At 40.0% G+C, this 72,089-nt stretch overlaps 3 protein-coding genes across 8 annotated transcripts; 2 read left to right on the forward strand and 1 right to left on the reverse strand.

Annotated features, from left to right (window-relative positions):
- The first annotated feature begins 1,822 nt into the window (after window positions 1-1,822).
- On the forward strand, window positions 1,823-12,527 carry LOC131236484 (probable apyrase 7). Of its 3 annotated transcripts, none has more exons than XM_058233696.1 (4): window positions 1,823-2,080; window positions 6,835-9,023; window positions 10,157-10,479; window positions 11,983-12,527. In XM_058233696.1, exons 2-3 carry the CDS (start codon window positions 7,043-7,045, stop codon window positions 10,447-10,449), a joined length of 2,274 nt encoding a protein of 757 aa, XP_058089679.1. In that variant the 5' UTR covers window positions 1,823-2,080; window positions 6,835-7,042; the 3' UTR covers window positions 10,450-10,479; window positions 11,983-12,527. The 3 variants fall into 3 exon arrangements, with proteins under 3 accessions (XP_058089679.1, XP_058089678.1, XP_058089677.1); XM_058233695.1 differs by lacking the exon at window positions 11,983-12,527 and adding an exon at window positions 11,508-11,659; XM_058233694.1 differs by lacking the exon at window positions 11,983-12,527 and adding an exon at window positions 11,666-11,907 and having other exon boundaries at window positions 1,824-2,080.
- Window positions 12,528-14,914: 2,387 nt separating this feature from the next.
- Window positions 14,915-29,728, reverse strand: LOC131236485 (probable plastid-lipid-associated protein 4, chloroplastic). 2 transcript variants are annotated; one of them, XM_058233697.1, is made up of 6 exons: window positions 29,315-29,724; window positions 26,034-26,147; window positions 23,280-23,378; window positions 16,872-16,946; window positions 15,555-15,622; window positions 14,915-15,208 (listed from the first exon to the last, which is right to left on the reverse strand). In XM_058233697.1, exons 1-6 carry the CDS (start codon window positions 29,654-29,656, stop codon window positions 15,136-15,138), a joined length of 771 nt encoding a protein of 256 aa, XP_058089680.1. In that variant the 5' UTR covers window positions 29,657-29,724; the 3' UTR covers window positions 14,915-15,135. The 2 variants fall into 2 exon arrangements, with proteins under 2 accessions (XP_058089680.1, XP_058089681.1); XM_058233698.1 differs by lacking the exon at window positions 26,034-26,147 and having other exon boundaries at window positions 29,315-29,728.
- Window positions 29,729-34,350: 4,622 nt separating this feature from the next.
- LOC131236486 (serine/threonine-protein kinase MPS1) lies at window positions 34,351-45,803 on the forward strand. Of its 3 annotated transcripts, none has more exons than XM_058233699.1 (6): window positions 34,351-34,777; window positions 34,871-35,353; window positions 36,294-37,369; window positions 43,331-43,531; window positions 44,863-45,024; window positions 45,138-45,803. In XM_058233699.1, exons 1-6 carry the CDS (start codon window positions 34,651-34,653, stop codon window positions 45,609-45,611), a joined length of 2,523 nt encoding a protein of 840 aa, XP_058089682.1. In that variant the 5' UTR covers window positions 34,351-34,650; the 3' UTR covers window positions 45,612-45,803. The 3 variants fall into 3 exon arrangements, with proteins under 3 accessions (XP_058089682.1, XP_058089683.1, XP_058089684.1); XM_058233700.1 differs by having other exon boundaries at window positions 34,352-34,777; window positions 36,369-37,369; XM_058233701.1 differs by having other exon boundaries at window positions 34,643-34,777; window positions 34,861-35,353.
- The last annotated feature ends 26,286 nt before the right edge of the window (window positions 45,804-72,089 follow it).

A 72,089-nucleotide genomic window follows, 5' to 3' on the forward strand; every position in this document is an offset into this window, starting at 1 on the left:
CAGAAAATAGATCCACAGCATGGATAAAACACATATATCATGGTGGACCCACAGAGAACTGTCGAATAGCCACCTATGGTCAGTGGCCAATCCGCGTCCATGACCTAATGGCTAGGTGGAAGAAAATCTTCTCACGCGCATATTTGAATATGGATTCATTGGCATTCACATCCAGGTAAGTGTGCCACCATTAGGTCAGGTTCACTTTTCTTCCACTGTCGGACAAAAATCAATTGAGCGGTCTTAATCATCTTGACTGATTCTACTTTCTTTGGAAACAATCTTGTCCATCCAATTTTAGATGTCGGTGATTGAATGATCTCTCTCTCTCTCTCTCTGTGTTCTTCTTCTTTTCAAGGCAACTTATGAAGAGTGGACCGGATGAATGGTTCTAATAAGTAGGGTGGATGCGAACGGTCCATATACAACCTTGTGCAACGGAAGGTTCCCGCGCACTTAGTCCACTAGATCATTTCTCTTTTAGAAATAGTACGGTGGGCCATATCTAGAAAACTGTAATTACAAGAGAAATGCAAGCTTATATTAAAAAAATTTCCTGTGAATCCGTCAATTAGCAATTAAGTTCTTGTGTGAGTTTTGCACCATGTATAATTACTGGTGACTCTTCAAAGACACGCTTGGCAATCGAGAACGTCCAAATTACTAATCCAACTGTAGATGGAGCATAACCGAAAATGTACGGGAAATACAATCTCAACCATCTGAATTTGGTCCATTTTCCATTAATTTGATAGCTATTAATTAAATGGTTAGGATTGATTGATTTATGTTATTTTATACATATGCTCACTCCACAATGGGACCCACAATTTGAATGGTCTGGATAGCTGTGCACAAGTGACACATGTGAGGAGCACGAGTCACCCACAATTTGGATGTTCTGGATAGCTGTGCAAAGTGTTGATTGGACGCCCACCATTAAAAACTTCTTAAGGGCCACAAAAGTTTTGGATCAAGCTGATATATATTTTTTCCCTTCATCCAAGTCTGTATTACCTAATCAACAGGTTAGATTTCAAATAACCATTACAGTGGGCCCTATGAGGTTTTTAATGGTGGAAATTCAATCACTACTGTTTTCCATGGTGTGGTCCACTTTAGATTTATATCTACCTAAATTTTTGGATAAACCCTAAAATTATCTTTCAAAATGGATGGACGGCGTGGGTAAAACAAATACATGATGGTGGTGGGGTCCACATAGCACCGACCACTAGCCAAACCGTGTCCACATTCCACCTGCACACTCATAAAAATTAGGTGATGAGGTCTATCCGGAACTATTATCATCGCGCATCCAAGCGGCGGCCCACAAGATCAACTGTCCCGATCATCCCCACTTTCGCCACGTGTATGGTAAAGAGAGCTGAATATTGAGATCGTTTTGCCTCCGTCGCGATCAGATCTCCAGTATATGCAGCATCACTGGGGGCCAGACAATTTGAACCGTACATGTCCTCAGTAATACCATAAGTAAGCTACATTTCAGTAATGAAACTCTAATGATAATCCCAATCTTTGATTTTTGGAGTCAAACTGCAGCCATTGGAAACTCTCTATTTAATGTTAGAAATTCATCTAAATACGGTGGCGGTGGTTTAAATCATACTTCATCTTAATTTTATTATGCTGGCTCATATATCTCATAGTATTAAGAATTTTGACGGTTCCGATCAATCACCATCTCATCATGTGGGCCCAAATAAAGCGACTTATGATGAAATTATAAGTCATAAGTCGCGACGGAGGCAAATAAACTGCGACAAACGCACACTGGATTCTCTTAGAAAGAAAAGAAAAGAGAAGTAGAGAAGGGTTTCATAACTCATGTTCGAGAGTGAGAGATCGCCCGCTGTGACTTTGGAGTCTCCAACACGGAAGAAAATCACTCCATCTATTTCCTCGAAACTACAATACCGATCTGAGTGATTTCGAGGCTTTCCGATCCCCAAAAGAAGAAAATCGAGAGACCCATTTGGGATTTCGGGCCGTGGAGTCGTTGGATGCTTCATGATCTGCCCGACTGTCTCTCCTTCCAACGAAATCAATCAAAGTCTCTGTAAGTCATGTTGATTTGGTTGTTTTTTCTCGTTTTTCTTTCGATTTTTTCATCTTCGTATCGATTATTTCGAGCCCATTTGTCTTGTTAGTTTATAAAAGCAAAAACCCAGAAAGAAATTCTCATTTTCTCATACCAATTTAGTTGAAATTCATGGAAATTTTTTCAATTTGATGAAATTTCTGCTCTTCAATTTTTTATTTTATTTTTTTAATTTATCATTTGGGTGTCTTTTATCTTATTCTTTATTTGTTGAAGTGAATTCATGTGAGAAATTTATGAATACGAAGACCCAGAAAGGAATTCTTGTTTATCTATTGTTTTATTAGAAATTCATGGAAATTTGTATTTAGCTTGATGGAGTTTCGTCCTTTTGTAATTTCGCTACGTCGGTATTGACTTTTTCAAGTCAATTCATCTCAGAATTCCTTAATGTGAAGACCCAGATAAGCAATTCTTGCTCCTCTACCAATAGAGTCGTAGAAAATTTTGATGAAGTTTGCTTATTTTCTTCATTTTTTTGTGTGGGTATTGAATTTTTTTTTTTTCCAAGCTAATCATCATAGCAATTTATCTATGTGAAGACCCTGAAAGGAATTCTCATTTCTTCACCAATTTTGTAGAATATAATGGCAATATCATTCCCTTAAATGAAGTTTCCTGGCATTTTTCTTTTTAAATTTTTCTGCAGCTATCCTTCTTTTTCTTTTTTTAATGTCAATTCATCTCAGTGCTTTATAAATACAAAGGCCCATAAGTGAACTCCTATTACTCCACAAGTTAAGTGAAATTCATGACAATCTTTATTCTCGTATTGGTGTGATGTAATCATTTCCTATTTTGTTCGTGGATTTGGGCTTATGCAAAAGTTCAACCACTGGTTGCCTACCTGACCATAACCCATCTCCTTTACCCAGGCTTTTGGACCGGCCTATTGCATCGCTACCCAGTGAAGATTTATAAGATTACGCAATGATATTGTAAAACGTATTACTATATGAATTTAGTACATTCCCAAAAAAATGTAATTTTGGTACATATATGCATAAGATATGGTAAAAGGAAACTACACAACAAGAGATGCATAAGAACCACACATCAACATCTAAGCTTTATCCCAACTAATTAGGATTGGCTACATGAATCCTGTTCGACCATTCCTATCTATCAAGGACTTTATCCTTAGGTCTTCAAGTCTTTTATTACTACCTCCACCAACATCCTTTTGGGCCTTCCCTTGCCCTTTTAGAACCTTCAACTTGAAGCCAACCTACTCATAACTGAAGCAATTCTTGGGCTCTGTTACATGGAGAAACCATCTAAGTCCACTTACCCTCATTTTATTATCTATTGGTGCTACCCCTAAGTTCTCTAGAATGCAGCCGTTTCTAATTCTATCCTTCATTGTCTTGCCACTAATCCATCTCAACATCCTTATTTTAGCTTCACTCATTCAGCCATGCGTTATGGGATAGAATGTTAGGCAGTTAAGGAATAACATATTCATAGGATGAGTTTAGCTGAACAAGGATGTTGAGATGGATGATTGGCAAGACAAGGATAGAATTAGAGATGAATGCACTTGAGGGAACTTAGGAGCAGCACCGATAGGAAATAAGATGAGTGAATGTAGACTTAGATGGTTTGGTCATGTTCAACTGAGACCATAAACTGTGTCGATTGGAAGGAGTGAGTGGTTACAAGTTGAAGGCTCTAAAAGGGCAAGGGGAAGGCCCAAAAGGATGTGGGTGGAGGTGGTAAGAAAAGACTTGATGACCTATGGTCTAGTGAAAGTTATGGCCTTGATAGAGTGGAATGGCGGGACATGATTCATGTAGCCGACCCCAATTAATTACGATAAGGCTTAGATGATGATGATGAGAATGACCATGAAGAATAACACATAGCAAAAGCACACACTTATTGATTCACTACCATAAATAGATAATGATGTCAGACATCATATGTCAAAATGATTGATATAAACAAACCAAGATCGGGCTCTCACTTTTGTTGAGTGGAACTTCTATTTTTTGAACCTTGACAATTCACGCATGGAACCAACTGTTTTCTTTTGAGAGATTAACAATCTGATATTTACCTAAGATGAACACCTTTGATACCATTCATGTCTACCTTTTTACAGAAACTCTAATCTGACAAGCTATTGTTATGGTAATGTCTTGGCCGGGCCATTTAATACCTTTGTGCTGGTTGGTTCTTTTGCTAGATTTTAGATTTCCATGTGATTTGGAAGTTGAACGTTTGATGTCAGTGTGACTTGCCCAAAACTATTGGCAGTCTGTATGAGCCTTAGTCCAGGAATGGAGTGCTGGTATGCTCCACAAATCAGCCATGCACCGAATCTTATTTCAGAGTGCTGGCTCCTAATGAATGGTTTTCTAGTAAGAACATCACAATGACAAGGAGTAACACTTGGCTTGGTCGTTTTAGAAGCAAAATATATTCGGGAAAGAAGAAAATCTTACGAAGGAGTTAACTCTCTGCTCATCGTATTTGAGTACGATGGTCATCTGTGAGCTCATCATCATACTTCTGAGCTAACCCTCATATTCCCAGTTTGAGCGAGTAAGTGGCAGTTATCACTGCCTATAGAGAGGCTAAGGTGTTTTAGTTCATAGAATCTATCACTCAACCTTAATGTTATGATGCCTGCATAGTTTCATGAGGCCAAAGTATTCTTGCGGGTTCTGTATGATATGGAAATGGGTACGGTATTCTGGATGTACACTTGTTTAGCTGGGCCTCCAATATCCTGATGGCTGTAGCCAACTATTCTCCAAGTGCCATTAATGGTTTCTTTTAAATTTCCACATGGTACATGTCTCCTTCCCCCCACCCACACACACACACACAAAAGAAGCATTAGATTAGATTCAATCCCCAATTGTTTGCCTTGTTGGATGATGCGTGTATTACATTAACTCCAGAACAAATACCATTAGTTTCCCTAATAAAATTACAAGCAACTTTTGATTTCCGCAGAATACCTGTCCGGTTCAATGTTTGTACGACCTAGATCCTGATCCAAATTTTTGGTGGTTATGTTTTCTGGTTCTTACAGCATTGTCTTACCATTTACTTGTAAAGAGGTTTGCTCGAATACATCCCAACGTATTGTTACGCCGGGACTCTAGCCGTCGAATCTGGGAGTTTTTTCAATGATCGGAACTGTCTATTTGATAGGCTTCCCTTGGATGGAGAGCACCCAGAAAACTCTGGGATTGAATACTTCAAACCTTTGATTATGCAGAGGCTATGGTGACCGTTCATGTTGTAAGCAAAAGACCCAAAATAACAAAGGGTTGAAATAATCTAATTAGGAGGTTTTATTTATTGTCAATCCACCAAACAAAGTGAGTTACATCTTATGAATGTGGAATGTGCTGGTTAAAAGTAAATATGAGTCCTCAGCAGGAGGATGGTGGACAAAGGAGTCTTCGGCCTATAGGGCCTCTGCTCTATGGAAAGACATCATAGCGTCCAAATCTGATGTCCTCAAAGGTACCATTTTCTTGGTTGCAAAACAGGGACAAGATTTGATTATGGGAAGACGTGTGGATGGGGAATTCTGCTCTCAAAGACGGATTCCCGTGCATCTATATATTGGCCCCCAATAAATCCATCTCGATTGCCAACTCTCTTCACTCCTCTGGCGCTGAGATCACCTGGTCCGTTGTCTGCAGAAGAAATCTCAAAGAGAGAATCTGATGAGTACATCGAGCTCCTCCATCGTCTCAGCACGGTAAAGCCTGATCTCTCTGCGGCTGATAGCCTCCTTTGGAAGTTCAACAAATCGGGTAGGCTCTCAGTTAAGCCCCTCTACCATTCTATCAGAAGTGCGCATGCTTCCATTACTCCTTCCATGACAGACAAGATTTGGAAATACAAGCTTCCCTCGAAAATAGCCGCGTTCGGATGGTTGGTGGGAAAGGCTAAGTTGTTAACAGTTGACAGCTTGAGCAAAAGAGGAATGATGCTAACCAACATTTGCCTCTGCTGCATGGGCGACGCTGAATCGGTTAACCACCTCTTTATTCACTGCCCCATCCTCTCTCAGATCTGTGCCTCAGTCTTCTCCTGGTTCGACGTTTCTTGGTGCCTCCCAAACTCTACGGGTATGCTCTTAAAGGCGTGGCATGGGGTCTCCATTGGTAAGCAAAAATCTGATTTTTGGAGATTGGCCCTGCTTGCGGTTTGGTGGGCAATTTGGAAAGAGCGCAACGAGAGATGTTTCAAAGGAACCTCCAATTTGGTGGGATCTATAGCGGCCAAAGTCCACTTCTACATCACCGAATGGGTTGTTTTTTCTCTCTCCTTGTTGTTGGTAGTTTGTTTCGCAGCGAGAGTTTGCTTTGCCGCTTTCTCAGCGGCTCTTCTCTCCCTGTTTTGTTTTGTTTTCTTCCTTTTAATGAAATTGCAAGTTTCCTCTCAAAAAAAAAAGATCATCTGGAGATGAACCAAATTCAGCAACTAGAGTCCTGACGTACCCAATTGCAATACGTCAAGAAGTATTCAAGCAAACCTCTACTTATAAATTATTATGGCTAATGACATTTTGGTGGCATTTTGGTCCATATCTTTGTGCTTTACCTGTAGTTCCCTTTCACGGACTGATCCAGCTGTGGTGGATTGAAGCTGGTTTATCCGTTGAATATGCCTTCTTTTCTTTTCTTTTTCTTTCTTTTCTTTTTTTCTTCTACTTACTGCTTATTGTAATTGAATGCTTTCAGGAGGTAGCATGTGCAGCTCATCAATTGCCATCACCTGCAGTTCGCCATGTGGTTAAAAATGAAAAAATTTGTTGACTTTGTTCACATACCGTTTCCCTGATATTTTATGTGAACAATGGGTAACTGATGTTTTGATATTTACACTACCGTCAAAACTATTGGATCAGATATTAAAGTTTTTTCTCACGGAGGTCGGAGCTGCAGCCAAATGGGAGCTAGCCGAATAGCAGCAATCGTTTCTGCTGCAGTGAGTCGTATTACGCATCCACATTCTTCAACTGGACCATCAGTTTCACCTAGTTTTTTGCCCCCTGCGGGTTCGAATCACAGGTTTGGTTTAGCTAGTCCTGGACAAAAAGGCGGTTTGCGATTATCTGCATCACTCCAAGATTTCTCAACCTTCTGCATGCTTGATCCAGAAGAAGGTGATCTTGACCTTGGAATAGATAGTTTGACGCATGCAAAACCACCTCGTGCTCTACAAAGAGAAACTTTTGGATCAAGTTTCTCAAAGGAAAAGACCTTGCCTGCAACCTCATTTGCACGGAAGAAATGGGTGCGAGCAGCTACATGCCTTCTGTGCCTTCTCTTGTTCTTTTTTCTGATATATGCATTTTCTAGACATTTTAGTACTAGACCGTCACAATTCTATGTTATACTTGATTGTGGAAGTACCAGCACACGGATTTATGTTTACGAGTGGTCCATTGGTCATAAAACGGACCATGAGAATCTCCCCATTTTCTTGAAATCATTACCCGAAAGTATTCAAAGAAAATCCAGTTCACGAAGTGGTCGTGCCTACCAACGCATGGAAACTGAGCCTGGGCTTGATAAACTTGTGTGGGACATGTCTGGCTTAACTACGGCAATGAACCCACTTCTTGAGTGGGCTGAGAAACAAATACCTAAGCATGCTCATAAGACCACTCCACTCTTCCTTTACGCTACAGCTGGAGTTCGTAGGCTGCCACCTGATGATTCGAAAGAGCTTCTTGACAAGGCATGGTCCATTCTGAGGAACTCATCGTTCTTGTGTCAGAAGGATTGGATTAAGATCATCACTGGCATGGAAGAAGCTTATTATGGATGGATAGCTCTTAATTATCACATGGGTACGTTGGGTTCATCACCGACAAAAGAAACATTTGGTGCACTCGATTTGGGTGGTTCATCGCTGCAAGTTACTTTTGAGACTGAGGAAGTCGTGCATGATGAGAGTAGCTTAAACCTAAGTATTGGAGCGGTTAAGCATCATCTCAGTGCTTATTCTCTTCCAGGCTATGGGTTGAATGATGCATTTGATAAGACCGTGGTTCATCTTCTCAAGAAACTATCCGAAACTACGAAAGTCGATCTAAACAAAGGCAAAATAGAGCTTAAGCATCCATGTTTGCAAACTGGTTACAAAGAGCAGTACATCTGTTCTCAGTGTGTAGAACTAAACCAAGAAGGAAGCCCTCTGATGGAAGGTAGAAGTACAGGAAACGGGAAAACTGGGACAGCTATTGAGTTGGTCGGTGCCCCTCAATGGGATGAATGCAGCGCACTTGCAAAAATAACAGTCAATTTGTCTGAATGGTCACATTTGAGTTCTGCACTTGATTGCGAACTCCAACCTTGTGCGCTTAAAGAGAATTTGCCTCAGCCAAGTGGACAGTTTTATGCCATGTCAGGTTTCTTTGTGGTGTTTAAGTTCTTTAACTTGACGTCCGATGCTATGCTAGAGGATGTATTGCAAAAGGGTCAGGAATTTTGTGAAAGTACATGGGAAGTAGCGAAGAATAGTGTTGTTCCGCAGCCTTTTATAGAACAGTATTGCTTCAGGGCACCATATATTGTATCGTTATTGAGACAAGGCTTGCACATTACAGATAAACAAGTGGTTATTGGATCTGGTAGTATTACTTGGACACTTGGGGTTGCTTTATTAGAAGCCGGTCGAGCATTGCCAAGCAGGATGGAGCTTAACAGCTATAGATTACTGTATATGAAGCTGAACCCTGCAATTCTCATTGCTTTGCTACTATTGTCGCTGATGCTTCTGATTTGTGCTTTTTTGTGGATTGGCAATTGTGTGCCAAGATTCTTCCGTGGTCCGCACCTCCCACTTTTCAGACAGAGAAATGGAGGCAATACGTCTGTTCCATCTCCTTTCCGCTTCCAGCGCTGGAGTCCTATCAGTTCAGGTATGCTCCTTTATGAAGTTGGGCACTTAGGTCATCTGGCATGCACAGCATTTAATCTATCATTCATACATTGCTGATGTGACTACCATTTAATTACCAACTGCAAATTTGTTTATTTTTTTAAACGATACCAACTGCAAATTTGTTTATTTTTTTAAACGATACCAACTGCAATTTCATCACCCTAATTTTATGTTTTAAAATCTTCCATGCATATTAAAGTCATCCATTTTGCCACTCTTAATTGGAAACCTTTTCGTCTCACATTGCTAGTGGCTATCAAGTAAACCATAGACCGGTTGACAGTTGAGGCCACTCGTGATTGTGGATATTCAGATGCTTTAGTTTCCCTTGGGCCATGTTTGCAATCCATGGGTTCCATGACAGACAATGGAAAAGGGTTTTACATTGATGTGACAATTCGTGTTGTTTAGATAGCAAAGAAATGGGTGGATTCCACCCAGCAATCATTACACTTTTCCATAATTTCGATTCTTGGCACAAGAAGTTATGTGAGTGTTGTGAGAGGAATACGAGACTTCCACTTGCTATCCAGACAAAAACTCAAAATTGGAATCCATGTTGTAATATTTCTGATGGAAATCATCATTGGATGATATAGTTTTTTCCCCTTTTCCCTTGGATTCCACGTATCCAAACGTGCTTTTAAAGAAACCCTTAAATGTTAGGGTACATTTGGATGGATGGTTCCCAGCACCGTCAGGTTGCACTAGCATGAAATTAGGATTGGGAGTAAAAGAGACCTTCTGGTTCCTCTCAACAAAAACTTGGGGGCAGGAAGAGAGCGAGAAAGCACAAACCCGCTTAATGGATTTTGTTTTATCACAGCCCCAAACACATTAAGGGTGCTTGAGAAGCCCTGCCAGCCACATTTTGGCTGCTCACCGAAACACTTCCTCATTAATCCGCTACAACATAAAACAGACTGGGAGACATAAAAGTCCTCTATCCTTAAAGTGCAACAGATTGTGGTGCGGGCGATATCACTCTCTTGATTCCATGCTTCTCTTGAGAGTAACCATGATGCCCCTCGATTCAAAATCTTAACTATCACGCAGCAGTTAAATCTGGTGTCAGAAATCATGATGCATTCAACCTTTTCATCATCTCAGGCGATGGAAGAGTAAAGTTGCCGCTGAGTCCAAAAATTGCAGGCTCTGAGCAGCGACCATTTGGTATGGGACATGGGTTGGGCGCCGGCAGCATTCAGCTTATGGAATCTAACTTGTACCCAAGCGTTTCACACAGTTATTCTTCTGGTAGCTTGGGGCAGATGCAGTTTGAGAATGGGGTGGGATCTTTCTGGACTCAGCATAGAGGTCAGATGCGGCTACAAAGCAGGAGATCACAATCGAGGGAAGACCTCAGTTCGTCATTGGCTGAGACTCACATGGGGAAGGCATAGCATACGTGCATCCTGAAAATTACTTTTCTGGTATGATCTCTTTTCTTTTCTAATTGTTACAAAACTATCTGCTGTGATCTCTTCCATTGTCTATAGCAACATTTTGCAATATTCATTTGAATGACATCATTCTTTCTGCCTTATGCATCTATAGACGAATTTGTTTTGTTTGCCACTGTAATGCACTATTAGATTGAAGGATCTGTGCTCTGAAATCTGAATGTTTTGTGTAGGGGAATGCTAATTATCACATGCACCATCATGATATCATGTGGCACATTTGTATAAAATCTGGATGGCTCTTCTGTGGTTCCCGCCATGGATGGGCCATAGCCGAAAAATCACATCAACCGGAGGAACCTAACTGAAGTTTGTCCATTGAACTGAACCAGTGGTTTGACTTTATGCCTGTCCGTCCAATTTTTTTCATCAAAAAAACATCAGATGGAATGGTTAGGATCATTAAACTGGAGCGAATATTGGGTTATGGGGCATGCCAGGCATCTATACTGGGGCTTGCCAGATGAGTGGGCCAGATGTCATATTTGTCTGCAGTGCATCCCCAAGGAGATTCATGTCACAATTGCATGTGATGTTTCTGTGTAGACTGTGTTGAAATTATAAGGTCCTCATGCACCGTAATGGTAAGTGTCCTGATGCTCTCAAGTTGGTGTAAATGGAGCCATGATTAGTTTATCCAAATGATTCAGCTAGATGCAATGCACAATTGATGGGAAATGTCCCAAAAGTGTTCCAGATTGGATGATCCTAGCTGTTCACTCTTCTGCCTTTTCCTGGCCTGTTACTGTATTTTTCCACAACCGTCGATTTGTAGTCTGCTGATGGAGGTTCAGGTCCTCCAATCTGGGAATTTTGTTATTATTGCCCACCTATAATGAGACCCATCATATCAACAGCATGGATCATTGCACACAGAACCGTGGGCCCCATTTGTATTCATATCCTGAATCCTGATGCATCAGTGTCCTATAATTTCTCTTATTTGTGATGTTACCACTCTCTTTTACCTAATAACCAACCTTAACATGTGGAATCAGCTGATATCTTTATCTCTGCACGTTTCCCAATTCGCAACCTTCTCAAATGAGAATGATTTGGCTGCCAGCATTCGATTACTTTTTCTCTACTACATCAGTTTCACTTTTCTCATGCTACTAAAGTCCGATGAAATGCTCATCGATCGTATATATTATAGGCGAATCTCTTGCTCCGGGGTGTGAGATTGCAGCGACCGCGGCCACCTGCAGACTGAAAAATTGCACAGAGTAGAGGCATTCTTCTTTTCTTTCTCATTGACATCAGGAGCTTTTATGGGGCTTTCAGTTTTGTAATCAAATATGGTGTGCTTGCAAGAGCTTATGCTGAGTCCCGAATGCCTCTCTTATTCATCATTTATTATTGGCAGTGATATTCATTCTGTTGGGTTTGCTCGCTTTATCATTTTTATTTGTATCTTGAAGTTTTTCCTGCATGGTCATGTGATATCTCATTTTTTTCATTTTTCCATGGCAGTACTTAGCCTCCTGAAATTGTCTAGTGCCTAAACACTATCATAGAGGACTCGATTATCCAGGAGAAACGAGCATGAAGGGAAACACGATTTTGTTCGGATTGCGTACTCTAATGATGCAACAACCCCAGGTTCATTGATTTTGTCTGATGTTCGATTCCCTTTGTAAAAGGTAGTGCAGTGGCAATGACAGGCCTAAGCGAGAATTTTAGCACAGCAATGTTGCAGAATTTTCTATTCTTTGGTAACAGATCTTTCATGCTCTTATACCAAGGTTGGATTTTAAAAGGAGTAAAGCTATGGAGATTCACTCTCTCACCGCAACATGTGTAGCCGGCAATGCTTTCCATTAAAGTAACCGATAATTATCTGCGGGATTGTTTATTATGAGAAATATTTTGATACTCTGTGAAAGTGTGATGGTTGATATATAGGCACAATGGCATTGTACACATATCATGTAATAAACTGAAACTAAACTGCCCAAATGGTGGGCCCCACTTTAAATGGATCATAAATCAAAGAGAAAACTAAGTTGATTACTTAATTAGTTTGTATTTGGAAATTTAGGGGACAGTTCAAAAGAAATTTAGCCAACGATTCAAATTTAGCAAACAAGTGTCCAGGAATCGGAGGCTACATTCGTTCAATCAATCTGATTTTGCAATAATGGCCCACTATAGTGATTCCCACTATTTTAACGTTTTATTTTGAATTAATATTTGCTACAGGTATGAAACAGAGTGCATGCATATCAACCATCACATTCATCCGTAGTATCAAATAACTTGCCCCTTTTTAATGGGCTAGATTCCTTTGTTAGTTTTGCACCATTTTGTGCGACTCTTCAACCAAACACTTGGTATAATTGTATGGCAATCCAGACCGTCCAAATCATTGAACCAACTGTCAATTTAGCATAACAGAAATTGCACTGAGCAGGTAATATTAACCATCTGATTGTTTTTTCCCCTTCAAATTTAGACAACTTGCTATTTTACTTGTTGCTATCTATAGAATAGCCATTAATTGGATGGTTTGGATTCTTTATCATTATGACTTAAAATATATGCTCCTGAGACCAAGAACTCCACTGGTTAGGAGTGAGTTGATTCAAGTTGAAGGCTCCAAAAGGGCAAAGGGGCAGCCTTGATGGCCTATGGTTTAACTAATGACATGGTCCTTGATAGAATGAAATGGTGGAATAGGATTTGTGTAGCTGACTCCAATTAGTTGGGATGATGAGGATGAATTTTAGATGTATGCTCCATCCACAATGGGAGCCATGATTGGGATGGTCTGGGTGGTTGTACAAGAAGGTAGCATATGTGAGGAGGGTGAGTAGCTGCCATCTTTTAATGCTGCAAAACTACCAAGTGTTTTTTAGAAAATCAAAATAGCATAGGAATTTTCTCTTGAAAGCTGTCTTAGCCACACCTGATGCACCAAGAGAGTGAATTGCTCAACTGAATCCTGGTAGCATTGCTCTTTAGAAAAAAGAAAAAGAAAAAACGAATCAAGGCTAATGGCTGTCTTTATATTAGTAGTTGTTGGTGGTGTACGTGTGTGTGTGTGTGTGTGCCGTTGGTCTCTTTTTCTTTTCTTTTTTTTTTCTTTGTTTTTGTTTGGGGGGGGGGGGCGGCGCGGGCGGGGAGAATGAACCATCCAAGATGGCAATGGTCTGGATTGTCAGACAGAACAAACTGAGGGCTCTATATCACATCTTCTGATCACAGATGATATAGTTTCCACGTGGAAATTGGACCCAGGGGGATGGGAGGATGGGTTATGCATGCTGCTGCGAGGATAATAGGAAAGGATATGATTTACATGTTTCCTGATATTGGAAAGCCACATTACGCATGTGCACCCATCGTGCCTCAGACAACTCAATTCTGTGGGCATGCTGTTTGAGATCATACAAGAAAGTAAATGAAATACTGAGTCAGGTTGCAACTTTTGGCTGTCAGGCATATTTTCAAATGCTGATTTATGGTGCTAAACTGGATTGGATTCAACCGAGTTGCATCTTTACTTTGATGAATGGTCAATCCATCATCCTTATTTGGACAGGAAAATTGTATAATTACCCAGTTAATTGCTGCAACATTGCTAGGTAGACCTTTGAAAATGTAAAGAGTCTTCCAATGGATTATTGTTGCACCTTGAATACAGGAATTGTATATTTACCATTGATCCCAAAAAACATGCTGATTCTAACTTGGGTGAGCCATAGCAAAGGGAACACTGTAAAATCATGCCTCACCTATGCTAGTTTTAAGGCAAGTGTAAGGAAGCGACACCACACCCCCCCTCTTCTTCACCCGCAAACGGAGGCTTCAAAGCCTGTCAATGGTGATCTGATGCGAACATCATGCATGGATGCATGTGCTATTGCTTTATTTGTCAGTTGCAACTTCTACTGAGCCATTGGTACTGTGAGCAAGGGTGTCTTAGTAGATCCCTAATAAGAGATAGCAGAGGTGAGACGTTGGCACACGTGCCAACATGCACTCAAGTGAAAGATCCTGGTAGTTCATCAGGTGGGCACCATTGTGAACGTGCCTTGGCCCAAAAAGCAGGCTGATCCACTCATTATGCTAAACTTGTATGAAAAAAAAAAAATTGAATGGTTAGAGAGTGACCAAAACAGTCCACATTCAAGGTACACCTGTGGTCCATTTGGCTGGTGAACCAGCTAGATCTCTACAGACTTGGACCCTGTGATGAATGGCTTGGATCTTTTACACCTCTGCCATATTGCAGCATAAAGCAAGGCCCCTTCTCCATCACCATTCGGTGAGTAGTCATGATCTGCATTCCCCTATTTCATGGTCTACACCTGTAACGAGAGAGTTCAGTAGTTTTGGCCTTAGATGATGCATGCATTTTACTAATCCGAAGGTTGCTAAATTTTTTAAAAGAGACTCCACATAAATAACTCGTATATTTGTTCTAAATGGATATTACAAATTGTAAAAATTGCATTGGAGAAGTTTGTTGTGGCCCACAACATCCCTCTTCGAATTACATATTCCAGAGAAGATGGAAACTGCTCTCCATGCAAAACTAACAGAAATTTTTCTGAATTTGTACAAAGAAATCTGAGTAACCACACTCAATTACAATGCTTTCATATCCATGTATCTTTCAACTTACAGCGGGACTCTATATGATGGGTCCACCATTTTCAAAATGAACAAGTTCCCTTTGTCGCCCCTGGAGATTCTGCACACCAAAATCGAATTCCAAGAAAATTACACTTTGGTATGTTCAGTTTCCCACAAAACACATCACAAAATGTTAGTTAAAAGAAGTTATAGGGTCCTGCTGCATTAGACATGAATAGTGTCTTGATGGCCCAGAATGGGCAAGTGGGTCTCATAGTTGGGTGATCCAATTAGGGCCAATCTGTCAGTTCACTTTAGTTGGGCCAATTCCTTTGAGCTTTCTCCCCATCAGAAAAGTTTGGAGGCCTCAGATTGTGGAGACCCATTTTTTATCTTGACATCAAGCCACATTGTCTCACTCAACACTACATCGAATCTTTAGAAACTTTTGCATTTTAACTCACCGCAACTCTTCGTCCAGATATGTGATTTCTAGTTCGCCACGAGCTCTTCCGGGCGCTTTAATGGGTATCTGTACACAATTCAGTTGGACAATGAAACAAAAGTCAGGTCTGATGAGTGAGCCACTTGTAAAGGTACAAGGCGAAATAATAAAAAGAGACTAACTTCGAATAAAATCAAATGGTCCTTAGACGAGCATATGTGCTAAATAGTTGAATTAAAACTTCCCATTGTTACCCTATACACTTTGTATGTTCACGTAGGCACTGAAAATAGGCATGCACCCCCCATTTTCATAGCTTATGGATATTATAGATCACCTGCCTGTGTTCCCATGTTTTACGAGACGAGGTAATCGCAGATTAATGGTAAAATTGATGAACGGAAAGTAACTCTAGTTGAATCTTTTCAGTCAGTTCAGAAGTAGCGTGCAGCAGTAGCTTAGGGTTGTGGCTTAATAGATATGCAAGAAGTTAAGGCCACCCTCGCATCTCTAGTTAAGGAAGCTGTTATTCTTATTCCTGCAGCTCTCGGAACTAGTTCACCTCTTAGACAGCTGCTTCTAGATCCAGCAAGCTCTAGTTTGGCAATGAAAAGTTCAGATAGTCAACCTCTGCAGCAGTCAAGGGAGACTGCTAACCTGGGCATAAAATAAAAGTCAGATAAGACAGGCCACACCAGAGTGGATGCACCCTCAAGTCAGGTTAATAGTTATGGGAGTAGTGAAGATCTTCCACTCAAAGTCATGTTATCAGCCCTCAATTTTTGACTCGCATCATTTTCAGTTCTTTTTGCGGGAACATCCCTTTACTTGAATTCTATCTTGAATGAAGGTTGTATCCTCTCATGAGAGGGGGAAACAGTCCATGTTTTCTGCACTTCTAATCAATTTCTGCCAGGAGCTTTATCATGTGAACTCATGCAATTGACAGAAATTTCTTTCACTGGTAACTTACAATCAAACAATGACATTTAGCAACAACCAGTAGAAAGTTATGCTTCAGAGTCCATTTTAGATAGATATGAAAGGCAATGTGGCCGTGTTGTAGTTTCCTTTTTGAGCTCTGGAGCAGGAAGCATCTTGTTGCATATGTATATACACATAGCATGGAACCTTTTTCTGAGAGATTTAATTTCCAATTTTGGGGTCTATATTCCACTAGAAACGGATTCATACCTAGAGCCAACCCAAGAAATGCATTAACCAACAATCCCATCGTCACAATGCTAGCCTTTAGATTATCATACCATCAAATTAAATTAATAATTGGTTCAGAATTCAACATTGATAAAATCTTTAAGGGCCAAATATCACTTACCAAACCAGCAATTTTGAAAGTATCAAATTTAACAGCCACCTTTGTTGAAGAGAGAGGTACTAAGTTTGCTGTTACCTGCAGAAACATTGACTATGCATCATATATCAAGGGGAAGATAGGCTGGAACATTCAAGACAAAAAAGAAAGAAGAGCTCGATCATTACATAACTGATGTTGACCAACAAAATTTCCTATTGACATGTTTCTGTGTCAGCTCTTGTTCGCTATTGATTTTGTTTCGCTATTGGCTTCTTGTTTTTATGAAGCCTACGTGTTCAGTTAGTTTCTGCATGACCTAAAATGACTCAAGAAGCAGTAGCAAGTAGGCTTCATAAAAACAAATTTCCCACAGAACCTTTTCAAAGCTCTACTTTCTATATGAAGAAAAGGCTGCAGAACCAACATTAATCATGCTTCTTTTTTTTTCTTTTTTCTTTTTGTGATGATGACGACAGGGTGTCCCCGCTGCTTTTTAAGGCAAGACTATTCCCTGCAGATGCACGCAAACATTAATCATGCATTTGTTCTTTGAAATTGAAAAAACAAGTATCTGCAGGATCGCATCAGGCCAATGCTTGAGGGTTTAAAAAAAGAAGAAGAGGTTATTGATGCTTTGAGTATATCTATAAAAACACTTTTTCCTTCGTTCCCTAAAATATCCTTGCATGCAGTAAGAGAAGAGCAAGAGATATTTGAGGACAAAGGAGCTACCTTTCATAATAATAATAATAATAATAAACATTTTGGCTGTTATGGGCACCCATGATTTGATCCGCCTACTACGTTGTCCAGATGCTGACACTAAATTATCAACTCAAGTCAATTTTCACTTTTTGTTCATGACAAGCTGCCTTTGATGCTAGAATTCTTTGTAAAGCATGTCACTTTCAGCTTCCAAGAAATGATCAGATCAAGTTGATTGACGATGCACTTTCTGACATACATCATTCTTAATCAAAGTTTGCTTAAGTGGGTTTTTTAGCTTAACACTCTATGAGACCAGGGATAAATATATGAGCGACTCCCACGTGATATGCTTGTGTATCACATGAATATGAATTTATGCAGCCATGTGTATGCTTTCAGGCCTACAAAGTCAACATCAAGTGGGTTTTCAGGCCTAATGTCATTTTCCACTCTTTATAAGTCTTCATCTGAGGAAGACGGTTGTCACTACTAGAGGTGGCATGAGTCAGATCGGCCCGGTCCACTTCCAAGGCGGATTTGGGCCAAGCTAAATGGGTAGTGGGTTGGAATTAGGCTAGAAATGTGACCCATTTAACTAAATGGATCAGGCTCAGGCCAAAACATACCTGATCCAGAATCCAGATACATACATAGGATGTATGCTTACATGTATGTGTGTATCCACTAACTGGGCCAGGCTGCGCATATGTTTAGCCCCATATTCAGCTCTTAAACTTGAGTTGGGTCAGGTCAGTTGAGCAGATCAGATCACAATTAAATGGATCAGGTCAGGTTCTTCGCTTGATGTATTTTAAGTGGAATGGGTCGGGCCACAGGGTAAACGGGTTGGGATCAGGCCAGAAATCTTGGCTCATTTAGTAAACGGGTCGGACTCAGGCAAGCCCCAACCCATCCCACCCCTAGCCACTAACCCCATTTCATTGTTCAAAATTTAATGATAAAGAAACCACATAACAATTGGATCAGTTTTATACCATGGCAGAGTATCAAGGAGTGGCTGGCAGCTTTGTGCAGCAAAGAGTGCACGAATCGCATTGAGACCCAGATAGTCTTTTGTGTGTACTTCAAAGAAGTTGATAACAGGGTAAAAGGAAAGAATTCTCAGCAAACTATTGCCCACTAGAGTCTTCTGCAAACTAACGCCAGCTCCATTTTGAGCTCTGAGGTTTCAGCTATAGAAGTTTTGGATGATGATGGCCTAATAAACGCATTGCACAATGACGGAACTTGGCTACATGATGAAGGAATGACTGCATGTTGAAATCTGACAGACAGCCAGGCAGGCCAAGCAAGCTAGGCAACTCTTGATGCAGAAGTGTAAAGTGTACATATTAGACTAGTATGTAGTAACCACATGCATGAGTCTCGCTCTTGCAAGATTCTTTCATGCCATGTGGCTCATCCACATGTCAGCACTCGTCATTTTGATCGTATTTTGATCCCTTACTGAAAATTTTGAGCTTCACTAAGGCCCCGTTTGTTAAATCTGAAGCCTAAAGCCTGAATCTGAAATCTGAAGCTGAATCTGAAATCTAAAGCCTGAATCTGAAATCTGAAGTCAAAAAACTTGTTTGGTAATTATGGTTGAAGTCTGAAAATTAAGTACTGAATTTGAAACAACCTGTTTGTTAACAAACATATGAATTGGCTGAAATATGTTGATTTGACACATTTGCCCCTTTCTCCTGTTTGGAAATATTTTGCATTATAAAGAAGTTATTTTCTATTAAATGAAAATAAAATTATTCTATTTAATTCAAATAAACTATAAAATACTTAATAGAAAATTAAAATGATATGTAAAAAATGAATGAACTGAATGGATGAAACACATACATCATGGGGCCTCATAGCACTGACCATCACCCACTAGGCTGGTGGCGGGGGGAGTGGCCAATCCGTTGATATGTGGATATGTGTCGTGCGAAGACGCTCCTCGAGGTCTGCCTTGTATGAAGGTTTCAAAGGGGATCAAAGTTACATGGGCCCTACAATAATGTATTTATTATATCCACACCGTTCATAAATTTTTCAAGATTATTTTAGAGCATTGTCCAAAAAATGAATCATATCCAAAACTCAAATGGACCACACCAAAAATAGCAGTGGGATAATGATTTTCATCGTTAAAAAACTCGCAGGGCCCACTATAACGTTTATTTCCATCTAATGTATTCATAAGGTCAAAAATATCTGGATGAAGAGGAAAAACAAATTTCATATTGATCCGAAACTTCTATGACCCCAAAAGGGTTTCAACGGTACACGTTCAATCCCCTAGTGCTTTTTGTAGTGTGGTCCAGTTTATCTTTATATATGTCTTATTTTTCAGCTCAAGTCTTACGACTAGTTCACAAAATGGATGGACGGTTTAGATATAACAAATACATCATGATGGGACCCACAGAACTTTCTTACGTCAATACACCGGCCAATCCACTTCCCAATCCCATCCCTGGCTCGGACCAGGATAATATTTTTATTTTCATTTCATCCCAGTATGAATGACATTATAAACGGTATAGATGGCATATAAACATCACTGTCTACGCCAGTAACATTTCAATGGCAGGAATTTCCCTGTACACGTTTTCCTTTATTGCGGTTGAGTATTGGATCCTTCTCAATTTTTCTCTCAAGTCCTAAAATGATCTCAAAAAATGGATGGATGGGGTGGATTTCTCACAAACATCACGGTAAGCCCCACCTAAGTTTCCAGCGCAGGAACTTCCCGCGAAAGCCTTTAGCAGGAAATCCGCGATTTCCTGCTAAAGCCTTTCATACGAACTTCGTGCTCTGTTAGCCCCTCCATGATGTATGTGTTTCATCCATTCCGTTCATCCATTTTTACAAATCATTCTAGTGCTTCTTCCCAAAAATTAGAGGAATATAAACCTCAGGTGGACCACACCATAGGAAAACAATAATGATTGGATATGCATCATTAAAATCCTCCTAAGGCCCAGATGAAGGGTAAAAACAAAGATCAGCTTGATCCAAAACTTTTATGGTCCCCAGAAGGTTTTTAATGGTCGACGCTATTCAACACTGTTTCCTGTAATGTGGCCGACTTGAGATTTTGATATATCTAGTTTTTTGTTCCATACCATGAAATGGTCTAAAAAAATAGATGGATGGCATGGATGAAACACATACGCCATGGTAGGGCCCACAGAGCACCGACCATCAGCCACTGGCCGGTGGCAGTGGGAGTAGCCAGTCCGTTCCCGTAACGGAAGAGGATTTCCGGCGAAAGTCTTTGGCAGGAAATTCCTGCGCTAGGAATGCATGGTGGGGGCCACCGTGATGTTTATGAGAAATCTAACCCGTCCATCCGTTTTTCTAGCTCATTTTAGTACATGTGATTGAAAATTAGGAGGATATAAGACTCAAGTGGGCCATACGAGGTGAAACAGTGGCAAAGGAATGTCCACCGCTGAAACCTTCCTAGGCTCCACCTTGATGTTTATATTCCATCCAAGCCGTTGATAAGGTCATTTTCACTGGGATGAAGTGAAAATATCAAAAATTAGACTGAGACAAAACCTTCGTGGCCATATAAATGTTTCAATGGTGGTCACTAAATCTCCACTGTTTCCTCTCGTGTGGTCGATTCGAGTTTTGAATATACCTTATTTTTGGTTGCATATCATAAAATAATCTCTAAAATCGGATGGACGGTGTGGCTTTCTCAAAAACATCTCAGTGGGCCCCATCCAGATTCCCTACGCAGGAGCTTCCTGCAAAGGCTTTCGCAGTAAATCCGCGTCCGTGTTTAACGAGGACGCAGATTGCGTACGAGTGTACTTCCCTCCGAACGGGCAATTCTGTGGGCGGGCCCACCGTGATGTATATGTACATCCAAACCGTCAATCCCTTTTCTTACATTATTTTAAGTCATGAACACAAAAATGAGGCAGATCCAACCCTCAAGTGGACTAAACCAAATAATAATCTTGGTTGCATTAAATGCAAGAGTCATCTGTGATGTGGTCCATTTGATCGTTGGATTTGACTCATTTTTGTTTTGATGCTTTTATATAATATGAGAAAAGGGATAGAGGGTTTGGATGTACAGATACATCACGGTGGGCCTGCCCACAGAACTGCCCGTTCGAAGCTAGGGACAGGCGGGGGTAGTACGCAATCTGTGTCCCAACGGTTCAAAGAGATCAAAGTTACATGGGCCACTGTGATGTTTTTTACCATCCAACCTATTCATTAGGTCATGTAGACATGGATGAAGTGAAAACACAAATATCAGCTTGATCGGAAACTTCTCCAGCTCTCAAGAAGTTTTTAACGGTGGACGTTCAATCCCCACCTTATGGTCCAATTAATCATTAGACCGGCTTCTTTTATTGGATCACATGTTAAATTATCTGAAAAAGTTGATGGACAGTGTGGATCAAACACATAAATCATGGTGGGTCGTAAAGAAGTTTTAGTTGATTTTGTATTGCGCAAACAATTGAAAAGAAAAACTTTCCGTAGTAACTTGAAAAGGGGTACTTTTGGAAGGAAAAATATTTTGTTTAATGAAAAATCACGGAGCGCATTCCGCGTTCACCATTAAGCCAGACTCCTATCACGGAAAGAATTCAGTGAAAAACCACTTAGCGCTTTCTGTCTTCCGCGTTAACAACGCATTAACAAACACCACTAAACACGGAAAATTTCCCCATTCCGCGTTAAGTGCAAAAATTCAGCGTTAACAAACATAGCCTAAGTTCCTCACCGGTAGTAAAGCAGAAAAAATTGCCTGAGTAAGATGTGGTGGGTACTTTTTTATACAGAATGTGAAGCTCTACAGGCATCAAAAGTCTGGAATGTGAAGCTTGAAAAGTGATTCATTGAAAAATGGACCCGTTAGAGGAAACATGATGAATATGTTAAAAATCCCTAATTATGAAGAATCCTCAAGGCCTTAGTTATGGAGACAAATATGTAGATTAGTTGCTCCTAGAACCATAGACATTTGCAGGTTGAGCATGAAATCAATTCAAGTATGTTTCAGTTTTTCCCACAGATAGGATCAACTAACTCAAGAGGGCACTTCAGAAGGATGCAGATTATAGAAATGTAGCATTCCTAGTGGGAACCAAGTCTCAGAAAAAAACATCAGAGCTATTTACATTTTCACCCATATTTGCAGACAAAAAATTTTGCTTTTCCATTATAAAATTTAAATTATTAAAATAAAAAAAATTAAAAAATTAAAAATTAAAAAGAAGAAGAAGAAGAAGAAGAAGAAGAAGAAAGAAGAAATAAAGAAAGAAAGAAAGAAAAAAAGCCATCTCACCTTCAGATCACCATATCAACCAGTGGAATTAAGGAAAATGTTTCCTACTATCTTGAAAATTTTCCAAGACATGCACTTTTCACTACGGTCCACCATGTGGTTAGAGATTAGAGGGGATATGTGATGAACCAGGGACTTGCAAAAAAGTTTAATCAATTTAAACACCACCAAGTGACTAAAATGTCAAAGTCTGGGAAGGTTACAACTAACCACAGAATATCGTAGTTTTCCTAGAATGCGACTATATGTCAGCACTGCAGTCAATGTTTAGTACAGCTTTTTTGTTAGATGTTGCATCTTGATTTCTTTGATAATCAGGAAATGCAGGTCCAAAATAAACCACAATATTTAATAAAAAGTCAACAAACATAATTGGAAAATTAACTGAGAAGAAGCACCTGATTGAAATAAGGCCAAGTTTCCATATTTTGGGCTCTCAGTGTATCCGCGTTGATTGCTTGGTAAATTTTTCCATTCGGTCGTAAGAACTTTGGCCTCTGTTATACCCATGGTGAAATCAGTTGTTAGATCCAAAATATAGAAGTACAATATGATTTCCTAAGCCAATCCCAAATAGCCGGTAAAGGATGATGATTATTTTCTATGCATGTATTTTGTTCAAATGAACTATGCATAAAAGAAAGAGAAAAGGCAAGGTATACCTGCTGTAAATAGTCCCAAAGTGACTAGCAGTGTATGTGGTAAGAAAGCAGAACAGTTTACACAATGCGAAAGATCAGGGCTATCAAGGGGTCATGTTCAGGTTGGATACGAGTGTATCTGTAGCTGGAACCAACTACGAGAATTGCACTCAGGTCGTGTAAGTTTTGGATACAGTATGAGCTGCACTTCCCAAAACAATTAGCAGCGTATATAATAGAAAGCAGAACAGTTTACAGTATGCAAAAGATCAGGGCTGTCAGTGAGTCAGGTCTGGGTTGGATTCATTGGGTCAGATCTGGGTTGGATACTAGTCTATCTGTATCCAGCGTAACTGTGGGAATTGGATTCAGGTTCTGTCTAAACTTGGACTACTATTTTATTGTGCTTCTGTATCCAGACCCAAGTACAGGAATTGGACTCAGTCCTGTCTAATCTTGGAGTACTATTTTATTGTGCTTCCATATCATTTGTGAGGAACCATTACTAAATCAGAAGCCCCTCTTTTTTTATATTTTAAAGAAGTATTGAACCCCAGACGTTGAATCTAGGAACATATTATATATGCATAATCGGCATATTTGGCTTGTTGTCATTTTTCCAAAAGCAACCCAGGCTCTTCAAGTTAATGCTTGATATGCATTTCATCAGTTGTTACCGTTTTGTCAACCATATCCTCTCATTTCACAACTTTGGAAGGAGAGACCATGGGCAGTGGGCTCCCTGATAATGTTCACAGCCAGCTATATGAGTATGTCCTTTCCACTTTCCAGTTCTGGATCAATGGCGGTACATGTGTGTTACTCAACACCGACTTGGGTGCCTGTGTTAAATACCCAACATGGAGAAACTCCATGAATGTGTGCGCACAATCATGCCTCATGCTCAGCAGTATATCTGGCACTTGTCCCTCCATGACCCTCCTTGCTTGCCCTTCCTGCACATGGTGTTAGTAGAGTTGGGGCCTGGGGGTTAGTATTGAATGGGGCTGTGTTGGCATGCAAGTATTGTCAATGTGAGCCTCTGCCATGGCTGGTTCTAGAGCCTGGGTAAACAAGGAAGACAATATCTGAGGGCTAGCCGATAATAGAAATTTTGCCGACCCACCATTTAAAAATCTGACCCGAGTTTCTGGATGAAAGGCTAAGATGATTGTGATTATGAAAGAGAAACAGACCGGTCTCCTTTTACGGAAACAAAGAGCTACATAAACTCATCATTCACTGCAGCACAAATGAGGAACCAGTAAAGAGATTTTCGACTAGTTATGCAAATAAAATAAAATAAATAAAAAAGAAAAAAGAACAAACAAACAAACAAAAGCAAACCAAAAAAGAAAAAAAGAAAAAAGAAAAAGCAAAAACGAAAACGAAAACGGTATAGATGCAAAACAAACAGTATAGGGTGCAGCAAATCAGTCCAAAATACGCTGCCAAAAAAAAAAAGTAGAATAAGTAATCCACGTAAACACTATATGCTTGATTCTGCAAATGGAGATTAATCAAAATATCAGCAGATATGTATCATATCGTATTGGACAATATGTAGGGCCTTTTCAAATACTATATGAAATGCCTGTGAATCAGTCAGCCAAATATTAACACCATTAGGCCAGTATATTGGTTGTCTCAATTGATGTATTGGTTGATATAACATATCAACCAATACATCAGTCATATTGGTCAATATTCAGTCGTATTGGTTTATACAACTGAGACTCGTTATTTTCATATTGTTTCACTATTTTGGTGTTTTGTTTCTTAGAGGAAAGGGGGAACTCCATTTCTTTGGAGATTCTTGACTAGACTTGTGCGAAGAAACACAAATCCAAGCCTGCTTTAACAGATCAAAGCCACCGGCATCGATTTGGGCCAAATCTAAGATGTAAGTGCATAATTATTTCCTTGTTTTTCTGCTAGATTTTAGAAAATCCTACCAAAATATAGCATAATCTAGCAAATCACACATATTTTGAGTTAGGAGTTGTTCAAACTCGGTTTTCATGATACAGATATTTTTATCTTCCATTTTCTGGATATATTTCTGCTTTTCATTTATTTATTTTCTGCACTGACATTTTTAGTCTTAAAACATAATGTGCCAAAATATGTGTATCCATGCCTAGGACTATGTATTTAGAACTTCTAATTAGGTTCATTGAAAAAGACACTCAATATTCCCAACTGGTCAGACATAGAAGAGTATTCCTACCTCAAAGTGGGCCAATACATGTACAAACTCATATTGAAGACATAAAGTCATTTCACAATAGGCATTTTCCTTCTTTTTTAAAAATGATTTATATGATATTTTCGGATCTTTTTGGTTGGGGGAAAAAAAAACCACACTGATTCAATTGTTATATCATTTGATACATATTGGCTTTCTGAAAAACTGATATCCGCAATGATATTGATATTTTTTACCTTCATTTAAACAACTAATAGAGACTTCTTTAAGACAAAAAGAGGGAAAGACAGAGACCACCACACCTGGCTTTGCAAAATTGATCTCGAAGTCGTATATATCAGCTCCCATTTTCCATTCAGAAAATTAGATTTGAGTGGTTCCTTTATGGTATTTACTGCTTCCAGTTCACGGGCAATCTAACCAATGAAAGGGTTTCACAAAACATCAGCAAATAAAATCATACCATCTCCTTTTAAATTTAAGTAATTTATTTCACCCAATTTGAAGGTTATTGAAAAGGAAAGTTTGAAAGAAAACTGTGACAAGGGTTTAATCTCATTACATTAAAGCATGGTTATTACAAATTTGCAACAATGATGAAAATAACTGCTGGAGAGCCAACATGGTGCCCAAATCAGGTGGCCCTCACCTATTGTTCAGTTAAGGAGTCCTTATGGAACTAACTCTGGAATCATTTTTATTTTTATTTTAAAAAAAAAAACTGCCTTACAAATCTTTTTCCTAACAATGGAAGCCGCTGTGGCCCTGCTATTCCGAAAGCACCTATTAGTTCTTTCCAACCAAACTGATCATGGGACTGCCAGCAAGGCCAACCACCACTCCCCCTTGGGCTTTCGATATAGGGCCACCTTCATGCCATGACAAAAACAGTGTCTCCATGCAATCCGGCATAAGCCAAGGAATGTCAAAGCAGAGAAGACACCATCCCAAATCAAATTCAAATCAAAGCACGAATAAATGCACCACCATCTCCTCATTCTTCAGACAGAGAAGACACATTTGGGAGCGACATGCCCCTTTTCTGCAGGTTGTCGACATAAAGGATTTTATTCCTACCAACCAGCCATGTGAATGCTGCAACCTTTAGCAGGGCCCCATACCTCCAGGCCATCCATGTGGACACCCACTGCTACAGATGCAGAGCGGGACACCATCTCGAGGAAAGATCAAATAGAGAACTTCCCCCATCTATCTTTTATCCAATAGAGACGGTCCTTAACAGCAGGGGAAGGGCAGATACCTTCCAGACTCGCAAGGAGCCTTGACATCTCCTCAATATCAACATTCGATAGGTTCCGCCAGCAAGGGGGGATCCACACACCTCTGCTACCTTGGACGGAGAAGCACCTAGCAATTGAGATGTCCAGGTCCAAGCAAAGCCTGGCAATATGAGGGAACAAGGAATGAAGAGAGGATTCTCCCCTCCAAATGTCTTTCCAAAACCAGATCCTCCGTGCCATTTCCCACAGGAAACCCGATTTCTGAGAAGACCTTATGAGCCAAGCTAGTGATTGCATTCCAAATATAGGAAGCCCTGAATAGAGAGGATTCCTTTATCCACCACCCCATCATAGAGATCCCATATCTTTCAGCTATAACCGACCTCCACAACCTCCCCTCCTCGACCCCAAACCACCATACCCATTTCCCAATAAAGCTGAGTTTACATCCTCTAGTCTTCTTATCCCAGCCCCACCCTCTCCTAAAAATCATAAATTTTCACTGTTAAAGCTCCATTTGGTGACTTTCTGGAATTTCTTCTTCTTCTTCTTCTTCTTCCTTCCTTTATTTATTTATTTTTTAATCTGGAGCCAGCTGGGGCTTTGTCGTTTGGCACAGAGCATCTTGCAAGAGAAAAGCTAATACCTACTCGCATTTACCCAGTTTGAGGAATGCTCCACAACTATGGAAAAGTTGCCATGTGGCAACAGGGGCCCAACTGTCTCCAAAAAAGTATATCCAGAAACAGTCACAGAACAGACCTAGATTGTGAAGTCACGCGAGATATAGCAACTGAACCTTGCAGAGTAACTGGTAAACTTAAGTTATTTGAAGAGTTACAACCATCGATTTCAAAGTGTGTAGAAGCAGTTGGATCTGCATCGAGTAGCATTTGCAAATTCCAAAAAGCCTTCCACGACATCCATGACTGCATATGAGATCCACAAAGTACAATGAAATAACTCTAACAAACTCACCAATCTAACATACGTACTGAAATTTTTATAACATTATATTACTTGTTTTGGCTAAGATTTCTCTGTGCATGTCTCGGGTCCAAGAATTGGTCTGACTAGAGGATCTAGACTCTAGAGGAGCCCAAAATCTTGACCATAGAATATGAATCTGCAGTATGTTTAAAATCTCAACTAAGTTTAGACTCTGAGCAGATGTGAATGGAACTCGCTCTGTAACATGGGAGGTTCTCTTTGCAGCACAAAGCCACACACTCCAATGGCCCAGTGTAGAGTGTATGGGGATATGCTCCATTTGTTAGGTGGGGCACATTGTGATCTAACCCAGGCCAAAACTCAACAGTCAAGATGGTTCATTGATCATCAGGGCCAAATGAGTATGTTGGATATGGGCCGTTGGCCATATATTTCTAGCCTGTGCCTTTTCTCATGCACATATGGACCACCTGACGAGTGGACCAGTTTATGTGTGCCATGTTGGCACATGTGTCATCTTGCATGCGAAAACCCACAGCATCTCCCAGTTAACTCCCATATTATATACATGGACATGCAAGTACATATGATGATGCTCGTACCAATATGGGATCTTTAATATGACAGTGCCACTCACAGAAGTTGTGTATACATCAAGACCTTTATCTACAGATGATGACTGCCATCACTAACATGCCAGACCTCTAAATTGCGGGTTTTCACTACTGTCATTCAAATATGTACAGGCTGAATCAGCAAGGGGCTGCTGTACACAACTGACCACTTTTTTCTTTTTCTTTTTTTGAAAGATGAGAATTTATTAGCAAGGAACCGAAAGCTACAAATGAAAGGAAAAACAAAACAAAACAAAAGGAACAGAAAAGAAAATTACACCGCTAGCAAAGCAGAAAACAATACGTGCAGTTGTGGGACCGCTTGTATTGAACATCGTTTTCTCTGAATTCTTGTTCCGTCAGATGCTAAATTTCGGTTGGATTTGGTTTCACCCTTTGATGGCTATTCAATTCATATGCATAGGGTGTGTTTGGATTCACTATCAAATTGTTGGTCTACTAAGGTGGAAACAACCAAATTGTGATTTCCTTCCATGTATTTGGGCTGCAAAACACAATTTGATAGCTCTCCTGTTGGACTCGGAAAGGCGCGTAATTGCAATTTTGAGGTTGATACTTCCTCGTTATGAACGCTGAAATTATGAAATATTGCAATTCAATCTGCTTGTGAATCCAAACACAGCCGTATGTCTCAAGTTTACAAAACGGGGTGTCGGGCGGCAAGCACAACGTTAGTTCCTTGCAGGCGAATGGAATCAAGATTTGAATTCTTGAAATTGATAGGTGATGGGAGATGTAAGAGCAAACAATCCGCACCTGGTCGACTCGCTCTTGATTATCGGGAGTGGCCTCGGCGCCGCGATCAAGGGCTGAGATCGCCTCCAGGAGCTCCTCTTTCATGGTCTCCCTGTCCTTGCCTTTCTTCTTGAGGAAGGAAGGGAAGAAAGAGACTCTGCTCCTCCATTTCTCTGAGAACTTGATTTCGTTGTTGGGTTTTGCTGGGAAAGGGGATTTGGCGATGGAGAGCGAGCAGGGGACACGTGTCGGCTTCTGAGGAGGGCTGAGTCTCGTAAAGAGATGGATGTTTCTACTGCTGCTGTGGTAAATAGTGGAGTTGCTGAGGGTAGTTTGGGGAGAAGAGAAAAAAGCAGAGGCCATGAATGGATGTGATTTTGCAAAGCGGAGAAGAGGAGGCGTTTTCAAGTGGCATCATTTTGTTGGGGATTTGGATAAACCGTAAACGGTAGCGGGAAATAAATGGGGTGGTTATTTGATACTCTGGCAATGTGAAGTGTTCATACACGTGCACTCTCGTAAATTGCACACATATATGTACATGTAACGCAGACCAGAGCCATCAAATTATGGTTTGTGGTAGATGGACCCGAATCCTCGACAACGTCTGCTTTACACAGCCCGTGAAATACCCATCTCTGTGGGCCCACCAAGTGTAAATTCTACTCCGTCCATGCCTGGGGCGAAAAATGCATAACTCAGGTGGTCCAGACCATGGTAAACAGTGGGCATAGATGCCAACCATAGGTTTATGTGTGGCTATTATAATGTGTATCTTTTATCAAACGGGTTAATCTGGTGTAACTCGCTGTCAGCCTATTCATGCTGGGCATACCAAGTGACTTTTATGGGGCAGTTTTATATTATTCTCATTGACATGGCCCTCCAAGTTTTTAAGGGGTTAACCATTCGTTATAGACGGTGAACCCACCCGGTGAATGGAGTGGGCTTTAAATATAAAACATTGTGGGCAGTCCCTGCTCATGGCTCATGTGTGCACCTTTGCACACATGTCATGGGCGTCTAAACCGAGCAGTCTGTGTGATGCGTAATCTCATGAAACCTCAAGGAAAATTTTTTTACCTTGATCTAAAATTTTGGTGGGCCATAGCAAAGAGAAATGTAAATTAAGGGAGGAAGCCGTTTTCAATTTTCATGGCCCACCAAAGTTTTAGATCAAAGTAAAAATAGAGCCCAGGTAACTTCATGAGGTGCTGCTTCACATGGACCAAAGTCACATCATGCATGATGAGTTCTCAAAAAAGTTAGCACGAGTACCATGCGTTGCAGTGGAGAGCATTTGGATATATATATATATATGTGTGTGTGTGTGCGCGCGCCCGCACGCTGCAGGTCTTTTTAGTTTAAACCATCCTTTTTTCAAGGTCCATTGTCTGCTATGCAACAATGGCTTCAATGACGTGTGACGGAGAGCCAGATGATTGATGCCCTTGTATGTTATCAATTCTCTCAAATAGGAATTATTTGGCAGCAGTCTAGTTATTTTTAGACAAGCCTCTAGTTTATAATTTCTTTACTATTTCTTTTCACATAAAGTATAAATAATGGAACATGCATTCCAAGATCTTACGTTCACCATAAAGCCTTTCTTGTACTCAAAGAAAAAAAATAAAAAAAAAGTCCGGGCTGCCTGTCTCATTCGCATACAAACCCACCTACTCTACCATGGTACACATGCCACCGTCTATCTTCAAACATCATGGATGTGCTGCATTTAGCTTTCAAGTGTCCTTGAAGGGGAGTTTGGATTGCAACTAGCTTTGGATATGCTACCTATGCCATGAGTAGTTTATCTTGATTTTTTTTTTTTTTATTCAGCCAATAAATATATTTGATAACCTATGTACTTATCAACTAAAAAGTAAAGAAACATGTTTGCTTTCCAATATTATAAGTAATCATCTCTCAAATCCAGTCCCTTTATGTCCACCATCCATTGTGTGAGGCCAATCTTTGATGTGAGTCATTCATTGTATGGACCCAACCTTTGATTTGGACCATCCATCACATGGGGCTCACCTTGGATGTGGGTCATTCATCACTATGGCCCAACTTTTAATATGCATCATTCATTATGTAGTCTTGCCTTAATGTTGGTAATCCATCCAGTGAGGGCTCACCATCAATGTTATTGTCCATCATGTGGGGCCCACCTTCAACATACACCATAATGTAGAGCCCACCTTTGATGTGGATCATCCATAATGTGAGTTCCACCTGTTCATCATGTAGGCCTTGCTTTGGATATGGGTCACTCATAATTTGAGCCAACCTTTGATGCATATTGTCCATCATATGGGACCACCTCAAATGGGCCATACATCATGTGGGGCCCACCTTCAGTATACACCACCTATCAACCTCTGATGTGGACCATCAATCATGTGGGTCCACTTGTCCATCAACCACAACCCACCTTGGATATGGGCCACTCATAATTAGGGTCGACCTTTGATACGGATCGTTCATCATATGAGACCACCTTGACATGGGTCATACATCATGTGAGGCCTAACTTCAATGTCCACTGCCCATTATGTAGAGTCCACCTTTGATATAAGTTATCCATCATGTAGCCTCATATTTGAAGTGGGTCATCCATCATACCAACTTACTTTGGATGTGTGTTTTTTATCGTTATAGATTAACTTTTGATGTGGACCATTCATATGTGGGCTCACATTAATACGGGGTCATCCATCATATGAGGCCCACCATCTATGTAGATAGTCCACTATGTAGCTCCACCTTCAATGTCGCACCATGTGGGGCCTCATTTGACATGGAGTGTGAGAGAGAGCCACTTTTGGCATGACCTTCAAAGGGAAGTTGAAAAGTTACGGGTTAAAAAGCTAAAAGAAATTACTTATTAACACAAGAAACTTTTGACTGATACGCTTACTTTTGCAATAATACTTACCAAAATAATCTAAGTGTAAAAAAAAAAAAAGGCATATCCTACTATAGTAAAATAAATAATTTAACTACTTAATATAAGTTAAAAAATTACTTATTTGTTGGTATCCAACAAGCCTAAGTGTTGCCCTTGCCAAGCGCGTGCTAGGTTATACATGCTGCACATGTGCCTCCTGTGCCAGTATATATTATCATGGGTGTCCCACGCGCTGCCGCATATTTTTCAATCACTACATATAAATCATATATGCAATTTTATTTTTTTTATATACATGCATATATCATATGTGTCAGATGTGCCAAGATACATTATTGTAAGTCCCACACATACCGCACGTGTGAACTTTCATTGAACCCAATGAAAATTTCTTTATTAAGGTGGAGAAAACTGCACATACACATGTTCATCAAATAGATATGATGTGACAACAAACACAGCAAGGATGACCAGTCCTAAAGATGGGCACTCCTGATTTTTAGCTGAACTGGTGAGAAACTCAACTCTAACTTTGATTCTACCGAGTATTGGGAAGACTCACCGAGTGGACTTGTACTAGATTCAATTAACTCAATTTAAAACAGATGTTTAACTATTACCGACCCACTTGCACAGTTGCACCCTAGGCTCTTGTGATGGTATGGTGCCATCTCAAAAATGGTGATAACTCTTCCACCATCCCAAGGGACGCAGATTGTGTGGTAAGGAGCTCAGCGCCTGGTGCCCACAATAATGTGTGTTTTGTGCATAGCATGCACTCATTGTTTATTTTTATTCTGCAGTTCATATCCAAAGCTCAAATGGAACATACTACATGAAACAAGGGAATTAAATGCTTACCATTGATACTCTTCAACAACAATGAAAGTTTTGGATGAAATTAATATTTGTGTTTTTTTATTCTTTCAGGTCCGTGTGACTTTATAAATAAGTTAGATGACAAATAATATTTGTGTTTTTTTAATTCTTTCAGGTCCGTATGAGTATATAAATAAGTAAGATGACAAATAAACATCACCGTAGACTATAATAAAGTTTCTACAGTGGACATCATAGCCCTCACTATGGTTTCCCTGCTATTAGTACTGACCGAATCTCTAAACCAATTGCCAACGGGGTAACCTACAAATTACAGAAGTACATGACAGTAACCATCTGCTTTTGCCCATTTGAATTTGGACGACTCACTATTTCCCCTTTGGGTGGATGTGATTTATTGATCAGTGTGATTTTGGACGTATGCTCCATCCACAACTTGCCCCCACAGTTTGGATAGTCTGGATAGCTAGCTGCACACGAGTGCCAACTATCGTGTAAGAGGATGATGAATCACCTCAATTTTCAAATTGGTGCCATTGGTTATCACTTGATCACAATGCTCTTGTGACCGATATTAACTCAATTTAAACCAATTAAATGACATAGGGGGTTATTTGATGGATGGCTGTATTTGATATGCACGTACAATTGCCATGTAATTCAAAGGAATTAAAATCATCAAGGGAGTGTTTGGATAGTGAATTATTTAAGATAAGCTACTTATACTAAGTAGCTTATTTTGGTTTATACTTTATTAAACTAAAGTGATTAATTATAAGTAAAAAAGTTACTTATAATTGATCATAAACCAAACTTATTTCGGATAAATTACTTATCTACTGCTGTAAGTAGAAAATGTAGCAGATTATATTGGTAAGAGAGAGTAGGGAGATGACTATGTAGATAATTATTAGTGATTCAAATACAGTCTAGATGCATGCTAATTGTTCACAAGACGCTGGCAAAGTATCAAAGTTCTCTAATATTTCATTTTATCCGTTCATCTCTAATATTAGACTGATCAGAAACTTTAGTGGGCCTCACAAAGGTTTCGATAGTGGGCGTTTCCGTACTCGCCTCATCCTATGGTGTGGTCGCCTACTTTTGTATCTGCCTCATTTTCGTGCGGGCATACTAACGCGAGCTGTGGCATACCAACACGAGCTGATCGGAGGAGCTGATTTAACACACTCACAGCACGGGTGGCCCCACGGAGCTTTTTTCCGAGACAAACAGTGGTACGAAATTCTGGTCCTTTTTTTTTTTTTTCTGGCATCGCCCGGGCGGGTCCCACCAGTTCAACGGTTGGATGACGGGACCATGCCCACACGTGTACAAGCCGGAAAACGCGAGCGTCATATAAAGAAACGTAGGAGGACAAGAGCGGCAGAGAACGTAGATACGCTATTTCAAAATCCTCCCTTTTCCGCTCATCCCGACGGCAGGAGAGAGAAAGAGAGTGAGTGAGAGAGAGAAAGAGTTCTTCCATGGAAAAGATGTCACCGTTCCTGCCCTAATCCTCCCAAATTCCCCCAACTTATCTTCTCATTCGTCCATTAGTTTCCATCTCCAGCCGAATCCGAGATGCCGTTAAGATCCAATAATGGAGAGGAAGGCTAACCTTCCCCCTATCAACCAACTGGGAAACGCCTCCCGTCCATCGTCACCGCCACCACCGTCCGATTCCATCCGTCACGTTCAAGCCGCTTTCAAGCGCCAAAGGCCGATCGGTAATCATATCCCCATTTAGGGTTTTTCGTTTTCACCGCTGAGAATTTAAGTACGATTCGAACTGAACCTTATGATTTCCAAGAAATTTCCAGGTATGTTGCCACCCAACATTTCCCGTGCAAGGCGTATATTGGTGCCGCAGCCGGAATCATCGAAGAATGTTGCTCCAGATGCTTCTGCTGTTGGCACCCACAACGGAAAGGGATTCCAACAGGACTCTGAGAAACGAAGGAGTTTGGCTATTGGGCAAGGTACGGTTGATCAGAGGACGGGCGTTCTGGCTGTGGAGGCAACGGTGCCTGATGATTCGTCGCTTACTCCACCTTCCGTCACAGGAACTATAACTAGTGTGCATGATGAGAATGTTGTACCTCTCAGCTTGCAGAAAGTTGAAAGCAGATCTGCCATGGATCATTGTGACATTTCTACAAACAGAGGCCCGGATTGTAAAAGTAATGAGAGGATTTCGTTGTCCTGTGCAGCGGTTCAGCATAGCTCAGTTGATGCTTCGAAGAAGGTCCAGCTTTCTTCTGTTGGCGGTGCCAGCTCAGATTGTCTGCAGGACCCTTCTCATGGTATGCAGGATCCACTCCTACTAACATAAGTTTCCATTCTCTTTTCTTTTACAGTAAGGGTCGTCTTTGTTGTAGCAAGATTAGAACATGCTCTCACCGTATCTATCTATCAAGGATTATATGATGCTAGACCAAGCAAAATTGTTCAGCCTACTGACTATATAGGCAGGGCCCTTTTTTCCATGATCCTGACACTACATCTGACGGAGATCCGTTAGGGGTCATTTGGATGCCTGTGAATGGTTTAAGTGGTAAATGATTTACAAGTGTAAACAATCTACAGCCTGTCCGTTTGGCTGTAAGCTGTAAATGATTTACAGGTGAATGAATGTCTGTGTTTGGATAGCCTGTACATTGTTTAAGTCCTGTAAATGGAGAGCCAATCTTTGAAAATATAGCTGTGTTAGGCTGTAAATGGAAATGAAATCCCACTTTTTTGGCCTATAAATGAAATGGGGTTAAATGCTGTAAGTCATTTACAGGCCAAAAAGGTTATCGAAACACAGAGACAGTGTGTAAATGATTTCCCTGTAAATCATTTATAAGTTGCCCCATTTACAGGCATCCAAGTGACCCCTTATGGATTGGATATTCCCCAAAAGTTTCCTCCACATGATGATCCTAACTGTTTGAATAGTGGCATGAAAATGGCTGGTTTAACTTACATTCACATTAAAAGAAAAAAAATGGAAAAATAATATTCACCAATAGCATTGGCACAATTTTCCATTGCAGGAGATTATTGGGGTATGGTCAATTCATGGTGGTCTCACTTGATGAATGGTCTGGATTGAAAGAAGAGCCTGTCTGCATTGGCTGTTGGCTGGGAAGAACATACTGTTTAGTTTGGATATGCATTGCGAACTCTAATGTTTGTCTCTTGTCAATCTATCAATCTGTCTGCCTGCCCATATATCTACCTATCTCTCTATTTATGCAGGGGCCGATGTCCAAATGGCCACCGGTACTAGAATCGACAACTTGTCATCTCATATGAGTTCTCTTGCATTGGCAGAGAGTGAATATAGTCAAAGAGATCAAGTGGGGCCCACAACTATGAATGATCAGGGTCTCAAGCAGCGAGATTTTCTGCACACGGTAATGTCAGACATGAGCACAAGGTCTGGTGGGACCTGTTCATTAGCAAAGAACAGTGCCCTGCGGCACGATCGACAAACTATGGCCTTTGTCGGGAAGGATGTTCTCCACCCAATGACTCAATCTTCATTTTCAGGTTCTTCGTGCGTGACTACTATGTCTGTCCGTTCAGTGTCTGCACCCACAACAAATTCCACAACCTATAATCCTTGTTCGCATCGAGATGGCCATTCTCATATGGAATTGGATCCTTTGGATGAGTTGAATTTGAACCCGCAACCTATAATTGAGGGTGGAGCAGCACCACCTTCTGGCCCTTCATTACGGTGCTTACAGGAAGCACCGAGCAGACAGACATCCGTGTCAACTCAATTGTCTTCATCTGCTCCCGAGGCCTCTTTGGGACTTCAGGATCATAGCTTATTGAAGGGGCAGGGATCCATCATGCAGGAAAGCAATGGGCTGGTTAGTGGAGTTGTGGATAATGCAAAGGCTGTTCATTTTGATGAAAAATTAGCCAAAGGGAAAGGGATTTTAGGTGATGTTAGTGATAAACAGTCTCAGGCTCTGCTGACCAAAAACTCATCTTCCAATGTGAATTCGGAGCCTAATCAATCATCTAGCAAATCAGAAAAGGCTCTTAGTGGCAAAGGCACGTCTGCTCCTCGTAAAAAGAATTATAATCCTGATATATTTTTTAAAGTCAATGGGAAGCTCTATCAAAAGCTTGGCAAGGTAGGCAGTGGAGGAAGTAGTGAAGTTCACAAGGTCATATCATCGGACTGTACCATCTATGCCCTTAAAAGTATCAAGCTCAAAGGTCGTGATTATTCTACTGCCTACGGTTTTTGTCAGGAGATTGAGTATCTAAACAAACTGAAGGGGAAGAACAACATTATACAGCTTATTGACTATGAGGTACCAACACTAGCTAATCTTTACATTTCAAGATCTTGTCATCATGAGAACTGTATTACGTTTTATTGCTTTTCACCTTATTTTTGCTGATCGGATATCTTTCAGACAAAAAATTTCTGATCTGATAAGGCATTGGGTCACACATTAGGCCCCAAAATTTCAGATTCAAGGTTGAGGTGGAATCTAATTGGATGAATGGCCCCACAAGTCCAAACAGGTTGTACATCAGGCCCCAAGATCAACCACTTGCCAGAACATACAGTTGTACAGCTTGTATAGCCAATTAACCATACAGTTGGCATCAAATACCATACCATGGTCATATGCAGAAGTATGACTAAAATATAAGTTTTAGGCAGCATTAAATGGCTTTATGCAATATACACCATTTTGGAAAGGGTTTACCAACTTTGCTGTGTAAACAGTTGTATGGTCATAGCTAAACCCATATGTATCATGTATAAGGTAATTTAAGTGCTTCCAGACTGCTGTTTCAGTCCCTTCATTTCAATAGCTAGGGCTAATGAAGGCCCAACTTTTTTGCTGTTACTTCTAAAGCTGGTAACTTGGTTGCAGACGCTCTAGCCAAAGATGATGCTTTGAGATCTTCTCTTTTTAATTGGTGACAGCAATCCATTGTCTTAATGGACAGCTAGCTTTATGCTTTTGTATTTTGCTCCTTTCAATAAAGTCGTAGTATTCTATTAAAAAAAAGGCCGATTTATAGGAGGCAAGTTACTCTTGGTCTTGTTTTCAGCTCCATATATCAGATGTATGGCATTGCATAACCTAGACACCAACTGTATGATGTTTAGAAGGAAAACCGTTGGGCACAACGGTACGGGAAGCCCATAGAAGCGCATGTGCAGGATCTCTTATGGAGGACAGGAAGTCCATAGGCACTGTTTCTTTTTCGTAACATGCAATATGCATGGTTGAAGGGATTAGACTAGATTTGGACTCTTTTAGTTGATTTAGAGAGATATTTTAGGAAACGCTTTGTGTTAACCAACAGTTTTGTTCTTGTTCTTTCTTTATCTATTACTAGTGCATATGGCATGTGCAATGCCTGTGGAGGGGGATGAAGTGGTTTTCAAGACATGGGAGAGGTATGGAGAAGAGGGAGGTGTTTGATACTCTAGCAAAGTGTGATGGTTTAGGCACTTTGAAATTGTACACATGGCATATATCAGCTCAATCCAACCGTTTTGAGTTGTGATACCCAAATTAGACAGATTAGTTTTTGAAATTCAGATTGATTTAAAGTTCTTAATTTCTGATTAAGCCTCTCTTCATTGAATTTGGACCATTGGCTGTTTTCATTTGCCATCCATTAACTATCCATGCCAGTTAAAAAGTCAAATCACTATTTATTTATGATCCATATGAATCAAAGCTCATGATCTGTATGATTTACTCTGAGTTCATGTGTTCCACTTGTACAATTTTTAGTGCTGGAGTATCAAAGTTTATGGTCTGCCAGATTTTCAAAGTTTCTCTTGTTTTAAAAAAGGAAGAGAGTCGAATAAATGTTGGTCACATGACACCTAGTTAATTACCTAAACACCCTTTCTTTTGGGTAAAGACCCTTTCCATGTTCTTCAGTAATGCAAAGTTTTAATTCCTTCTAAAACTAATTCCGTGGGAATTTTGCCTTCGCAACTCGTTTATATATAGCATAGATGTGACAAACATGATATCTACTTTTGGTTTTTCTGCAACTATGTACTCATGGCTATAAATTTAGAGCCATATGAATGGCTTGGAGGACTTGTGAATTTGAATAAAAGCTATTTTTTTTTTTTTTTCCAGTCCAAAGCATGCTTAGCTTCCTTTTGGACACACATTGCCTTCCTTCAATATGTTTTGCTTTTTCCATCATATTAAGTTCATGGGGTTTTCTCATGCGTTGCATTATCTTTCTATTTTGGGCTTCAATTATCTATCTTGGGATCTTCAAGTGTGGAAATTTTTTTCTAAAAAAGCCGTATTTACATTTCAGATTTATTGCAATTAGTTAGATTTCAATCCTAGTTGCATCATCTGATGAAAAATGCTAGTCCATCTTCAACCAAAGTAACATACCATATTTTAAATTTGACGACTGATTATCTGTTTGGAGCATGATGCGTGATTGGTATTGCCCAAGTTTGCTATAACGACCATGGATGGAGGAAACACTAAACAAGTTTAAGGCCCTGTTTACATACAGCGAGCTCAAGCCAATTTTGATCCTCTTTTAGTAGCGGATAGTTATTGATGATGCGGGCCCCATGCCATTTTTCTTTTTCTGTTGTTCTCCCAAAACAAAGGACACATCTTGATTGCTGGGTATTTTGCTGTAATACAAAATAAGAAAATGTGACATGGAGCCATGGGCCCCAGCCCCCCCATGTCATTAGTAGCTGCTGGCTACTAAAAGAGATCAAAATTCGCTTGAGCTCTTTGTATGGAAACAGCCCCAAAGTAGAGATGATAGAACCATAGTTCAAAAACCTGAAAACTCTACTTGATTTGATGTTCAGCCGGGTTGGGTTGACTCAAACAGTCAACCCTATTTGACTCGATATTTAATTACTGTAAATTGAAAATACTAGGAGAAATGGATATTTAAAATAGTTAAATTTAGTATAAGTGATCTAAAATGTAACTCAAAAGTCTCAAATCAACATCTACACAGATACCTCACTGGTTAACTGCATTGCTTCCTTTGGTTGAGGTTGGGGTTTTGAATCCCACCCCCTAGCTTTGATTAAATCTCCACCCAAGAGGTGAGTGACTTGGTTTGAGTCATGCTGAGTCATGTCAACTGGACTGAGCCATCGAGTTGACTCAACGAGTATCTCTGAGTCCAGGCCGTGTCAAACCCAATATCGAGTTTCCCAATGACTTGGCTTGATATCTTGACAAATCGAGCCGACTTGACCGAGTTTCGAGTTGAGCCAGAGCCAGATCTTTCCTTGATGTTCTTTGGTTGGAGTAATGATCTGCCATGCAGAGGAAACCAAACACGTTCCTCTGAGAATTAAATGCAAGGAGGCCCTGTAGTAGAGATGATAGGAATCTTTCTTTGATTTCTTTGGTTAGAGTAATGATGCTTCCATGCTGAGGAAATTGAATGTTTCCTCAGTATTCATTTGTTTCAGTGATAAGAAGCTCACGTATCTTCTTCAGCGACTTCTTCCTCGAAGTAATCACAGTTATGAATCTGTGCCAATGTTTGCAAGGCAGGATTGCATTCAATTTTTGGTACACTTAGAAATTTTTTTTTTTTGAAAGATAAAAGGAACTTTCAGTGCGGATACTTAGAAAATGAACTTTTCTTTTTGAAGGGTATACTTAGAAAATGAACTTCAATGAGGGTGATACTCAAAGTTGGCAATAATCCTATTACAATGACTTGGGATCATGAAGAGATATGTAGGCCTTTGTTCATGCTATCATAAGGATCTAGGCCCACACAAGAGAGATTGGGCCACCATTACGGAGACCTAGGCTTGTAGCCTTGTACATGAGAGGTGGTGGCCTTCATGCACTATTTCAAACCTTGCCTCCCCGAAATTCATAATTGTCATGTTACTCTCTGAATCTATTCTTTTCCTTTGTCATCTGTCTTTGCTTTCACATGTTTTAGTTCCAATGTTGGGAGTGACAGTGAGTCTAAGGCTGTCAATTGGTCAAGACTCCTAATTGGCCAGTTTGACAACACAAGATGTGGATCTGGGTGAGGACTCACATTTGGAACCTGTCAGGTTGGATCCAGATCCAGGTACTAGGATTTGATTGCTGATTAGGCTGGATCGATATTAAATTTGATTCACCTAGACGCTAGAGTTCGCACATCTTGAGCATCAAGAAAAGTCGGATCCACCTGTCCACCCACGGACCTGTTCCGGCTTGGATCCGGATCCAGATCCAGATCCTGGTGGCGACTAATCGGGTCAGATCTGTCTTGACCCTTACCCTACACGAATCTGACTCACTTACAGCCCTATTGGAGTCCTTAATTTAGTACACATTTTGTTGGGACCTCGCAAAAGTAGCTGCAAACATTGACCTAATCTCCTAACTTGGTGAGATGGCTTAATTGAAGAATAACTTCAAACAATTGGACCTGTGTTTTTAATATTTACAATTAATACCTGCCTTGATCCAAGGAGAATCCCAAATTTGTAACTTACTGTCGAATCACACTTTCAACTCAATTTGCTCGAGTTCCCAACAGCAATGATGAGAAATAATATTTGCTTTCATGGATCATATGAAACTATGGTCTCAAACCAAGAAAATGAAATTCGTATATTAAATCTTGGGCTCTAGATCCATGAGAAGCATCAAACAATATAGGGATTTTCATTGAATTGGTTAGAAGGCTACTTTATGGTTTTTCTTTGGATTCCATAAAAAGATTACCGTGGAAATAAAAATTCAATAAAAAGATTGAACTCAGCTTGGGTCTTTAATGTTATTTTACTTGCTCCATTTCAGCTTCATGCTTAGTCGTTTGTCAGGCAACTTCTCTCCATGACTTTGCTTGCTAGCCCTTTGGGGCATGCATGTAATTGTTGGGCTGGGGTCAATTCTAGGTGGGCCTGGCCCAAGCAGTGTTTGAAATATCGGTATCGCATTACGTATTGCACCCTTGGGATATGGATATGTATTGGTTATTGCATGGGATATATTGGTTGTATCGTGTAATATATCGTTGTTGTTGGAAACATGGAGAAACATTGGGAAATTGGTCGAATTTTTCAATGAAACTTCAGTGATTGTTAAAAAAGACATCAATACACACTTATAAATCAAAACATTACAAAAAACAAGTGCACATAGTAGATTTTCTTTGTATAAGGTCCTACGGTATGCTTTGTTTAACTGAATTGATGCAAGTATATTCAAAGTCTATTCATATGATTTATAAATGTAAAAAGACGTGTGGAAACACAACCAATACATTCAAAACCAAAGGAAGAATCACTAGATCAAGTTACATACATGTTTGATTTTATGTTTGGACACAAAGATTGTATTTGATTTGCGAGAAATTGGGAATTTTGATTTTGATTTTTTTTTCAATTTTCGACAACTCAGCCAATCTCCTCCAAATCTTGAAATCGAATCTCTCAATCCATGATTTTTCATGCAAAACAAGAAAAATCATGGATTTGTAACAATTCGACACTAATTTAACATGATTTACAGGAAAAAAAAGGATTGAAAATCGAAAATGCTCGCCGGATTGAACATGTGGGATATATCCCACTACTTGTGCGTTTCGTATCGTATAGTTGGGATACAAGATATATTGTTGGATATATTGGCTGATATCGTCGATACTTAAGACACTGGGCCCAAGTGCCAACCAACACATCATCATCATCATCTATTTGGGGTTGGCTTTTTTACATTAAAGAACAACACAATGAAATGGAGAGTTGCCCTTTTGACTTCCTCATGGGTGTTGTGGCTGGAGCGTTATAGCCATTGTTTCTGTAATCATGGGTCCTGCTGGTCTCTCAAGTATGGTTGCCGTGTATGTCAGGGAGTGGGTTCCTTGACGGGTAGTTCTTAGATCCTTTTGTTTTGTTTTCCTGTTTTTGTTTTGTTTTGTTTTGTTTCTATGCTTTTCTTGTTACTTTTTGCTTTTTGGCCTTGATAAAATTTCATCTTTCAAAAAAAAAAAAAAAAAAAAACACGCAATGAAAGAAGAAAACAGTGAAAGAACTGAAAAAGGAAAACTTACGTGAGAATCATTTGGTTATATAGCCTCCTTTGCTTTTTTATATATATATATTTTTCATCCTATGGTCTATCCCTTGTTTGGTAGCTTCATACATTTAAGTTTATCTCAAATGATTGATTCCTACTTTTATTTTCCCTTTAGATCACTTCTTAGCACTAATTCAAATGCTTTTCCCCTCTTAATGCACTGACTCTTATTCTGCTTTAAATCCTCCTTAGGTGACAGATAAAACTTTGCTTGAAGAAGTCATGAGTGGCTCCATGACTATCAAAGATGGCCGGATAAGGGAAGATGGATATATTTACATGGTACTTGAATATGGTGAAATTGATTTGGCTCATATGTTGGCGCAGAAATGGAAGCAAATGGATAACTCAAGTTTGCAAATAGATGACAACTGGCTCCGGTTCTATTGGCAGGTATGTCTACCACCATTTCAGCTTAATTCATGGTTGTCGGTTTTAGAGGTTAAAAATTGGTGAATAGAGGCTTTAAGAATGACAATTCGCTTAAAAAATTAGCCACAGTTAAGCAATAGGTACTGAAAGCATGAAAGAAAATAGAGAACTGGTTTTCTGGAATGGAATGTTGTAAGCTTTCCTAATTATAGGGAACTTCTGAAGACCAAATAATTTCCTTGAAACTCAACTCCTGCTTTCCCTTTTCTTTCTTTTTTTTTTTTCTTCAAATCCCTTTGGTCTTACTTTCAGGAGATGGTCTCCCAATTTTCATAGAAGTGCTTTTGACCTGAATTGGTTTTTGACTGGCATTTCGTTGTCTTTCAGTTGATTTTTTTTATTGGTTTCCTATTAGCATGTCATCAGTGTCTATCTTTTTTCAGTCGTTTTCCCATCAGTATTGCATCAGTTTCCCATCTTTTTTTCACTTTTCTTTATGAGATGTTTCACCTTTCGCACATTTTTTTTTTGTCACTTTCTAGAAAGTTGCTTCCGGCACTGGCTTCCCAAGATGGTCAGTTCCCTCCCCTTGCCAATCTCAGTGTAATTAGAGTCTTGTGGCATGTTTAATCATTGTAACCGTCATACCTTTATTTTTCTGGTTCAGATCCTATTCTCTCTTCTGGTGAAAATTGATTGTACACTTGGATGCATTCTTTTAATTATTTAAAAGTGGAGATTTTAAGAAAAATGGAAAAAAGGCTGATCAGAATATATGAAACTAGTAAAGTGACTCTCATATAGTCATGCTGCCCATGAGGGAGATCCATATAGATAACTTTCATGGTGATCTTTTGAATTGCACATGAGAAAAGGGTGCATAGTACTCAGTGTTGCATGACCTAAATCATGAGCTCTCTCTCTCCCTCCCTCCCTCCCTCAATCATTCTCTACTTTTGACAGTTGATTTTTTCATGATAATTTATAGAGAAACCTGTGCAATTTTGCGTAGTTTATTGCTCATAAGCTTGTAAAGCAGAAGAGATGATGCATTTGCACAGACTGGTATCTACCTTGCATTTTCTTCTACAAAATGATTGCTCCTGCATGTGTGGAGCACATAAAGTTGTGATCAAATTCCTGCATGCATTGAGCTCATAAAGTTGTGATCAAATTCCTGCAGGCACTGAGCCCATAAAGTTGTGATTGAATTCCTGCATGCGTTAACCCCATAAAGTTGGGATTGAATTCCTGCGTGCATTGAGTTCATAAAGTTGTGATGAAACAGATGATTGATTGAATTTATTCTTCTCTTCTTTTGGGAAAACTGCTGATGCATTCTATTCATACAGCAAATACTTCAAGCTGTTAACACAATACATGAGGAGCGTATAGTGCATTCAGACCTGAAACCTGCTAACTTTCTCCTCGTCAAAGGCTCATTGAAGCTGATTGATTTTGGCATTGCCAAAGCTATAATGAGTGATACAACAAATATCCAGCGAGATGCTCAGGTTCCTATTTGATCCTAAATGTTCTACATGCTTGTACATTTTCAAGAAGCTGAATAGTGAAAGAGAACCAATAATTGATTTATTTCTCACCCATATGTCACCTACCACTGCAGGTGGGCACACTTAATTACATGTCTCCCGAAGCATTTATGTGGAATGAGCATGATGCAAATGGAAACACCATCAAGTGTGGCCGGCCGTCTGATATCTGGTCCCTTGGTTGCATTCTTTACCAAATGGTGTACGGGAGGACACCATTCGCAGAATACAAGACTTTCTGGGCCAAGTTCAAGGCCATAACTGATCGAAACCATGAGATCACATATGAACCAGTTTCAAACCCATGGCTACTTGATCTTATGAAGAAATGCCTTGCATGGGAGCGAACAGAAAGGTGGCGGATACCACAGCTTCTACAACACCCATTCCTCGTTCCACCAATACCACCCCAGTTGCCCTCTTCACGAAACCAATATTGTCAATTGCTCGTGCAGATGGCTGAAGCTTATAGGAATGTCCCTGAAGTGTCTAGGCAATGTTCTCAGCTTCAACAACTCTTAGCAAACTTAGCAGATCCCAGCACATAAACATCGGATGAAATAGTTCAGCATTGAAATGTATATTTTATAGGCAAGGGGAATCTGTGTTTAGCATTATCCATACCAGTGATTCTCCTTCGATCACATATATCTCATTGTAATCAGTATTGGCAACTTTTGTATTCTAAATCCCCCCAAAAAAAGGGAAAAAAGAAGAAATGAGTATGTTTTGCTTTCCCATTCCTATGTAACTGTCACTCAATGAGATTCAAGTTGTGTTTTGATGCACAGAAGAATTGAAATTCAAACAAGTCTAAAAAACTAGAGATAACCAAATTGGGATTTCCTACTTTGGAATTCTTATTGAGCAAATTGGGCTTCAAATTGCAATACATTACTTCCAATTTGGACTTCAAAGGAATGTTAGTGCAATTCGAGGGCCACTCGCTCATTAAGAATTACCAGTAAACATCACTTTTATTTATTTATTTTTCACTTCCTCTTGATTATACTGAATGTTTGCATTTCAATTCACTTGTGCATAAAAACACACCCAAACATTTTACATTTGTTGGGCAGGGTTGCAATGGCTCGTGTTCAGTTGGAGTCGGTGTTAGCTTGAGATCAACCCCTTTAAACAGGCCCAAAATTCAGGCCTGAGCCTGACCAGTGACATGTAATAAGATTATCAGTCCAACCAAAGTGGAGTTTACCAAACCTTTTACCTTTGAAGCATGCAGTTATTAACTTACGTTGTTTTTTTTTTTTTTTTTTAATAATGTTTGTCCAATGCAATAACTTGTTTTTGCTGCATTTATACTCTTGCCAGATAGATATGCTATTTCTATTATTTAAAATGGGGTTCCTTAGCCAATAGCTCAAGTACACTTGTTACCCATGGCTTGGTGATTTATACTATTTTCTGGTGGATGGGGTTGCTCTTCGATTCGAAGTTCCAATTCCTAACCTTTCATCTACAAGCCACTAGTCTAAGGTTAGGATCTTCCACAAGTGTTCCGAGTATCGGCGATATTATCGCTAATATTGCCATATTATCAGTATCGCCAGCTCGATGATACTGGCAACATTGTAGTATCAGAAAGTCCACGTATTGGTGAAATATCGCCAATGTGTTGTGATATTTTCGACTTCATAATTCTAGATGTGCCTGTATCGCCAATGCGTCGATACTGCCAAAAATATATTTATTTTAAAAAAATTCCATTTCAAATTTTTTTATCAGTGCATGGTTGTATGATGAAATGCATGCATGTGTATATATGCATGCATGTATGGATGGTTGGATGGTTGGTTGGTTGGATGGATAGATGGTTGGATGGACGGATGGATGTATGCATGCATGTGTGTCTGTGTGGATGGATGGATGAATCGTGCATGTGTACATATGTATGTCATTGTATGTATGTATGCATGCATGCATGGATGGTTGGATGGATGGATCATGCACTTGTGTTTATATGTATGTATGTGCATGCATGCATGGATGGTTGGATGGATTCACTATTTTCCCCATGTCTCCACAATGTTTTCCTAAGTCAGTGATACATGCTTTTAGGCCCTTATTAAAGGAAAACTTATTATATATTCATCTTTTTGCTATTATTTGATTCCTAAATATGCAAATATATGTATTTTTAGCATTTATTGAAATATCATTGAGAAATTCCATCATTTTCCCATATTTCCCCAATGTTTCCCTGAGTTAGTGTTACATGCGTTTAGGCCCCCATTAAAGGAAAGCTTATTATGTATGCATCTTTTTGGCAATTATTTGATCCTAAATATGCCAAATATGTGTATTTTAGCGTCTCCTGAAGTTTGGTGAACAAGATCTTCCTATCTGGGAGATTTTTGGGGGCATGTCCATACACAGTGGGCTGCAAAAAATAAAATAAAATCAATGCTTTAGATTTACTCAATATGGGTCCCACGTGTCAGAATTGAAAAACCCTCACAGTAGAAGTCAAATAAGTTTAATGTCAGTGCTGGTAAAGCCTTTCTATTGTTATGATAATATGCTATCTCCTTAACACAACAAAGCTTGCACATTCCAAACTTGGAATGGTGAAGGCTTTCCTGGTGATGGCTCATTCTCTTTATTCTATGTCAGGAACTATCTACAACTTTGCCATTTCTTTTGTGGACTTGAAGTTGTGCAATTATTTTTCCGTCAGCATTTCATATTTATCTAAATGGGATGCTTCCTTTTTATTTGTGGTTCTGCACTGGATGACTTCTGTCATACTTAGCTGAAACTTAGCCCACATATCTCTGTTTTTTTTTTTAAAAATTTTAATCAATGGTTTAGCATTATTGGTGTATGAATCATCTAATTACCTTTACGGCTTTACCTAAACATGACTAATATGGCTTAGTTTATCGTGGCCTATTTTGGCAAAAATCTAACTTGTTGTTCCCGTGAAAGATATCAAGATTCGTAAATAGGTTAGTTTTGGAGTTCAGGTTCTGTTGCATAACTGATACCTTTCTATGTTTTGGTAACTCGATGTTCGCATCAAAATTGGGTGATGTTGATCTTCTTGGAAAGCTGACTTGATGAACCAAACACTGGTCGAATCCTATTTCCAAGCTCTTGGCAGTACCTTACAAGTGAAGAATGAAGATTTTTAATTCTGAAGTACTAAAGATTTTCCAAAGGAATTAAAAGAAATGTGGAACCAAGTCTCTCTGGTGGGTCAGTGGGTGGGGATTTCATGATGGGTTGGTTTCTACAAGTGTTTGAGTTTGTAACAATGTGTTTCCAACAAATGATGCAAGTTTTGAAGTTGGGTAATTCTGCAAAGTCTTCTTTCACACAGTAGTGTGATTCCTTCCAATAGAAGAACAAGACCCTTCACCACTGACTTCATGGCCAATTATATCAAATTATCTGCACCATTTGGTCAAAATGGGGTGTCTACAACAGGGTGTTAGAGAAGATAAATCATTTAGAAAATTTGCGACTCAAATGTAACACTGCTGGGCTTTCAAAATTCTTTTGATTTTGTATTGAGGTTCATGGTCTATAATGTCTGGTTGCCTTGAATGTGAATCTGAGGCTGGTTCCTTACTGGACTATTGTGGTCAAATGACTCGTATCATCTCAATGATGCCATTTAGGATACTGATGATGACCCCAGCTCTTTTCTTTGATTGTCTACCCTTTTTTTTTTTTTTCATGATTTTGCCTTTCCAAACACACTAAAGAATTACATTTTGCATTTAAAAAATAAAATAAAATTTATGGTACATCTAAATGTCACCTCGATGCACCAGAATGGGTACCAATTATAGTGTTACACCTCGTTGTTAACGAGAGTATCTCAAAATTTTCTTGGTACATGCCTACATGTGACTGCAATGTTTTCCTCTTTTTTTTTTTTTTTTTCCTTACCATGCTTTGCGGCAAAAGAAGAGTAGGATAACCCAGTGCATTTTGCTGCATTCTAATTAATGGTTTCAAAGCTTTGAGGATCTGTACTACACAACAGAGCTGGAGAGCTATAAAGCAATTCATCTTATGAGGTCCCTTTCTATGCATTTACATGCTCTCGTGCTTTGTCATTTGCCTTGTTACATACTTTCTAATACACATGTTTTTCAATGATTTTGCAGTTAGTGTTTTGATAAAATGGGAAAGATAATTAGGATTTGCATATTGCTTAGTTGCAGGATTCTTCTACCAAGGTGCTCTTTTGCTTCCATTTCCTATTCATTTACACTTCCTCTCATTTTTTTTTTTTTCGGAAACAGTCAAACACAGGCTTCCCCACTTCAGCAACCAAATCCGCTCACACTTCCCCTCAAGCATTGTTGCACTCAGGCTTATCGGATTTTGACCAGTGAAAGTTTGTCTATATTGCTTATATGTAAAAAAAGAACGCTTTATTGTAAGCCAGAGTTCCACTGCAGGTATTGTCGTCCCATTGTAAGTTATGAACTTCGCTAAGTGCAGGCGCATGTGCAATAAAGCTTGTGTACACACTACACATGCTAGCACGGCACATAATTGTGAGATCTAATCCATCCATCAGGTTTGTCTGACCTTCTACATGTTTACCCAAAAATAAAATCTGCTTCAATCAGCACGTGGTCCCCAATATTGGAAAAAGGTGGATGGGACAGAAAACTTCAGCCAAAATTTTCAGAGCTGTACATTTTTTTTGCACACTGTGGCCTACCTGATTCATGGATTACAATATCTATTTAGCGGTGATGTTCTGACGGATGGAGTAGATCTTGGACCTATTGTGCCATGTGTGGCATGTATGAGCTTTATTGCAGATGTGTGTGGGCTTAGCCAAGCTCTTAAGTTACTACCTACACATTATTATAGTTCACTCTATGATGTGCCATTGCTATTAATCATTTCATTGTCACTGATATTGCAATGTTGTAAATAATCATAAGTAAAATTGCATTCAATTCCTGATTTGACAATGATTGTATCAATTCTTTTGGATATATTTCCAGCATTAGTTCAAAAGGATATGTTTTTCAGCAGACTAGTGATTAGGGAATGCATGTTCTGCTTTTTATCACATTCCTTGTAAGATTTGCGCTTGTTTCCTTCTTAATTATCATGATCATAATCTTGTCCCAGCTATTGGAGTCGGCTTTTACGAATCATATATGAAATAGGAAGTCTCACATTTTCTTGGCAAAAGTTCTATGACCAGCTGCAACCTGATATCAATCCTACTCCTTTCAACTTGCAGGTGGAGTTTCTGTCAATGTCTTTAAACTTGGTTTTGTAAACTTGACATGGATTGGATATTAATTTCATGCCAATTCTGGTTCAAGGACTCCAAATGGGGACGTTGTCCAGTTCACATTTTTCTCCAGTTGGTAGATGTGATTTCACAGCTCATTCTTATAAACTCAAAAGCTTTTCAACATGCCTATGCTTGTGTGGGCCCTCTTGAAAATATGCTATGGTTAGTAGTAGGAATCATCATGGATTTCGCACCATGGGGATTCACTTACGTGATAGGGGATGTTCGATAATTGCAAAATAAAATGATTACCCTTCAAAACACCCCCTCAAACTAGAGAGGAGAGATTGATGCCCAATAGATTGCTGAAGTGGTATTTGTGCTACTCCATGCAAAAAGAATTGTAAAGCCAGCTGCAGTCTTGACATGAAAGTCTATTCTGATATGTTTTATCCGTTCATGTGACACAGGGTTCCAAGCATTATGATTATTGATGTTGTAGTCTCTATGCCAACTTCATAAAAATGAATCTTTAACAATGACGTTTTTGCTGGCAGCCAGTTCCAAACTCATTCGATAGTCAGTCTAACTGATTCAGAAAAAACTAAAATTTGAGGTATCTGGAACATGATTAGGATCGAACTAAGCACCTGGAGCTCATCCTTCTCATATTCCTTTTGACTGGAGACAATTCATCCAACGTCTAGGATATAAACAAACGCTTCTATTATTTCTATTTTCATCCAAGTATGGCCTGATGAAAATGGCCTACCTGATTTGGTTATACAGCAAAACATTTCAACGAGTTTAATATTCTATACTCTCAAATTTTATGACTTGTTTATACAAGCCCAACTAATAAAAATGGCCTCCCTGACTTGGTTACACATCTCAACCATTACATAATTATATTATTCCACTTTAGGAGGCATCTTCCATGACATATTGCTTTGTTGCATGGTTCATCCTATCGTTAGAAACTTAAAAGCATTTTATTTGAAGTACCAGCACTGTTGACCAATCTCAACACCTATGCTGGTTCACACTATTACCAAAGTTGGTTGTGGTCTATTTAGATGTGGTGAGCTTCCTTTAAAAAAATAAAAAAAAAAAAAATACCCGTTGTGTTTGGAATATAATTGCCCCTTCTCATATCAACAATCAAATTCACAATCACAAATGCAATGGTAACATACACTTATTAACATGAGTTATAATTTTATTATTTTGTTCATTCTATTCATGTAATGAGAAGAAGGTTGTGTTGAGGGAAAATGATGCGGACATCTATAGAAGATATTGATATTATATTTATGGTTCAGGTGAATTATACAAAAAGATTATGAGAACCCGTAGGATTGTTGCCATCTTGGTTATTTTCACTTCTTGATGCAGGATTCGTTGCATAGTTCGAAAACCCAAAGACTCAAGTCACTCAACTCGACTCGATGTTCAGCCTGGTCAGGTCGACTCGAAGATCAGCTGGGTCGACTTGAAGACTTCGCATACATGTAGTAGGTATAAGTGTAGATATGTCAAACAGTTTGACTCTGTATACATAATATAAAGTTGAAAAATTATCAACACTTTACTTGTTGATGCACTGGTAAGTACTCCATCTCGTATGAGTGAGGTTGTGGGTTTGATTCCCACCCTCTGCGTTTTTATTTAATAATAACTCTGAATAAAGTATTTATAATTAGTTGGACTAAAACTGTGTATATGGAGTGCAATTTTAGTAACAAATTAACAATAGGAGTGAAAACGAGGAATTAGTTAAGATTGCTGACCAAGAAGTTTCCTAAAATGACCACTTTCAATACCTTGGGTCAATAATTCATGGGAGTGGAGAGATTGAGAAGGATGTTACCCATTGAATTCAGGCTGGGTGGAAGAAATGGAGATGTGCCTCTGGAGTTTTATGTGACCGTCGTGTACTGAAAGGAAAATTTTTATAGGATAGCTGATGCAGGACAATTAACCACTTGCTCTAAAAGATCGCTCTAATAGAGCATGATGAATCAATTCCTTTATCTCATAGCCTAGGCCCCACATCCCATGGATTAGGACCTCGGTCGAACCCACCTTGTGGGCCCCACTTCACATGGGTTCCGCTTCACATGAGCCACCTACTTCACACAGGTGGGGTCTACCTCACATGGGCCGTCTACCCCGAGTGTGTCCCTACATCCCACATGCCACCCCACTTGAGCCTGGTGTGAAAATGCCCTAGCATTAATCACCCCTGGTGAGGAGTCTCGAGCACGAGACCTCCCGCTCTGATACCACTTTGATGCAGGACAATTAACCACTTGCTCTAAAAGCTCGAACTGATAGAGCATGGTGAATCAATTCCTTTTATCTCATAGCCCAGGCCCCACATCCCATGGGTTAGGACCTCAGCCGAACTTCTCTCGTGGCCCCCACTTCACATGGTTTCCGCTTCATATGAGCCACCCGCTTTACACGGATGGGGCTCGCCTCATACGAGTCACCCACCTCACATGGGCCGCCCACCACGAGTGTGCCCCTGCATCCCACAGGCCACCCCACTCGAGCCTAGTGTGAAAATGCCACTGCATTAATAGCTATAAGACCATCCATACTTTATTTCTCAAAAAAGAAAAGAAAAGAAAAGACCATCCATACTTTATAGGACAAAATGTTGGGTAGTTAAGGAACACCATATTCATAGGATGAGTTTAGCTGATATGAGGATGTTGAGATAGATGAGTTGCAAGACAAGGAAGGATAGAATTAAAAATGAAAGCATTTGAGGGAACTTAAGAGTAGTGTCAGTAGGTAATAAGATGATGGAAAGTAGACTTAGATGGTTTAGTCATGTGCAACGGAGATCAAGAACTACACTGGTTAGGAGTGAGTTGGTGCAAGTTGAAAGCTCTAAAAGGGCAATGAGAAGGCCCAAAAGGATATGGATGGAGGTAGTAAGAAAAGACTAACTAAAGGTATGGCCCTTGATGGAGTGGAATGCTGGAACAAGATTCATGTAGCTGACCACAATTAATTGGGATAAGGCTTAGATGACGATGATGACTCAGTGAATGACTCGGTTTAAGTCACCGCAAGCCGCTTTGAGTTGACCAAGTGGTCGAGCCTCCCAAGTTGGGGTCAAGTCAAACCCGGAACCAAGTTTCCAAAAGACTCGACTTGAAATATCACCAAGTTGAGTTGACTTGGCCAAGTTTTGAGTCAAGTCAACGAGTTTTAGAACTATGGTTCGTCATTATCATGATATTTATTTGCTATTGGTGGGTACAAAAAGTTACAATCTTTATCTTATTGGTAACTTCATCTTCCTCTCATTCCATTATTGAGCATGGGGTGAATATAATGAACTGCTTTGTATGATGATTGGTTCTATTAATTAGTTGAAGGGTGGCCCTCATGGCCTTTCAAGTCGAGATTAGAGAACTTGTGGACCCTCCCTTTTGCAATGTTGTTGTGCTCCTGGAAAGAGAGTAGTTGAATATTTGAATGTGTTGACGTTGAGGATGAAATCAAGAATTGGATCAAACACCTCTTAAAGGATTGGTTCCAATGTTTGAAGGATCTTGTAGTTTCATTGGCAACAGATCCTGATGGGAAGATCAAACAGCGGTGATAAAATTAGAGGAATGAGAAAGGTGAGATTATTAGTTCCTCGTGGGCGTGGCTCTTGAGGTCTTGTCCATTCTTCAAATAATTGTTCTCTGGTCAAGCAATTATTAAAAGTAGCTCTTGAAGAGTTCAAATCTTCTTTCATTATCATCAAGATTCTATAATTAGCATCTTTGTGAGGCAACTCGTATAATCTCATTCCTAGAGGGGCTAATGACTTAGCAACTAGGTTCACCGATGAGCAGCACATTTCATGTTTAAGCATGGAACCTTCCTATCTATTTCCTTGATAAAATTTGTACGATATTTTCTGTTTCCTGCACAAGAACACGGCATGTAGCATTTTTGGGTATTGGAGTTCAACTATGGAGTTCATTAATTGCTCATATAAAAGGTTTTCTCTTTTCCTCCCTCCAGCGGATAATATTTCAACCTTTCATGTGCGTGGGACATCATATCCAATTTTTCCAATGGTTTGGCCCCATCATCAGGATCACCTTGTGCATCATCCATGTCCATTCATTGAGTGGTCAACACTATAACTTAGCTCGAGTAGCATAACAGAGGGTGTAAACTTTCAATTTTAAAAGGAAAATGGGATGCGTCTGGCCTTTCAACAATGGCATTTTTGTCATTTCAACCCTTTCATGATTCCACTTACCTCATCTTTGCATGTAGCCTCCACAGACAACGTCGTATTAGGGGTCTCGTGCAACAAAGGCGCTATGGGCCCTACCATGATAACTTTGTGACATAATCTTCGTACATTTGTTGAGCTGGCTCATTTTAGGACATCTGCCAAAAAATGAGGCAGACGAAAACTTGAGTGGGCCATAGAATTGTAAAAAAGTAGGGATGGGTTGCCCACTGTTGAAACCATTCTAGGTGCCCCTTTCTCTCTTTGCATGTAGCTGCACCCTCTCTCTCTCTCTCTCTCTCTCCCCTCAAAGAAAGAAGCTCTCTCTCTCTCTCTCTCTTCATTTTTCTTTTCCTTTCTCTTTGTTTTTTTCCCTCAAAGAAAGAAGGAAAGAAAGGCCAACGCTTCTTTCTTTCCAAGTCTTTTCCTTCTTCTCTTCTCTGCTGTAGAAATCTTCATGGTGAATGCTCGAGAAGGAAGACTTCTGAAGAGAATTTATGTTGAAAATGGAGAAAATTTGGGCTTGGGCTCAGGCCGGGCCCCGTATAATCAATCTGGGCTGGGCTCGGGCTGGACTATCTTAGCTCGTCGTGGGCTGTGTTTGGGCTTAGGTGGAAATTTATTGACCCGGCCTGTTGACATTCTTACCTGCATGTAGCCGCACCCATTCTCTCCGTCTTTGTCTCTCCTTTTCTCTCCCCTACTCTCTCCACATGCATTACGTGTACCAAATCCCTTGTTTGTGCGTGTTTGTCCCAATACTTGCAACCATAATGATCATGCTGCCTTGAGAAGAATAATCTGTACCGTTCTGTCATAAAGTCTGGGTTGTAGTGTCTATTATTTTATTGCAATGTTATGAATTTCACTGTAATATATTTTTGTCCCGTGCTATCGCCAAACAATGCATGGTATTTCAAAAACAAGAGAAAAATATGAACATGTAGTTCAGATTTCACTTTCATTTATGCCAATCATCTTTTTCTTGCCGGATGCCAAGGTTCAAAATGTTGTTTGAATGCATTGTGCCACATGTTTTGTATTTAATGAAGTACCTTTGATATTATACACTCATGTTTTAAACCTTGCCTGTCATAGAGAGCTTGTATGGTACTACCTCACCTTAAAGAAATTAATTACTGGGAAATGTTGCTGCTGCATGAGAATGGTTCACAAGCAATTATCACAATTTAAAAGGGCTACTATGTTACCTCTATAGTTTGTTACAAATATGAATATCCTGTTCTGGCCTATGCTAGTATCTGTGTTCAAGATCTCTCTTCAGACATTAAGGATTTGGGGCCGGTTCATCTACAACTGCGTATAAGCTTATCCTACAATTTTGTGTGGGCCTCAATATGGTGTTTTCATGAAATGACTGAACCCCTTCATGCTCCCACTTTCCTCCTCTTTGCATGTAGCCTCCACAGACGATGTAGGGAGCTTGTGCAACAAAGGCTCTATGGGCCCTACCATGATAACTTTGTGACATCCTCCATACATCTGTTGAGCCAGCTCATTTTAGTACATCATTCCAAAAATGAAGCAGACGAAAACTTGAGTGGGCCATAGAATTGTAAAAAAAGTAGAGATGGGTTGCCCATTGTTGAAACCATTCTGGATGCCCTTTTTCTCTTTGCATGTAGCTCCTCTGTGTAGCCGCAACCTTTCCCCCTCCTTTTTTCTCACTACTCTCTCCATGTGCATTGTATGTGCCATAAACGCTTGTGTGTTTATGTTTGCGTGTTTTTTTGCATGCATGTGTATGTGTTTATGTCCCAATACTTGCAACAATAATTATCATGCTGTTTGGAGAATAATCCGTACGGTTTTGTCATAAAGTCTGGGTGTAGTTTGTATTATTTTATTTTAATGTTAGGAATTTCACTGTAATATGTTTTGTCCCTTGCTATCACCAAACAGTGGATGGTATTACAAAAACAAGAGACATGTGCACACGTAGTTCAGATTTCACTATCATTTATGCCAATGACCTTTTTCTTGCCAGATGCCATGGTTCCAAATGTCCTCTGAATGCAACGTGTCACATGTTTTGTGTTTATTGAAGTACCTTTGATATGACACACTGATGTTTTGAACCTTGCCTGTCATAGAGAGCTTGTATGGTACTGCCTCACCTTATAGAAATTAATTACAGAGAAATATTGCCGCTGCCTGAGAATGGTTGACCATTAATTATCAAAATTTAAAAGAGCTACTATGGTACCTCCACAGTTTGTTACAAATATGGATAATGCTGTATTTCTGGCCTATCATAGTATCTCTGTGCTCAAGATCTCTCTTCATACATTAAATATTTGTGACTGGGTCATCTACAACTACAATTTTGTGTGGGCAATATGATGTTTGCATGAACTCACTGAACCCTGATTCAGTGGATCCAGGGAACCACCAAGGTTGTTGGATCCGTTACTGTGGCACCCACCGTGATGCATGTGTTTTTTATCCATCTGTTTTACCAGCTCATTTTGGGGATGAGCCCAAAAAAGAAGCAGATCCAAATCTCAAGTGGACCACACCATTGGAAACTACTTGGTGGCCACCAGTTTTAGATCATCTGATGTTTGTGTTTTCCCTTATCAACAAGTTGGATGGAAAATAACCACTAAGGTTGGCCCTAGGAAGTTTTTTTAATGGTGGGCATTCAATCATCACCGTTTCCTGCGGTGTGGTCCACCTGAGATTTGGATATGCTTCATTTTTGGGCTCATCCCTGAAATGATCTGGCAAAACAGATGGATGGCGTGGATATAAAACACACACATCATGGTGTGCCTCACAGTCATGGATCCACCGACCTCGGTGGTTCCCCATATCCACGGAATTCGCATTCGAAATCACTCATCCATGGTGTGCACCCGCATTCTCCTTTGAGCCCAAAAGTCAGGTAGATACAAAACTCAGACGGGCCATACCACGTAAAATCATGCCTAATATGTATAAAAACACGTAGTGTGCCCACCCAAGTTTTGGAATGGCTTGATTTTCGGGGTGTCTACTCATCCTGGTGGGACACATTATGAATGGACAGGATGCCATATACAAAACACTGCGGGCCTATTTTGGAAAGTTTTTAATGGTGTGTGTGTTTCCCATCCAGTTTAATGGTTAGCTTGACGTGTTCCGTCAATCTTGAATTCTTGGCTTATTAGTTAGGTTCATAACATTTGGTACTATAGCTAACACCAAGTCTTATGTTCAGGTAATAGACAACCAACGTGCAACTGCTATGTTTGGAAAGGCCTATCTGAACAACCACTATAGTTGAAAGGCCTACCCAGAAAAGAGGCTAGATTGATTGTCGCCACAGAGTGGGCCACCTCGGATGTCTGCCATGGACTTTGGTGGTCTATTTCGGTCTAATTTATGGGCCTAGCCTGATGCATTCCATCAGTCCCGGGGCTTTTGCCGTATTGGTTAGGTTATTAACATGACATACCTGCCTTTTGAATAGGCAGGTATGTCATGTAATAGAGGAATGGTATTCTTGATTTGTGATGTAGAGCAGGTCGCGGACAGTTACATGGCCAAGATGGATCAGAAAAGGCCCGGTTGACGACAGAAGTGATCCGGACCATCGAACCTTAAATCGGGCGTATCTTGCAATCCGGAATGAGTTATCTGACGTAAAATATATGATTTTGGGGTAGAACGAGCTACTGAAGCCAACACCAGGTTACGCAGCCCGGAATTGCGAAAAACCCCTGGATCGATGGTCGTTTCCGTTTAATTTCGCTTTTACTATAAATAGTAAGTTTTAGTTTGATTATAACTCTTCATCCTCGGGCTTTAGGAGTTGCGCACCCAACGTGAAAAGAGCTTAGAATAATTAGGAACGGTTTGGTGAGGCCAAATAGACACTTACTATTTTTGGCCGAAAACCTCGCACTAGTAGACATCACGACCGCTATAAATAGTAAGTTTACTATTTATAGTAAGTCAGCGATTCTAAGAGTTTGAGTTGTAGTTTGATTCGATTTCTTTCCCATTGCTTGGTACCTATTTAAAGGGTTGTGAACTCGTTTTTATTCATCAATTAATCAATTTCGAATTTATTAGAATTTATTTCTATTTTCGCTTTCTTTCCTCGTGGATTCAAGAAGTCTGTGAGGAGTCGAGAAGCTCCTCGGAGTAATTATCCCCATCACGTTCATCCTTGCATTGTCAGAGCGAGGATTTTTCTCGGGCCGATGGCAAACAACGAAGGTATGAATCAAAATCTTGTGACAGTGATCCAGGATTCGTTATCTTCGGAAAGAATGGAAGCTTTCCACCGAAAGAGTCAATTGAACCATGCAAGGGCCGCAGGCAACTCTCGACCGTCTTTCGGATGCGCTACTTCCGCCCGAGCCCTGGCGGTGCTCCACCACCCGTGGTGGCTCCACCACCCATGGTCGATACGACACAATCCCGATTTTCGTCGAGCACTACCAGTGGCAAACCGCATGGCTACACCAGATGATTCAAGTTCTAGCGACGAGGACCTCAATGAGGGTTTTGCCGCGACGACCAATCCATGGAGGTGATCATCTAGATCGTCTTGAAAGAGACTATCGAGGTAAGGAACTTCCTAGTTTTAACGGTTTATTACGTATAGAAGATTTTCTCGATTGGCTTAAGTAGAGAGATATTTTGATTATATGGACGTGTCGGATCATAAAAGGTAAAATTGGTAGCGTTTAAATTAAAATCGGGTTTCCGCATGGTGGGAACAATTACAACTCTCACGAGCTCGCCGAACAAGGCGCCTATCTCATCATGGCCACGGATGAGACGTCTTCTTCGATCTCGATTTCTCCCGTGATTATGAGCGGATATTATTCCAGCAATATCAAAATTGAAGGAAATCGATCGATGCAGTTTATCTTGACCCAACGGATGGCTACACGAAACGATCTGACAGGTCACCGAAGGTGGCGCGATTTATAGATGGGTCAGCCACAATTCAGACCGAGTTCGGATGTACCTCGGAGGGTGAATGAAGCGATTCAATGGCGGGTACGTAAACACAACTTGCAAGAGCTCTTGCTCGTCCATCTCCTTCAACTCGACCTCCCATGACGGGTCCCACGCAGGATCCAGTGCTGCCACGAGGAAAAGACCCAGTACCTCAACTTCCTACAACCGCAAACCGTGATACGGGGAGCGGCTCATCCAGGCCTCAACGTGCAGCACCTACAACAGCCAGTCCGAGTAGGATTCCAAATCCTTATGCTCGGCCAAGGTCGAACAATTTTTATGCTGTGGCCACCAGGCCACTTATCAAACACTTGTCCTCAACGTCCCAAAGACACTTGACTATAAATGAAGGGGGCAAAGATGAGACCGTAGAGGAAGACCATCGCTTTGATGAACATGAACAAATCATTGAAGAAATAGCGTGGCGATGAAGTGACGGCGAGGATCGTGGCGAATTTCTAGTTGTGAGGCGATTGTATGCCCCACGAAAGGAATTACATCCACAACGACACAATATATTTCGTACTCTGTGCACTGGAAAGGTCAGTGATGTGATCATAGACAGTGGTAGTAGTGAGAACATCGTCTCAAGAGTGATAGTGGACAAGTTGCGGCTACCAACGATGAAACATCCTTCCCCGTACTCAATTGGCTGGATAAAAAAGGTGAATGAAACCAAGGTAACTGAAAAATGCACTATCTCATTTTCAATTGGCAAAAATTATAAAGATCAAATACTTTGTGATGTAGTCGATATGGAAGCTTGTCATATGTTACTCGGTCGACCCTGACAGTCGGATCGTGATGCGACCCATCGGGGACAAGATAATGTTTACGTATTCGTCAAGGATAGTCGAAAAATAATCCTTGCTCCTATGGCACCAGAGAACCACCCTGAAGCCTCTAAAGTGGAGGGAAGTTCCCTCTTGACCATTCGGGATTTTATGGAAGAATCCAAGGAAACCGGCGAGGTATACGCTGTAGTGGTGAAAGGCGAGGAAGAGGAACCCTCAAACATCCCTCCAAGTTTAAGACTGTTGCTAAACGAATTCAAAGAAGTCTGGCCTGAGGATTTACCTGATGGATTGCCCCCCATGAGGGACATCCAACATCACATAGACCTCGTCCGTGGGGTTAGCCTGCCCAATCGCCCTCATTATCGGATGAGTCCGAAGGAGTGTGAGATACTTCAGGGGCAAGTGGAGGAATTGATCCGTAAGGGTCTCTTGAGAGAGAGCATGAGCCCATGTGCCGTACCAGCATTATTAACGCCAAAAAAAGATGGATGGCGCATGTGTGTCGACATTCAACAAAATTACCATCAAATATCGGTTCCCAATACCACGGTTGGACGACATGCTCGATATGTTAGAAGGGGCCAAGGTGTTCTCTAAACTAGATCTAAGGAGTGGGTACCATCAGATTCGTATTCGACCCGGTGATGAGTGGAAAACGGCATTCAAGACCAAGGAAGGGTTGTATGAGTGGCTGGTCATGCCCTTCGGCCTATCGAACGCACCAAGTACTTTTATGCGTTTGATGAATCAAGTTCTAAAACCGTTCACTGGCCGATTTGTGGTAGTATATTTTGATGACATATTGATATATAGCCGGGATGAGGCGGAGCACAGGAACATCTCAGGTCGGTCCTATAACTTAACAAGTTGTACCTCAACTTGAAGAAGTGTAGTTTTTTAACCGACTATTGGTTCTAGGATTTGTTGTAACGTCCACAGGCATTCTGTGACGATGAAAATGTGCGAGCTATTAGGGAATGGCCGATCCCACAAACATTCATGAGGTGAGGAGTTTTCACTGGGTTGGCGACTTTCTATCGTCGATTTGTGTGAGATTTTAGCACCATAGTCCCGCATAATAGATTGCATGAAAAAGGACCGTTCAATGGACCAATAAAGCCGATAAGAGCTTTCATGAGATCAAGCATCATTTGTCCACAACATCTTGGTGCCTCCTAATTTCGACAAATTGTTTGAGGTTGAGTGTGACGCTTCATATGTGAATTGGAGGAGTATTATCACGAAGGGGGTAGCCTTCTACATGGAGAAGCTAACCCCAATGCTCCACTTTCGCTTGAGTGTACGCAGTTGTTCGGCACTGCGACATTGGCGACATTATCCGATTCAAAGAGAGTTTGTTTTGCCACATCACCATCAAGCATTAAAGTTTATTAATATCGACTAACGTGAATCGTGTGCATGCTAGATGGGTTGCGTTTTTACAGAAATTCACGTTCCTGAAGCACAAGTCAGTGCAGCAGAACAAGGTGTCTGATGCACTTAGCCGTCGTGCATCACTACTAGTAACAATGAGCAACGAGGTAGTCGGCTTCAACTGTCAAGGACCTGTATGCCGAGGATGAGGACTTCAAAGATTCTTGGATGAAGTGTGAAGAACACCCCGGTGACCTTCATATACAGACGATTTTCTCTTCAGGGAATCGATTTGCATCCCCAAAGTCTCTCGAGGGAGCGATTATTCAAGAGCTACATGGAGGTGGCCTGGGTGGACACCTGTGGAAGAGCGGTATTACTGGCCGCAATTAGTACGCGATGTGGGAAAAGCAATACAACGTTGTCATGTTTGTCAGACCTCCAAGGGGTAATCTCAGAATAAGGTCCTCTACACCTCGTTACCTTTGTCTGACGGTCCTTGAGAGAATTTATCAATGGACTTTGTGCTTGGTCTCCCACGAACGGCATGGATTCGGTGTTCGTGGTGGTAGATCGTTTCTCAAAGATGGCGCACTTTATCCTATGCAAGAAGACTCTCGATGCAACACTCATGGTGAATTTATTTTTCAGGGAGGTCGTTCGGCTACACGGGGTCCCCAAGACCATTACTTTCGATCGTGACACGAAGTTCATTAGCCACTTTTGGCGGACTTTATGGAATCGATTCGATACGACTTCAATTTAGTAGTGCTTACCACCTACAGCAGTTTCAAGTTGTGAATCGCACGTTGGGAAACCTCCTTGATGTATTTCAGACAGAAGCAGTGGGATTTGGCTTGTCTCAAGCGTAGTTTGCATTCAACAATATGGTGAACCGCTCGACAGAGATCACCGTTCCAGATTATCTATCGACGAGTGCCTCGCCACACACTTGACTTGGTCTCTCTGCCCAAGCACCTAGGCATGCCTGTGCCCATATGGCGACAAGATCATGGGCATCCATGCGAGTGGTACCAAGCTACATGCCTCGACGAGAAGATAAACAAGCGGACAAGCATCGCTGACAAAAAGTGTTCGAGGTAGGTGACCGCGTTATGGTCCATTTGCGCAAAGATTTCCGACCGGGACGTACTACAAGTTGAAAAATAAGAAGATTGGACTGGTACAATCATCCGAAAGATCAATGACAACGCTTATGTTGTTGATCTCCACATGACATGGCCATCTCACGGACTTTCAATGTCACGGACCTAACCGAGTATCATGAACCAGAGCATGACGAGAACTCGAGGACGAGTTCTTTTGATGTAGAGGGGGTCGCGGACAGTTTCACGGCCAAGATGGATCAGAAAAGGCCCGGTCAATGACAGAAGTGATCCGGACCATCAAACCTTAGATCGGGCGTATTTTGCAATCCGGAATGAGTTATCTGACGTAAAATATATGATTTTGGGGTAGAACGAGCTACCAAAGCCAACCAACCCTGCTATGCCGGGTTGCGCAGCCCGGAATTGCGAAAAACCCCTAGATCGACGGTCATTTTCCTGTTTTAATTTCGCTTTTACTATAAACAGTAAGTTTTAGTTTGATTATAACTCTTCATCCGTCAGGCTTTAGGAGTTGTGCCCAACATGAAAAGAGCTTAGAATAATTAGGAGAATAGTTTGGTGAAGCCAAATAGGACACTTACTATTTTTGGCCGAAAACCTTGCGCACTAGTAGACATCACGACCGTCTATAAATAGTAAGTTTACTATTTATAGTAAGTCGCGGATTCTAAGAGTTTGAGTTGTAGTTTGATTCTGATTTCTTTCCCATTGCTTGGTACCCCTATTTAAAGGGTTGTGAACTCGTTTTTATTCATCAATTAATCAATTTCGAATTTATTAGAATTTATTTCTATTTTCTGCTTTCTTTCCTCGTGGATTCGAGAAGTCTCTGTGAGGAGTCCAGAGAAGCTCCGTGGATTCGGAGTAATTATCCCCATCACGTTCATCCCTGCGTCAATTTGGTATCCTAAATCTGGGCCCTATGTCAGAGTGGGGCCCACATAATTTCAGAATAAGCTTTTTAATACAAAAATAGTTATAGAGGAATGGTATTCTCGATTTGGTATCCTGTATCTGCATCTTTTCAAGCGCCTTGGATGACTTGTTTACATTAAAATATGAATATTGGTTTTGAATATTTTGGAGCGGTTTATGGTTTTTCACTAATATTCTTGAGGAATTTTATTTATCCTCGACCAGAAGGTATGGGGTAGGATAGGATGCTATGCCCCCAGTTTGTATAAGTGGGGTCCATGATTTGATTGTTCAGACCATTGATCTGATCGACTCATAGCGGATGGTGATCTTGCTCCAAAAAGTCTACTTGGTGGGGAAATCCTAGCCCTCCAGTCATTTCGCTGCAAATAGACGGTTGATAATAGTCATAAAGGAATGGTCCTAGCTACAAGTGAGAAATGGGTCCAAAAATCAGGTCGCTAGGATCTTCCAATCTGGGAGATATGTCCATCCATGGTGGGGCCCTCTCAGATGAATGGCTTCGGTCGCCAAACCATACAAAATGAAAAACCAGGAAGATGCCGCCCATATCTTTAGGTGGCTTGAAAAATCATGTGTTAAAGAGTCCTGATTCAGTGCGAATACTTCATAGTTTATTGTGATGTGAGTTTATATATAGGCCCAAGTGGGTTGGCGTGTGATCAACAAAGACCGTTAGAGTTGTGGGTCCCACCTTAGGTTGAATGTTGTTAGGATGGTGGAGATAATCTGTTTGTTATCTACTGTACAGCTGTATGTAGGGCTATGATACCTTTGTACCTATCCACTATCCTAACCGATCTGATCCAAAAATTACTACGATTGGATGATCACAACCACACAATTAAGGGTTACGCAAAGTGGACGGCAGGAGTGAAAAAGGGTCGTACAAGCCATTTTGGAGGCCCATATTTGAATATCCGATAAGGCTAAAATTGGGTCTAATTGCAATCCATGGCGTCCAGAACGATCGGAGGGGGGGCCCACACGTAAATTCGAATCATAGTAAGGTAGGTGTCATGCGATTCCAATGTAGCAGCCAAGCATTTGAATGAACGGTTGCCGTGTTTGTGCAGCTTTGATTTCATCTATGTGAGTGGTGAGAAGGAAAGTGGAGTGAAGAATATCCTGTCCCAGATCCATGTGCTTGGACTGAAATCTAACACAGAAAAGTTTTGATACTCCGACAGAGTGCTATGGATGATACACAGGCGCCGTGAGATTACTTATAAATTACGTACATGGCATAAAAATAATTCAAATTAAAATGTCCATAATTAGTTCCAGCTTAGATGTATCATGAACCAAGCATTATTATTTATTTGATCATATGACTATCGGATTGATGGAGATTTTCTGAACGGTTGAAAATGAAAAAAAATCAGACGGTCCTATTTTAACAAACAAACATCAACGATCCAGAATTTAGGAATGTTTAACCAATTTCATTTTGATAATATAAAGTTAGAGACGGTGAATTAACACAATTTAGCAGGCCACATGTACAATTTCGGGGTGCCTGCGGATCGAGCATCATATGCAGCCGGAGTGTCAAATAACTCTGAATAGTTATTTTTTTTTATCAGGTATGAGATGTGGATCAGATTTTTTTTTCTATTTTTTAAGAATAAATTGCTTAGGCATTGCCACCATTGGAATGCATTGAATATTCCCACATGATCTGGTTATTACAAGGGATTTGACTGTTCTATCGAGGTTTGCTAATCCCAAATGCATACGTGTAAGACAAGTACATCTACACGCCCCCACACGTGCCAATGTGGCACATGGGTGCAAGTTCCGAGCTATCCATCAGCTGGGTCTCGCCATGTAGATGCCCTCTCTCGAGAAGTGACGTTGCCGGCTCAAAATTTACGAGACTCAGTGAGTCACCAGATCGAGTCATATGAGTCTTGACTCATTGGTCGAGACTCGAGCAAGCGGAGTTGGAGTTGAAGGCGGTGATTCAGATGTATAGTGGAAGAGAGATGTCCCACCTCGGACACTTTTTCTGTTGAATGTGGATCGCTGCTGTCTTTTCTCTTCAACTGTCTATTTACAGGCCATCAATCAAAAAGGTTAGGACCTTCCAACCGGACATTTGAAGCAATCTCCAAGCTAATTGGGCCCATCAAGAAAGGCTGTCGGTGTCTGGTCCTACAGTTTTCGGATCTGGACTGATCGGGTTCATAACATTCTGGTCAGACTCTCATTTTTAGGACCTGAACCCGGGCGTGATCTTGTTTCGGTACCACTAAGTCTTTGGAGGTCGGGTCTACGTGCGGGTCCATTTATATGGTCGGGCTCACCTGAACGGATGGCTTAGATCAACCTCCATCTGTTGCTAGCTAGAGTAATTAATATAATTTAATATATCTTTCATATTAGAAATTCTCTGAGTTGCATTGGTCCACTTGAATAGTTTAATTCAATCCAATTCTTTGATAGATATTATTTTATTAGGTATAAGCCCCATGATTCATGGCCTACCCTGCAAACAGTGCACCAATCCAACAAATATTAACCATCGATCACTGACATTTAATATGGATGGTCAAGATGGTTTATACAAAAATAATTCTGTTAAAAAATCTGATCCATCCATTTGTTAGGGCCCATCATAAATTGCTTATGATTATAGAGAATCAACATTGTTAAGCAATCATAGTCATTCTATCCATAGCTTGGAATAAAAGATGGCCATAGAAAATATGGCCAAATCAAGAATAAATTTGATCAGTAAAATATTTGCAAAGTAGTCTTTAAAATGTATTCTGAAATTAATAAAAGGTTCTGATTAATCAATTGAAGATGTCCAAATGGACCAACACTACTAGAAGCGCAAACTAAGGTATAAGATGGCATAAGGTGGGTGAAAGGCACCTAGTTTCGACACTCATGTCTTGGTATCGATTCCCTAGTGGGAGTGGCTAACGGTGAAGTTTGAACTGACAGTAGGATTTACTAACAAGCTAACCGAAAAAAAAGAAAAAAAAGTATAAGGTGGAGTAAGGTGATTCATATAGCCTATCTCAATTAATTAAAATAAGGTTTTGATGATGAAAAATATTTTTATTAAAATTAAAATTAGTTGGACCAACGCATACGGGACCCAAATTATAAACAAGTCCATGAATTTGGATTGGAGACGTGGAAGTCAGATTGGGGCCATTGGGTCACTGACGGGCCTGGAAACAAGACCTACCATCAAGTAGGGCTCATTTCTTCCTATGATCCATTCAGGATCTGACGCCATAAGATTCACGAACAGCTTAGCTACCAATCGATGATGATCAGAGAGTGATGAGAAGTGGGGCCCAGTAATCAATCAGCAGTGTCCTTTCTAACAATTAAGGTACTGTTATTGGCCCCGCCCTGTTTGGGTGCATTGAAAGGAAACAAATGCCATCTTTTTCAATTGTCAAGTAGAAGACCATGGGTTTTTGTAAATGTATCCATTGGCCTGAAAATTGATTAAAGAAAAGGTGATGGAAATTGCTTTTCCAGCTCAGATGCATTGCCATACCTACAGTTCATTTTCTTTTCTTTCCTTAATTGAGGAAGTACAGATCCCCCGTGCACCCGAATGCATGAGTATCCGGATACGCGAATATGTATAAATTGGACCATGATCTGGACTGTCAATCTTCTCGTCGCACTGTGTACGTTGGAATTCCTGAAATTCTTACTAATTAGAGTTCCTAATAGGCCATTGAGAAAAAAATGCAACAACTGTCCAAAAACGAAGGTCGAAGATTGATGGCTAGAGTCTTCCAATGTGGGTATGTTTTTGGGTCTTCCATTAAATATGATTGTTGACATATGATCAACCATCCAGATCAATGAACCGTAGACCCCACTTGTACCAAGAGGATGATGCATCGAGACACAACTACTCATGTTATGATAATCAAGAACCAGCAATTCCTGGCCGGTTCGTCTGCAATGTTTCTAGAATAAGCATATTCTACATCCTTGAGTGTGGGCCGAACCGTGATCTGTCCATGACATCCAGTTCCGTCCATCACGCGTGCCTCCTCTTTCTACTTCCTGCCTAAACATCAGGCCAATCCAAGACTCGGGTAGGCCACCGCTGACTAAAATCACGTCGAAATATATGACCCTAGGTTTGGTGATCCAGACCGTAGATCTGAAGGACCGCAGCATGGATTGGGGGCATCCAAAAACTATCTCAAATCAGACGACTGTTTTCCTTGGTTTAGTAGCCTAAAATCAAATGGTTAGGCAGAAAATAGAACAAGGGTACGAAGCAACAGCATACATGGAGGGTCATACCAACGGTATGGATCCACCAAAAACTGGTCTCCACTAGCACGAAATCGATGTTAGGGTACCGTCATTGAGGTTTGTGATGTACCAGGACATTAAACCTAGCCATGATGGTTGGTGATTCATGTGGAATGCTTGGATCGGAAACATACAGATGGTGTTCCACTTTGTACAAGAGGGGCCAACCGTTAAGTGATCCGAGTCGTTGATATGGTGGGCCGTAAATAAAATCCCACAGATTAGCGGACCCCTGGATTATGATATCTATTAGATTTCCTAGGTCTTCGTTCGGATAGGCCAATGGACCGGTTCGAGTTATTTAACACCGTTGAAATGGGTACTTGGCCAACTGGATGTGGTAGGGCTTGGATCGAGATGCTTATCCTGATATCAGTTCGCGGCCTGAGCCCAGATAGTTCACGGGCCGGGCTTGATGAACCTCGGCCCCTAACCGTAGATGTGGAAATGAAGTGTAAATGTGCACAACTGGATTCGATGGTCATTTTATCCCCACGGTCTAGATGCCATGTCTAGAGAAGATGATCACCAGGTGGGCCACATCTATGCAAAATGAATGAATGGTTAAGATAAACGGACCAACGGCCCAAACTATATGTACACATGTTGTGGTTTTGATGACCAAATTCGATCTGATTTTTGAGACATTGCATCTGCACAGTGGTGGGGTTGCCTCCTGAGTCCTGATGACCAGATCCGATCCTGCACGTGTGCATCGTTTCCACGTATGATCGTTTCTACGTAGGCATAACCTTTTTCTTCTCATGACCAGTGCCTCCGTCTTCATGGTGGGCTCCACCTCTGGCTCAGTGAATACACACTGTTTTGCTCGACTGGTTGCTCTCGCATGCACCGTTTGCAGGACATCCCCGCTGTGCAAGAGGTGGGGCCCACCATGAAGATCACCTGTCACGGAAATCAGGCCGGCCCACCCTAACCAAAACAATGGACGGTACAAATCATGATCGCGTGGCCCATTCGGTTAGTAGATCGGCCTGATTTTCAGGCCAAGTGATGTTTATGTTGGGCCCCATGTTTTGCATTTCCCCAGTATCTTCCACGTTTTCAAATGAAACAGCCTGTATGATAAGCTAACCTACGTAAGGTTGCTAAGCTCATCTTGCTGGTCTCATCTACAGCTGGTTGTGGCACTGAGGTGTAGAGCTGAACACGAACCAAGCTAACTCGGTTAACTCATTTGGTTTGGCTTGAAAAAATTCCACTCAATTCGGCTTGAAACTGAATTTGAGTTGAGCTGAGCTGAATAGTTAAGCATAAAAACATTTTGAGCTGGTTCAAGCTCGACTGGACTCGAATCAGTCCATAACTCGGATTGGTCCGACTCGACTTACTTGGTCAGTTGATATAAAAATCAACTTAAAAAAAAAAAAAAAAAAAAACCTTGTCCTCCTTTCTCTTTTTAACTCGCTAGACGCTATCTATAGTTGTTGCCCAATTAATTCAAAATTTAGACTAGGCCGATGGTAGCACGATCGTCAAAGTGTGTGTGTGTGTGTAAAAAATCCTAAAGCCCTACATAGATGAATGGATGGGAGAGATGGTTGGATGGATGGATGTATAGATGTATAGGATGATTGTATAATCCAAAAAATATATATTGTACAATAAATATATATATATATATATATATATATATATATGCTAGTTTGTTAATGTTAGTTATGTCATATATGAATGTTAATTAATATTCATATATATTATTGTTAGAATCTGAATGTTAGAATTTATATTGTTAATAACTTAATGTTAGAATTTAGATTATTAATGACTTCATATTATTGTTACACGTGAATGTTAATATTAGAATTTAGAATGTGAATGTTATATTGTTAAATTAATGTTAATGTTAATGTACATTTTTTATTATTTTTATTGCTATTGTCAATGCTATATTGTTAATATTAATGTTAAATTGATGTTATTGTTATTGTTCAATCAGTTAGATTAATTTTCTGTTGTCGTAATATACGATAATCAATTACTCATTTGAGAATTTTTATGTTGTTAGGTATAGATTCAGTGTGTTTTTTAATACATAGAAATTTTCAAATTGCCCATTTTTTAACAGTTCAATGTTAGATAAATAAGAATGCTTTCATTTATTCTAATTTAAATATATATGTCTATTCCGGTATGTCTCTCATTTTCTATGGATATATTTTATGCATTTATTTCCATAATCGAATATCAACACTTTGTGTGGATAGTTGAAATGTAAATCAAATACAATATTAATATATATACAGAGATAAAGAGAGATGCTATCGAAATTTTGGCGTAGCATTTAAATTGAAAAATGAAAGCATTGCAACCTATTCAACCGTAAATGGGTGATCGATTAAAATACTTACACAATTCTAAAAAATTAGATGGTGTTTAAGTATAAACTCACTTTGTATTAATAAGTGCCTGAAAGTTAGTTTCATATCTTTATATTTATAAATGCCTAGTGAGGAAGTCTCAACTATTCGCGGTGCAAGTGCGTCACTTACATCTCTTCTTATTGTGGAGAAAAAATGGTCTTCTGTTACAACCAAAGGAAAGAAAAGATTAGTTATGTGGGATGACTTTAAAGACATTGAAATTAATGGTGTAGTGAAGATTATATGTATGCACTGCAAATCATTATACAGTAAGAATCCTATGAGGTCAACTACTCATTGAAATAGATACAGACAAAGTTATTAAAAGAGACCAAAAACTCCAATTTCAGGCTAATGATTGTTTTCATTTAGCAAATCTGAAGGGTATGAGTTTTAAGGTATCGCTCATAAGTTTGATAAAGAGAAACTGAAAGAGTGGTATGTAAGACTTGTGATCGTTGAGAAAAACCATTTAAAATGATAGAGAGCAAAGTTTTAATGGAATAAAGTGAATTCCTTAACCCTTAGGTTGAGAAGGCCTCCCGCGTCACTTTGAAGAGGGAGTACATGAAGATATACACAAGCAGAAAATAAAACTGAAGGCATTTTTTACATCAGTCTCAAAAATAAATTTAACTTTTGATTTGTGAACGACGTCTAATCAAAGAAATAGATGTATTTTATTGACCGCATACTATGTCGATGAGGATTGAAAGCTTTGTAAGAGAATTTCGAACTTTTGTCACTTTCCTCATTTTTATTCTGATCTGGTTATTTCAAATTGTATATATAACAGTTTATGAGATTGGGCCATTGACAATGAAATATCTTTAGTAATTTTAGATAATCATTTATCAAATAACAATGTAATTTCATTCTTACGTAACCAGTTTAAGGTAAACGATGATTTATTTTTTGAGGGGAAAATATTATATGTTAGGTGTTGTGCCCACATATTAAACCTAATTGTAAAGGAATGACTGAAAATAATTGACCACACTATAGAGAATATAAGAGAGTGTGTAAAATGCATAAGGGGGCTATTTTTAAGGTTAAGTATATGGAGTGATATAATACAATGTTTGAATGTGAATGCTAATAAAACGTTAAAGTTAGATGTATGCACACGTTGGAATTTAACTTTTCAAATGTTGTATTCAGTTTCGGAATTGGAACTCGCATTTCCTAAATATGCAGTGTGTCTTGATTATTTACTGAAGATGATTGGAGCAAAGCAAAACAAGTTCATAAGTTTCTCAATGTTTTTTATGACTGCACGGAGATATTTTCTGAAAATAAGTATCCCATAGCAAATATATATGTTTCAATTGTTTGGAAAATCAAAGAAGCCCTAAGAAAAAGTACGAGTGAAGGTCTAAATTTTCTTACAACCGATGGCATTTAGTATACAAATGAAGTTCGATAAATACTGGGATGAATATGATTTGTTAATGGCCTTAGCGGGTGTTCTTGATCCTCGATGCAAGATGAAGTATGTTAAGTTCATTTTTATGAAGATTTATTCTGATCAAAGGGCGATAACCGAAACCTCTAAGGTTCGTGACAAAATCGAAGAATTATATACTTTATATACAATCACATAAGATGATTAAGATCTTAATATTT

This window comes from Magnolia sinica, chromosome 2 (assembly GCF_029962835.1).
Source record: "Magnolia sinica isolate HGM2019 chromosome 2, MsV1, whole genome shotgun sequence".
Classification (NCBI taxonomy): Eukaryota; Viridiplantae; Streptophyta; class Magnoliopsida; order Magnoliales; family Magnoliaceae; genus Magnolia; species Magnolia sinica.

Coding starts and splice junctions, on each gene's coding strand:
- LOC131236484 (XM_058233696.1), top strand. CDS start 7,043: ATGGGAGCTAGCCGAATAGCAGCAATCGTTTCTGCTGCAGTGAGTCGT. Junction 9,024..10,156: donor CTGGAGTCCTATCAGTTCAG/GTATGCTCCTTT, acceptor TCATCATCTCAG/GCGATGGAAGAGTAAAGTTG.
- LOC131236485 (XM_058233697.1), bottom strand. CDS start 29,656: ATGGCCTCTGCTTTTTTCTCTTCTCCCCAAACTACCCTCAGCAACTCC. Junction 26,148..29,314: donor ATCAAGAGCGAGTCGACCAG/GTGCGGATTGTT, acceptor TTCATTGGTTAG/ATTGCCCGTGAACTGGAAGC. Junction 23,379..26,033: donor GATCAATTTTGCAAAGCCAG/GTGTGGTGGTCT, acceptor TGGGTATAACAG/AGGCCAAAGTTCTTACGACC.
- LOC131236486 (XM_058233699.1), top strand. CDS start 34,651: ATGGAGAGGAAGGCTAACCTTCCCCCTATCAACCAACTGGGAAACGCC. Junction 35,354..36,293: donor TCTGCAGGACCCTTCTCATG/GTATGCAGGATC, acceptor CTATTTATGCAG/GGGCCGATGTCCAAATGGCC. Junction 43,532..44,862: donor GGCTCCGGTTCTATTGGCAG/GTATGTCTACCA, acceptor CTATTCATACAG/CAAATACTTCAAGCTGTTAA.